This window comes from Nicotiana tomentosiformis, chromosome 7, assembly GCF_000390325.3.
Source record: "Nicotiana tomentosiformis chromosome 7, ASM39032v3, whole genome shotgun sequence".
Classification (NCBI taxonomy): Eukaryota; Viridiplantae; Streptophyta; class Magnoliopsida; order Solanales; family Solanaceae; genus Nicotiana; species Nicotiana tomentosiformis.
Genome location: NC_090818.1, coordinates 44,921,832 through 44,993,920, shown reverse-complemented (window position 1 = coordinate 44,993,920; position 72,089 = coordinate 44,921,832). Strand labels below are relative to the sequence as shown.

The window sequence follows — 72,089 nt, the reverse complement described above, 5'->3', positions numbered from 1 at the left end:
TAGTAAATCAAGAATTTTAATTATTGGATTCAAAATACTATAGACTTCCACAACTAGAACACGAATCGACGACCTTAAATTTTTGAGTCAGGTATCACAATATTAGAAATTTCTCTTTTATAAAGGGAATTCAGGACTTTACTTATATATAAAAGGACAACCCGGTTCACAAAGTATTTCACGTTCACACAGGGCCCAGGGAAGAATCGTACCACAAAGGGTGTGATTGTTACGACTCAATTTCACCTATAGATCGTGATGGCGCCCAACACTACAGCTAGGCAAGCCAACTTAATAAATTAAGCATATATTGACAAAATTTAAAACCAAAAAAATAATAAAACACCAAATTCTACCAATGTGTGTGCCAAGACCTGGTGTCACAAGTGTATGAGCATCTAGTAGATTATACAAAACCTCAAATACTGTCTGAAATAAAAATAGACAGAATGAAAAATAAAAGGAGAGACACTAGTAGCTGCAGAACGGCTCAGAAAGGCAGCTCACCACTATGCCCATGGATAACGTGGGTGTAAGACGATAGGTACTCCACTAGTACTTGCCTCAGGTCCTGCACAAAAGTGCAGCAAGTATAGTATGAGTACGTAAACAACGTGTACCCAGTAAGTATCAAGCCTAATCTCGAAGTGGTAGAGACGAGATGGCCGACTTTGACACTCACTATGGGTCAATAATAATAACTGAAATACAACTAGAATATCTAAATTAGCATGATTCACAGAGTTTACAATAATTTATTTAACCAGTGAAAATAATCATATTCCTTCAAATGCAACAATTCTCAATATATTAATTAAATTCCTTAAATTCAAATAATTTTCAATTTATCAATTAATCTCATTTACAGGAATAGCAATTAATTCCTTAACAAGCAGGAATAATAATTCATTAAATTTTAAGGATTCTCCAATTTATCAATTAGTTTCGCAAGCATGAAATAACTATTAAGGTATCGTGTAATAATTATTATTAAGCACGATTTCTGCCGAGAACGTACGACCCGATCCAGAGTGTTGTGTACACTGCCGAGGGACGTGCGGCACGATCCATAGATGCATCTATCCTGCCGAGGCATTCGGCCCGCTCCACAAGAAAGGAGAACATTTTCTTATGTACCTCCGAAAGGAAAGTATATTTATTATAAGATAAATTCGGGAGGAAGAACAATTTTTTTTAACAATTAATTAAATTAAATAGAAAATCAAGCATATGAGATTTTCATCCTTTAATATCTTTATCTAACAATTCACAATATATTCATATATATATCAATTAATATTAATTAAACAAAGAATACAATGTACACAAGTAATTCATATTTTGAGTCCTAAACTACCCGGACTTTAGCATTAATAGTAGCTACGAATGGACTATCGTCACCTCGTGCGTACGTAGCCCCCGCAATTAGCAACAATTATTTAATTTAATCCCTATGGGGTAATTTTCCCCTCACAAGATTAGACAAGAGACTTACCTCGTCTCAAAGTTCACTTTCCGATTACCACGTCGCGTTGAATTCTCGATTCGATGCCGAAAGATCCGAAACTATCCAAATATTATACAAAATAATTAATATATGCTAAATGATTCGAAATTTATCTAATAAATTAATTACCTCATCCAAAATGGTAAATTTTCTAAAATTTACCCCAGGCCCACGTGCTCGGATTCTGGAAATTTTCGGATAAAAACGTTACCCATAATCTCAAGAACTTAAATATATAATTTCTACCCAATTCCATAACTATTTTCGTGATTAAAATCTCACTTTTATAAAAATCTAGGTTTTTCATCTAAATCTTTGATTTCTAAGATTTACTAGTTATAATCTACTTATAATCTATATATTTAACTCAAGGGGTATGGAATTAACTTACCTTTAAATTGCTAGTTGAAACCCCTTCTCAAAAGCTCTGAAATGGCTCGGAAATGGAGAGAAAACGGGCAAAAATGGTGGATTCCCATTCTTTTAAGCTTTCTACCAAACAGGCCTTTCGCACCCGCGGAGGTTGGAACGCACCTGCAGATCCGCACCTGCGAAAAATCCTCACAGGTGCGTGTTTCACTCGACTGGCCAATTCTCGCATCTGCGCGTTCGCAGGTGCGCCCAATATTCTGCACCTGCGGTGGCAGACCTCCCATTCCTTTTCCGCTTCTGCGATGAAATCTCGCATCTGCGAGTGTCGCGCCTGCGAGCTTCTGTCGTATCTGCGACTGGCCAAGCGCAGGTGCGATTCTGACAGTAGTTAGGAGTTTCAGTTTTGGCTCCTAACTTCCAACTTGGTCCGAGCCTCGTCCGATTAACACTCGAGGCCCCCGGGACCCTGCCCGAATATACCAATAAGTTTGAAATTATAAAACGGACTCGCTCGAACCCTCGGAATGCGTAAAATAACATCAAATCTAAGAATCATACCCTAAACCAAATTGATTCAAACTTAAGAATTTCAAGCTGTTCAAATTACTTCCAATACGCCGAAATATACTTAAACTATTCGGAATGATACGAAAATTTGCGTGCATGTCTTAAATTACTATACGAAACTATTCTCAAACTCGGAATTCCAAACGGACTTTAATTACTCAAAATCCTACTCTAAACCAAATTTAAAGAATTTTAAACCTTCAAATAGTTGATTTTTTACTATTAAGCGTCAAAACGCTACCGCTTTATCCAAAACCCGATTCGGACATACGCTCAAGTCCAAAATCATCATACGAACCTATTGGAACCGTCAAATCCTGATTCCGGAGTCATTTTCTCAAGATGTTGACCGAAGTCAAACTTATCTATTTAAAGCTAACTTAAGGAACCAAGTGTTCCGATTTCAACCCACACACTTCCAAATTCCGAACCAACCATCCCCGCGAGTCATAAATTAATAAAAGCATGTTCGGGAAGTTTTATTTTAGGGAACGGATTTCTAAAAGTTAAATGACCGGTTGGGTCATTACAGTGATGTAGACAGTCGTAATGTAGACAACCTACGTACCTTAATGCAAGCATTAGTGGCTGCTTCCACTGCTTGAACACGTGACCTATAGGTCACACAGAGACCATGGCTTGCTCAAAGGCTCCCCTTCTAGGAATTTATTATGTAGATAAGAAAATATTTTATATTCATGTACAATATAATTTTTCAGTGGAGGAAATCCGAGATGATGTATCAACCTCTTGATTCAACCCTTTTCTTTTGATGATGTTGGGGTTCTTATAAGTCATGAACATGAAAAGACATAACAACAAAAGAGATTGGATTTTAATTATGTGGTGTTGGATGCAGGAATTTGATACGACGTATGGACCGGGATGGCAATGCATAGTAGGGACAGACTTTGGTTCATTTGTAACTCATTGCTATGGCTGTTTCATCCATTTTTACATTGGCAGCCTTGCCATTTTGCTCTTCAAAGGCTCAGCTGCTCCGGAGGACACCAAAGCTGAGGCTGCTGAGGTTGACCGATTTTCCGCTCTGCAGGAAATAGCGTAAAGTCGCCATTCAGCCATATCTCCAAGTTGTTGACCGGAATGAAATTGAATGTGCCGAGCATCATATCACTACTCCAATGTACAATATTAGGAAAAGATGGAAAAATATATATTAGGATCTTCCAAAGTTTTTCCCATTAATTTGTTTTCAGTTTAACTCTTCACATTTTTGGTTTACAAGTTATATATATTCAATCTCTTTGATCATGATCAATGTAATTTTGCTTTTTGATTTTTGTTTGTTACCTATTCTTTGATAGAATTTGTCATCCTTATTTGGAGTTTGAACAAGAAGAACATTGAGGATCAAATGTTTACTCAAGTATTTTAGTAAATAACAATAATTGCGCATCAGTTTTAAGTTCATTTGGATTTGATGTATGAATACCCAATATCATAAAATTCTGTTTGTTGTATAATATATGAGAGGCCTATATTTTTCTAATTGGAAATTTTCCCTTATCATCATACTAAATTTTTTAAATTCAACTGATGTGTTTGATTCTAAACCCTCCAAGAAATCTGAACCGAGTAAAGTTACTGAATAGGTCAAGTATTGGACTCAAAATAGGTTCCCAAAATCTAAACCAAATTTGCGAGGAGAAAAAAAAAAAAGAACAAGAAAATTATTCCGCACCACAATAGAATATATGACTCAACCTTCTGTATGCGTGAGGACGAAGTTAACCTAGTGCATGCTTGCAGTTTCACTATGCATCTTCTAGACTCGTTTGATCTATTATCTCAATTTAAACTTGAAGTAAAAAATTTGAAGTTGATAAACTGGTACGAGGAGTTATTCAAATGATAGTGTAATAGTTTTCACTCACAATACTTCAATACTCTTTTCAATTTTAACTTCAAAACTCTTTTTTCCTAACTTCAATCAAATATTGGTCAAAGGGCTGTTAATTTTGCCAGAAAAAATTTAATAGAGCTACTATGTCGCCTACTGCAAATTAATATTTTGGTGTGTAGTTAGAACTTGCCCAAATTAATAAGGGACTTCACTCAGTCACTGTGTACGGTCAAAACCGATTATCAGTCATAAAGACCGGTCGAGATAATGACGTTTCAGTCGAAGGGTATCCGCATGGCGAGCTCGGACGAATTCCGAAGTAGAGACATCGAGCTTCGAGCTATAAGACCAATCAACGGCAAAACTCGATATCATTATCGAGCCCGTGTCCGAATCGGACTACGGGGTAACGCCGATCGACACAGGCCCCGAATATCGATGCTCCAAGGCAGAACTGAGCTCGAACTAAGACTGGGGATCGATTCGATATAGCACCAAGCTCGAGTCAGCACCAAGCTCGCAGACAAGAGCCGTTACAACCGCACCAAGGGAGAGAATCTTGGCGAGAATCAAGGGAGAGACAAAGCATCATGGGTTCTCCACTATATGTATTATTTTATGTTGTTATAGATAAAGTAGTGACCCTCTACTATAAAAAGGGAGATAGACTGCAATAGAGAGAGGCTCCTAAGGTACATTAAGATTTCATGGTGCTTGTTCTTCTAATATTTTTTCAGTCTTCCCGTCTATCATTTCCCATTTCATAGCAAAAACTACATGTACTGTCATTTTGTATCAAAGAAATTTGCATACCCTTAGAACCATATCTAAATTTAATGTTATCCGATTTTTTGGATAAACAGTTTGGTGCCTACCGTGGGGCTAAGGGTAACGGTGATTGTTTGATATGAATCTACAGTACACTCCAGCTTACAACTTCGAATCAGCCATGGCTCTACCTATCGACCTCAAAGCCGGCCTTCAAGATGAAACCAACAACTTGGTGCCCGGGACCGGAAGGCTACCAGACAACGGCAACGAGGCTCGAATCGAAGAACCCGAAATTCGAGCCGAAGTACCACTGGATATCAATTCGCAAATAGCTCTAGAAGTGAATCAGCATTCTGAACCGGAGAGAAGCGTTCAGGGCGGTGCTCGATCCATAGCTCGAGACACCTACAACATGGGGGAAATCGGGGTCAGCTTGCGTATGATTTTCGAAATGTTACAAGCCCAACAAGCAGCGATAGCTCAATTATAGAGCCGAACTCATACGCAAAGCGGGCCGAACTCCAATCCGCTTCTTCGAGAAGTCACCCCCAGAGCGGAACCCGCCGTAGTGAAATCAAACGAGCAGGATTCGGGGACCGCTCCTGAAATTGCTAAATTGCTCGAGGAACTCACAAAGCGAGTCAAAGCCAACGACAAAAAATTGGAAACGTATAACGCTAGGGTCGATCAAATTTTGGGGGCTCCGCCAATGATAAAAGGGCTCGATTCAAAAAAATTCATACAAAAGCCTTTTCCCTCGAGCGCGGCCCCAAAACCAATCCCCAAAAAATTCCGTATGTCCGAAATTCTCAAATATAACGGTACGACCGATCCTAACGAACACGTTACCTCCTACATATGCGCCATCAAAGGCAACGATTTGGAGGATGATGAGATCGAATTCGTGTTGTTGAAAAAGTTCGGAGAGACCCTCGCAAAGGGAGCGATGATCTGGTATCATAACTTACCACCAAATTCCATTGATTCTTTCGCCATATTAGCAGACTCGTTCGTAAAAGCACATGCTGGTGCCATAAAGGTTGCAATAAGGAAATCGGACCTCTTCAAAGTAAAGCAAAGGGGTAACGAGATACTGAGGGAATTCGTATCCCGATTTCAAATAGAACGTATGGACTTGCCACCGGTCACAGACAATTGGGCCGTACAACCTTTCACCCAAGGACTGAACGGGCTAAGTTCGACAGCATCACGTCGGCTGAAACAAAATTTGATCGAGTACCCAGCAATAACTTGGGCAGATGTATATAACCGGTACCAATAAAAAATCAGGGTCGAAGATGATCAGTTAGGAGCTCCGTATGGGCCCGTACGTCAGAACCACACAACCACTAAAAATCAAAGGGAAACCAACAGAGAACAAAGGTCGAACATAGATTGATACCAACCGTACGACACAGATCGGATGAACAATGGTTCAGCACGTGAGACGGTTCGGAACAACTGAAGGATTGATCGGGGGCAAAATTCTCGGGGACTTATGAGCAAGAGCGGCTTTGATAAATATACAGATCCTATAGAAATCCCTCAACTATCGGAGTATAAATTCAACATTGGTACATCCGCCATCGTATCGGCCATCGGACGCATCAAAGACACCAGATGGCATCGACCCATGCAAACCAATCCTGCCCAAAGGAATTCCAATCAAACGTGCGAATATCATGGCACCCATGGTCACAAAACAGAAGATTGTAGGCAAAAAAGAGAGGAAGTGGCCCGCTTATTTAACAAAGGGCACCTTCGGGAATTTCTGAGCAATAGGGCGAAGAACCATTTTAGAGACAAGGAATTCGGCAAGCAAAACGAGCCAGAAGAACCGCAACACATCATTCACATGATCGTCGGCGGCGTCGATGCCCCCCAGGGACCGATGCTTAAACACACTAAAACGTTGATTGTGAAGCGATCTCGAACTCAAGATTACACACCAACATGGACTTTATCCTTCAGTGATGAAGATACAGAGGGAATCATCCAACCCTATAACGATGCACTGGTAATATCCGTACTCATAAATAAAACTAAGATTAAGCGTGTGTTAATTGATCCAGGTAGCTCGGCCAATATCATCAGATCGAGGGTCGTAGAACAGCTCGGCCTGCAAGATCAGGTCATACCCGTAACTCTGGTTCTAAACGGATTCAATATGGCATGTGAAACCACTAAAGGCGAGATTACCCTACCGATAAACGTGGCCGAAACCATCCAGCAAACAAAGTTTCACGTGATCGAAGGTGATATGAGATATAACGCCCTCTTCGGAAGGCCGTGGATCCACAACATGAGAGCCGTACCCTCGACCCTACACCAAGTCCTCAAATTCCCAACATCGGGAGGTGTCAAAATAGTGTACGGGAAACAACCGGCCGCAAAGGAAATGTTCTCCGTCGAAGAAGCAAAACCAATATCCTCACCTTCACCAATAAAAGGATCAGGTTCAAAGCAGAGTGCCAAATAGCAATCACAGACATCGGCTTCGACTCGGCCAGGTAAGCAGAACGTTGAAGAAGACGATGATGATCGATGGATCCCTCGATCCTTCATAACCCCTGATGATTTCGATGCCACCAAATCAACAATTGAGGAACTGGAGCAAATCGTACTGATCGAACACTGGCCCGAACAAAAGGTATACCTAGGAACGGGTTTGAGCCCCGAACTCAGGAAGAAACTCATTCAATTTCTTATCAATAACATCGACTATTTTTTCTGGTCCCATCTAGATATAACAGGGATCCCGCCGGACATAACGACGCACCAGTTAAGCTTGAACCTTATGTTCAGACCGGTGAAGCAAAAAAGAAGGCCCCAGTCCGAGGAAAAGCACGCTTTCATAAAGGACGAGGTAACCAAACTTCTTAAGATAGGGTCCATTCGGGAAGTAAAATACCCCGAATGGTTAGCCAACGTGGTTGTTGTACCTAAAAAAGGAAACAAACTTAGAATATGTGTGGACTATAAGGATTTGAACAAAGCATGCCCCAAAGACTCCTTTCCACTGCCCAACATCGATCGTATGATCGATGCGACGGCTGGCCAAGAGATTCTCACCTTTCTCGATGCCTATTCCGGGTATAATCAAATTTAGATGAACCCGGATGACCGGGAAAAGACTTCATTTGTGACCCGATATGGAACATATTGTTATAACGTAATGCCCTTCGGGCTAAAAAATGCAGGAGCTACTTATCAATGCCTAGTAAACAGAATGTTCGAAGAACAAATAGGTAAAACGATGGAAGTCTATATTGATGACATGCTATTTAAGTCCCTGCGCACAGAGGACCATTTGGCCCATTTGCAGGAAACGTTCAAGATTCTGAGGAAATTCAACACGAAGCTCAACCCCAAAAAATGTGCTTTCGGGGTCGGTTCGGGCAAGTTCCTCAGCTTCGTAGTCTCAAATCGGGGAATTGAGATCAACCCCGACAAAATCAAGGCCATCGAAGACATCACCATCGTGGACAGCGTGAAAGCTATACAAAGGTTAACGGGAAGAATTGCAGCCTTAGGCCGGTTCATTTCAAGATCATCGAATCAAAGTCACAAATTTTTCTCCCTACTCAAAAAGAAGAACGACTTCGCCTGGACACCGGAATGCCAACAAGCGTTACAGGAATTGAAACGATACCTCTCAAGCTCGCCACTGCTTCATACTCCGAAAGCGGACGAGCAGCTCTACCTGTACTTGGCGGTATCGGAAGTCGACGTAAGCAGCGTCCTAGTTCGAGAAGAGCAAGGTACGCAATTTCCCGTTTATTATGTAAGTCGGACCTTAGGAGAAGCGGAAACTAGGTATCCGCACTTAGAAAAATTGGCACTTGCCCTGGTAAGCGCATCTAGAAAGTTAAGGCCGTACTTTCAATGTCACCCCATAAGCGTATTAACCACCTGCCCACTCCGAAATATTTTACATAGGCCCGAACTATCAGGCCGATTGGCCAAATGGTCCATCGAACTCAGTGGGTACGATATCGAATATCAACCCCGAACGGCCATCAAGTCTCAAATTTTGGCAGACTTCATGGCCGACTTTACGCCAACCCTTATACCCGAAGTCGAAAAGGAACTCCTTTTGAAATCAGGTATGTCATCCGGGGTATGGATCTTTTTTTCGGACGGTGCTTCGAATATAAAGGGGTCCGGGTTAGGCATAATTTTGAAACCCCCCATGGGTAACATTATTAGGCAAGCTATTAAAACTATCAGGTTAACTAACAACGAGGCCGAGTATGAAGCCATGATTGCAAGTCTCGAACTAGCTAGAAACTTGGGAGCAGAAGTCATTGAGGTGCACTGTGACTCTTTGCTGGTGGTGAGTCAAGTAAACAAAACCTTCGAAGTCCGAGAAGGTAGGATGCAAAGGTATCTGGATAAAATGCTTATCACCTTACACCATTTCAAACAATGGACCCTACGGCATGTTCCACGAGAACAGAATAATGAGGCCGATGCTCTCGCAAATTTGGGATTGTCGGTCGAGCTAGGTAATTTGAGCTCGGGGACTGTCGTCCAACTTTCAAGATCGGTAATCGAAGATGGGCACGCCGAAATAAATTCTACTAACTTAACCTGGGATTGGAGAAACAAGTATATTGAATACTTAAAAAACGGAAAGCTCCCTTCAGGCCCTAAAGATTCCAGGGGCTTACGGACTAAAGCTGCTCGATTTACATTGGCTGCGGATGGAACACTATATCGAAGAACATTCGATGGACTGATGGCGGTATGCGTGGGCATGGGATATACCAATTACATCCTCCGGGAAGTACACAAGGGCACTCGTGGCAATCACTCCGGTGCCGACACATTAGTCCAAAAAGTGATCAGAGTGGGGTATTATTGGATCGATATTCAAAGATGCGAAAGAATTTGTTCGTAAGTGTGATAAATGTCAGAGGTTTGCGCCGATGATCCATCAAGCCGGGGAGCAACTTCACTCGGTCCTATCCCCGTGGCCATTCATGAAATGGGGGATGGACATCGTCGGCCCTCTGCCGTCGACCCCAGGTAAAGCCAAATTTATTTTATTTATGACTGACTATTTTTCTAAGTGGGTTGAAGCGTAGACGTTCGAGAAAATAAGAGAGAAAGAAGTCATAGACTTTATTTGGGATCATATCATATGCAGATTTGGGATACCTGCCGAAATAGTATGCGACAATGGGAAGCAATTCGTTGGCAGCAAAATCACAAAATTCCTCGAAGATCACAAAATAATAAGGATATTATCAACACCATACCACCCCAGTGGGAACGGTCAAGTCGAATCAACGAACAAGACTATTCTTCAAAACTTAAAGAAGAGATTGAACGACGCGAAGGGAAAATGGAGAGAAATCCTGCCCGAAGTCCTTTGGGCATACCGAACAACATCAAAATCCAGTATGGGGGCGACCCCATTCTCCTTAGTATATGGTTCCGAAGCATTGATACCAGTCGAAGTCAGTGAACCTAGTCCCAGATTTTGATTCATGACGAAAGAGTCAAATAACGAGGCTATGAACACCAGCCTTGAATTATCGGACGAAGGACGAGAAGCTGCCCTCATCCAATTGGCCTCCCAAAAGCAACAAATCAAAAGGTACTATAATCGAAGAACTAAACTCCGCCATTTCAAGCCCGGGGACTTAGTGTTAAGAAAAGTCACCATCAATACTCGAAATCCAAACGAAGGAAAATTAGGACCAAATTGGGAAGGACCATACCAGGTGCTCGAGAACGTTGGAAAAGGATCATACAGGCTCGGCATCATAAACGGCAAACAACTATCAAGCAGTTAGAATGTATCACATCTAAAACGGTACTACTGCTAAGGTATGACCTTTCCATATTTATCTAACTAACCCATGCAGAAGTCCGAACAAGATCTGAAGAAGATCTTTCGATCAAGAGCACGCGTTGCACTCTTTTTCCCTTAGACCGATTTTCTCCCAAATGGGTTTTTCGACAAGGTTTTTAATGAGGCAACCATCGATCGTGCTGCACTATCAACAATATCCGAGGCCTCTTTTCCGACGGACCTCGAATACCGGGGGAGCATCAGGGCCCTCAAATACATCGAGTTCAGATGCAAGAAAGTCATCTCACAACAAGGTTCCAATAGGAAAAATTGTAAGAGCCAAATGGTCAAAATGAACCATGCTCATATAGATCAGCCCAAACATAAACACATGTGCAATGACTTGAGATTTATTGTGGAACCAGAATTAAGATTCACTTGACTATTAAGCCTACGGGCTACTGTTATTCTGAGTTCGAGCAAAGCAATCACTCTACCATTTAAGCCTACGGGCTACTTAAATTTCGAGTTTGAAACATTCACTCGACTATTAAGCCTGTGGACTAGTGTTATTCCGAGTTCGAGCAAAGCACTCTCTCTACCATTTAAGCCTACGGCTACTTAAATTTCGAGTTCGAAACATTCACTCGACTATTAAGCCTACGGGCTACTGTTATTCCGAGTTCGAGCAAAGCACTCACTCTACCATTTAAGCCTACGGGCTACTTAAATTTCGAGTTCGAAACATTCACTCGACTATTAAGCCTACGGGCTACTATTATTCCGAGTTCGAGCAAAGCACTCACTCTACCATTTAAGCCTACGGGCTACTTAAATTTCGAGTTCGAAACATTCACTCGACTATTAAGCCTACGGGATACTGTTATTCCGAGTTCGAGCAATGCCCTCACTCTACCATTTAAACCTACGAGCTACTTAAAGTTTGAGTTCGAAACATTCACTCGACTATTAAGCCTACGGGCTACTGTTATTCCGAGTTCGAACAGAGCACTCACTCTACAATGCCTACGGGCTACTTATATTTCGAGTTCGAAACATTCACTCGACTATTAAAGCCTACGGGCTACTGATATTCCGAGTTCGAGCAAGCACTCACTCGACCATTCTACGGGCTACCTACATTCCGAGTTTGAAATAATCACTCGAATATTAAGCCTACATGCTACCTTTATCTCAAGTTCGAGCAACCACGTACTCGACCATTACGCCTACGGGCTATAATATTTCAAGTTCTAAACATTCACTCGACGGCTAATAAGCTACTTTTTATATCTACGGATTATGTTCCTTCAAAGTTTGAATCATCGACTCAACAAGCAAACCCATGGGCTACAAATCTGATCGATCAGAGAGACTACAAGGCCAACATTCGATTAAAAGTCTTCACAGAACAAAAACAAGTCGACCTGATTATACATATATATACGAAAATTGCCTACGAGATTAATGTACAAACATGAAGAATTCGAAACTAAGCTTCCTGGTCGAGCTCTTCCCCGTCCTTGGATCCGCTTTCGCTACCATCATCATCATCATCATCAGAAGCCAAGGCTTCAGCTTCCGCTTTGAGCTGTTTTGCCCTTTTTACCTCTTCGGTAAGGTCAAAACCTCGAGCGTGTATCTCCTCGAGGGTCTCTCTCCGAGACCTACACTTAGCAAGTTCGACAACCCAATGAGCTCGAGTATCGGCGACCTTCGCCGCTGCTCGGGCCTCCATCTGAGCAGCCTCAGCATCAGCCCGATATATAGCAATGGACTTATCCGCCAAGACTTTCGACGACTCAACCTCTGCCTTAGCCTTAGCAAGTCGTGTTTCAAGCTCCTCAATCTTCTTAGCTTGAACCGACCCCTTTTGCTTGACACTTCGAAGTTGAACGTCGGCCGATAATAATTTTGTTAAGATGGTCTCTTTTTCCGCTGCCAGGCGGTCGAGGGTCTCCTTCCACCGATTGCATTCAGCTCGGATTTGATCGACTTCTTCTCGAAGTAACCCGATCTTTTTGATCTTTTGCTGCAACTGAGACAACAAAGGGTTAACTTCCACGATTGAGTCAGACCCATATTTTAACAGAACGAGGCTCACCTGCTTATCGAGCTCGACCCTTTCTTACGGACCTTAGCCAAATCCGCTTGGAGGTCCTTTATAGCCTCATCCTTTTGGATGCAAAGAAGCCGCAGGGCATCTCTCTCACCTGAGACCTTCCGGAGCTCGGCCTCACACTGGCTAAGATCGACTCGAAACCTACTAATGGCCTGCACAGTAAGAAACACGAGTCAAGTATGGAAAAGAACAAATAAACGAAGTATGGAAGAATCATTTTCCGAGTAATGAAACGCTGAGCCTCCTCTAATAAAAGAGAAACGTCACCGATATCGGAACCATCGTCGACTCCAGTAAAACAATCCCTAAAAGGATCCCCTACACCAGAGCCTGCGCCGATATCGGGAGTCTTCAATTCTCGAGCTTCCTTCAGCGCCTCCTCAGAAAAAGATGGAAGAGAAGGCGAATCACCCATTGTCATAGCCCCGAGCAAATCGCTCGGAGTACTCCGGTCGAGATTCTGGTCTTCGAAAACAACCCCGACAGACACAGCCGCCATCGGCTAATGAGCTCTGGCAACCTCGATGGCCTCCGTAGACCGGACTACCCAAGCCGAGGAGCTATTTTCTTCTTCTTTTTCTTCTTCTCTCAGTCGTTGGACCGAGTCAATCGAAAGGGCAATTGTTTTTCTCTTCACCCTACGAGTTTTGGGCTTGGGGTCCTCTGACTGAGAGGAAGCTTTTCGCTTCTTATCTTCCCCATGTCTAGGGACCAAGAACTTGTTTCCTTCTTCGCAGCTCGAAGGCCTCAAAGAGGCATCCCTGGTTACGCCTGCACAAGAGGAAATCGGTAACAAATAGAACGCAAAGAATACTGCGAAGGAAACAAGAAGCAAACCTCACCATGGTTCTTGGCCTTCCATCTGCCTTTTGCCAAATCACGCCAAGCGCGCTCGGCGTAAGAGGAGGTCGAGGCCAACTTCCGAACCCGGTCCTCGAGGTCGGACACCGCTTGTGGCATCCAAGGGCCAGCTGAACATCAGGGAAGGACATCAGAAAAAATCGGAAAAGCACCTGAAAAGTGAACAAAAATCACTTACGGTCAAAATTCCATTCTTCAGGGAACAACATCTTCTCCTCCGGAATGAGATCACGGGTCCTCACTCGGATATAACGACCCATCCAACCTCGATCCTTGTCTTCATCAATGCTCGACATCAATGCCTTCGATGGCCGACGATGAAGTCTGATTAGTCCTCGAAAGATCTGAGGTCGATACAGTCGTATGAGGTGGTTCAGAGAAAAATCCAACCCCCCGACTTTGATAGAGAAGAAGCGCAATAAGATCACTATACGTCATAAAGAGGGATGGATTTGGCCAAGGGTGACTTGGTACCTTTTGCAGAAATCAATAATCATTGGGTTGACAGGTCCTAGTGTGAAGGGATAAGTGTAAACACTTAAAAAAACCCTCCACGTAAGTGGTGACATCCTCATCGGAAGACGGAATTTGCAACACGACCTCGGAACCCCAGTTGCAGTCTTTTCGGACGGCCTCGAGGTGATCCTCCATTATAGAGCATGTATACATCGATACGTATTTGCATCGACACGGAACGGAGGAAGGGTTCTCCATCTTAAAATCAGTTTTCAAAATGCACGGGCCAGGAACATAGTCATGAACTGACGGCTCTGCCGGTGCCTTATCATCAGACGACCGTGAGGAAGAGGCTTTTTCCTTCTGAGGTACGGTTTTGAAAATTTTCGCCATTAACATGAAAGGAAAGAGTGCAAAGAAAGAAATAGACAGCACATCTGGTATGGACGGCCCCGTAGTAGCGAAGTAGAGAGGATAAATAGGAAAGTTTGGAAGAAGAGAAGGCGCAAAAATGGTAAAAGTTGTGTGGAAAGACTATTTATAGACTAAGGCCTGACGGTTCGGTATCAGCGGTGGCCGACCACCGTCTGACACACATTAAATGCCTCGGTAAAATCGAGCCGATGGGACAGCTATCACATACGTCGAGATCGGGTTCGATAGAGACGTCGGCATAAATTTGATCGAGCCGCAGGGAAATCATATCGTTCCTCGCCACATCTTTTCCGAGAAATGAGTGGACTATCTGTGTATGGTCAAAACCGATTCTCAGTCATAAAGACCGGTCGAGACAATGACGTTTCAATCGAAGGGTATCTGCATGGCGAGCTCGGACGAATTTCGAAGTAGAGACGTCGAGCTTCGAGCTATAAGACCAATCAACGGCAAAACTCGATATCATTATCGAGCCCGTGTCCGAATCGGACTACGGGGTAACGCCGATCGACACAGGCCCCGAATATCGATGCTCCAAGGCAGAACCAAGCTCGAACTAAGATTGGGGATTCGATATTGCACCAAGCTCGAGTCAGCGCCAAGCTCGCAGACAGGAGCCGTTACAACCGTACCAAGGGAGAGAATCTTGGCGAGAATCAAGGGAGAGACAAACCATCATGGGTTCTCCACTATATGTATTATTTTATGTTGTTATAGATAAAGTAGTGACCATCTACTATAAAAAGGGAGATAGACTGCAATAGAGAGAGGCCCCCAAGGTACATTAAGATTTCATGGTGCTTGTTCTTCTAATATTTTTTTCAGTCTTTCCGTCTATCATTTCCCATTTCATAGCAAAAACTACTTGTACTGTCATTTTGTATCAAAGAAATTTGCATACCCTTAGAACCATATCTACATTTAACGTTATCCGATTTTTCGGATAAACAGTCACATATGTTCTCCAGCACCAAATTATCCATACGCTGAAAAAAGCACCTGGTATATGTCAAGAACGTTAAGCCGGACTATATGATCTGTTCCATTCTAGACAGATTACTTGGGCAAGTCTAGCCCATATAGACCAAATTATAATGTTACTAATACTATATATACTGTCCATTTTAACAAAAGAGCACTAACCAAACAAAAATGGAAGGGAAGTAGCCAATCAATAAATGTAAGGAAGGTAACCTAAAAAAATGCACCAATAATATAAAGAATTTTTACACTATCATTATACTTAACCTATTGTGATATATTTTATTTTCTGGGTTACTAATCCCAATTTTTACTTGGAAAAGTAACTGTCCATAAAAAAAGAGATAGGTAACCTAGCCTGAAAAATAAAACAGAATATTTTACTTAATTAATACAGCCGATTAATATACAATAATTTTAACACTATACACATATAAGCTAAATCCAGACTCTTGAGGAATTTTGCCATGCGGAAAGAACAAAAATATGAAGAACTTTACTTGTGTGACCACTGATGATATCCCTCCTAAGGCTCTCGGGCCGATTTTGGATCATCTCACATTTCATCCACTCCATGCAGGGCTGCAATCTTGCTCTTTATGCAGTCTTTTTCTTTTATAGATTTGTGATATTTAAAGTAGCTCGAGAATAATTATCTTTATGTTGCCAATCAACATGGTAACCAAAAATAGTCCTGTCGTAAAAAAGAACTATGATTATGAAAACTACTTCTAGCCAATCTGTTGTGCCCTACAAGTTGCCAAAGGTAATGTTCAATGTTAATGTGTACGGTCAAAATCGGTTCTCAATCATAAAGACTGGTCGAGACAATGACGTTTCAATCGTAGGGTATTCATGCGACAAGCTCGGACGAATTCCGAAGTAGGGGCGTCGAGTTTCGAACTATAAGACAAATCGACGGTAAAACTCAATATCGTTATCGAGCCCGTGTCCGAATCGGACTACGGGGCAACACTGATCGACACATGCTCCGAATATCGATGTCCCAAGGCAGAATCGAGCTCAAACCAAGACTGGGGGTTCGATCTAATACCGAGCTCGAGCCAGTGCTAAGCTCGCAGACAAGAGCCATTACAACCGCACCGAGGGAGAGAATCTTGGTGGGAACCAAGGCAGAGACAAACCATCATGGGTCCTCCACTATATGTATTATTTTATTATGTTGTTACAAATAAAGTAGTGACTCTCTACTATTAAAAGGGAGATAGACTGCAATAGGAGGGGGAGAGGAAGATTTCATGGTGCTTGTTCTTCTAATATTTTTCAGTCTTCCCGTCCATCATTTCCCATTTCATAGCAAAAAATACCTGTATCGTCATTTTGTATCAAAGAAATTTGCATACCCTTAGAACAATATCTAAATTTAACGTTATCCGATTTTTCGGGTAAACAGTTTGGCGCCCACCGTGGAGCTAAGAGTAACGGCGATTGTTTGATATAAATCTACAGTACACCAGCTTACAACTTCGAATCATCCATGGCTCTACCTATCGACCTCGAAGCCGGCCTTCAAGATAAAACCAACAACTTGGTGCCTGGGGCCGGAAGGCTACCTGACAACGGCAACGAGGATCGAATCGAAGAGCCTGAAATTCGAGCCGTAGTACCACTGAATATCAATTCACAAATAGCTCTAGAAGCAAATCAACGTTCTAAACCGGAGAGGAGCGTTCAGGGCGGTGCTCGGTCCATAGTCCGAGACACCTACAGCACGGGAAAAATCGGGGTCAGCTTGCGTATGATTTTCGAAAAGTTGCAAGCCCAACAAGCAGCGATAGCTCAGTTGCAGAGCCGAACTCATATGCAAAGCGGGCCGAACTCCAATCCACTTCTTCGAGAAGTCACCCCAGAACGGAACCCGCCGTAGTGAAATCAAACGAGCAGGAATTGGGGACTGCTCCTGAAATTGCTAAATTGCTCGAGGAACTCACAAAGCGAGTCGAAGCCAACGACAAAAAAGTAAAAACATATAATTCTAGGGTCGACCAGATCCCGGGGGCTCCACCAATGATAAAAGAGCTAGATTCGAAAAAATTCATTCAAAAGCCTTTTCCCTCGAGTGCAGCCCCAAAATCAATCCCCAAAAAATTATGTATGCCCGAAATACCCAAATATAACGAAACGACCGACCCCAACGAGCACGTCACTTCTTATACGTGTGCCGTCAAGGGCAATGATTTGGAAGATGATGAGATCGAATCTGTATTATTAAAAAAATTGATATCATAATTTACCATCTAACTCCATTGATTCTTTTGCTATGCTTGCAGATTGCTTTATAAAAGCTCATGCCGGAGCTATAAAGGTCGAAACCAGAAAGTCGGACCTGTTCAAGATAATACAAAAGGATAACGAGATGCTAAGAGAGTTCGTAGCTCGTTTTCAAATGGAACGAATGGATCTACCACCAGTCACAGACGATTGGGTTGTTCAAGCTTTCACTCAAGGTCTAAATGAGCGGAGTTCGAGGGCTTCACGGCGGCTGAAGCAAAATCTGATCGAGTACCCAGCTATTGCTTGGACCGATATGCACAATCGATATCAATCCAAAATAAGAGTCGAAGATGACCAGTTGACTTCTAGGTCCATTACGAAAAAGCAAAAGTCGACCAGAGATCGATACCAGCCATATAGTGGAAACGATACTACTGCTGAGTATCTGAGGCCTCTTTAAAATCAACCTCGTACACAGGGGAGCTTTATCATTAAACGCATCTGTGACGATTATCAAGTTCGGTGCAAAGGAAGTTACTTCGTTATTTCATGACAAAGTGTCTCAACGGGAAACGTTGTAAGGGTCAAACGGTCAAAACAAACCATGCTTATATTGTTGGCCCGAGCCCTGACGCAAAACATGAATCCATGTATAATGACCTGCAAAGAAAGCTCTCTTCTTTATTGATATTCTATGTTCAAGATTTATTATGCAAACAGGATCGAGTTCGAATCATTCGCTCGACTGCCAAGCCTACGGGTTACCTTTATTTCGAGTTCGAGCAATCACTCACTTGACTATTAAGCCTACGGGCTACATTGAATCGAGTTCAAATCATTCGCTCGACTGCTAAGCCTACGGGCTACCTTTATTTCGAGTTCGAGCAATCACTCACTCGACCATTATGCCTACGGGCTACATTGCATCGAGTTCGAATCATTCGCTCGATTGCCAAGCCTACGGGCTACCTTTATTTCGAGTTCGAGCAATCACTCACTCGACCATTATGCCTACGGGCTACATTGCATCGAGTTCGAATCATTCGCTCGATTGCCAAGCCTACGGGCTACCTTTATTTCGAGTTCAAACAATCACTCACTCGACCATTACGAGTCACTCTTCTCAGTGAGGCTCCAAACCTCGGCATCATGCTCCTCCCTGATTCAGAGAAAAGCCTTGTGATGCAACATCGAAGCCTGCAAACAAAAGGAGAAACATTAGAATTACCTACAACCCTGTGTAAAAGAAGTGGCGAAAACGCCATCAGAAGTTACCCGATTCAAAGCATGTTGGGCCTCGTTGAAAAGACAGGAAGCCCCTCTGCATTCATCACTGATTGATCTTCTTCGGTCACTAAGGACCGAAGGTAACTGGCAATTCCCACAGGGGAAGAAAAAATTCAGGTATCCTCAATAAAGTCGGGGACTATAAAGACGCATAAGATGATCGAGCATTACATACGTCATGGTCGGGGTCGATAGAAACGTCAGCATAAACTTGATCGAGTCGCAGGGAAATCATATCGTTCCTCGCCACATCCTTTCCGAGAAACGAGGGGACTATCTGTGTACGGTCAAAACCGGTTCTCAGTCATAAAGACTGGTCGAGACAATGACGTTTCAATCGTAGGGTATCCATGCGACAAGCTCGGACGAATTCCGAAGTAGGGGCGTCGAGCTTCGAACTATAAGACAAATCGACGGCAAAACTCGATATCGTTATCGAGCCCGTGTACGAATCGGACTACGGGGCAACACTGATCGACACATGCCCCGAATATTGATGCCCCAAGGCAGAATCGAGCTCGAACCAAGACTGGGGGTTCGATCTAACACCGAGCTCGAGCCAGTGCTAAGCTCGCAGACAAGAGCCGTTACAACCGCATCGAGGGAGAGAATCTTGGCGGGAACCAAGGCAGAGACAAACCATCATGGGTCCTCCACTATATGTATTATTTTATTATGTTGTTACAAATAAAGTAGTGACCCTCTACTATAAAAAGGGAGATAGACTGCAATAGGAGGGGGAGAGGAAGATTTCATGGTGCTTGTTCTTCTAATATTTTTCAGTCTTCCCGTCCATCATTTCTTATTTCATAGCAAAAAATACCTATAACGTCATTTTGTATCAAAGAAATTTTCATACCCTTAGAACCATATCTAAATTTAACGTTATCCAATTTTTCGGGTAAATAGATAAATATACTCATTACGCATCAATTTTTTTGGTGTCTACAAAGGTGATCATTAAAAGACGGGAGAAACATAACTAGCTAGGAGGAAGGAGAATTAGTAGTATATGAATATTATTAGTAGCGGAGGCAGGATTTTCATTTTGGGATACAAAAAGAAATGAAAAAAAGTAAGTACGTAGAAAAGAATTACTTTATATACTTATTATAATTTTTCGACAAAGCAGGTTTGAGTGAACTCCTTCCGCACTCCTAGCTCCGTCCATGGATATAACACTAGCAAATGAAGATACGTGAGAGTCCTGATTCATGAGAACCCAGAAAATGGGAAGGAGTAACTTCTCCAAATATTTTTTATTTTTGACAAGCTGCATATATAAGCCAAATTATTTTATAGTTAATGTTTAGGTACGTACCAAGCAAGTACTAACTGCTTCCACCTCCTGTATGCCAACATTAATCTTTAGGTTATATATGGTCCAATTCAGTATATTATGTGTCGTTTAAATTTACTTTATTTTTGTTTGTTTTCGTGTTCTTTTTTACGTTTGTTTACTCTTAAAATGGATAACAATTAAATAGGATATGTAGATTGATTCAATACAAATAATCAAGAACATTAGATAAATAAATTAAAGATAAAATGAATAATCAAACCAATTGTAATGTTATGCCCAACCTGAACTTAGGTTGAACATTAGTTTCGCCCTCGATCGGACCCTTGGTTCGAACCCAAATCGGATGAACAACAAACAGTTATGTTAGAACTTTCGCAATAGCTAGAAAGCAGAAAATAAATTTGCATTGCCTTGGTTTGCGTGTTACAATGTGTCTCTCAAAAGAAAAGAAAACTCTCATTTATATAGTAGGAGAGTTCCATCCCTAGTACAAGTCTAAAAAAGGTAAAAAATAATTCCTGTCATGACCCAAAATCCATTATAGGTCATGAGGGTGCCTAACATTGTCGTCAGGCAAGCCAACGCTGATTTATCAATTTAATTACTCATTTTATTACTTTCCAAATCATAGATTTTAATAAGGAAGGAGATTTACACTTCTAAATCCACGGGAACGTACAACATTTGTAGTTTATAAAAGAATTGTAAGGCATTAATAATATACGAAACCATAAGCATCAACTAGCATAACCCCAAAACCCGGTGTCACAAGTGCATGGGCATTTTCTAATGAGTACAATAATAATACAACATCTATCCAGAATGTAAATAAGATAGGATAAAATAAATAGAACGATGGAGACTCGGTGGACTGCGATGCGTAGCCTGAAATGCAGCTCAAATAAAGTCTCAACAACAGGAGCGCCTACGCGTCAAGATGATCACCAAATGAACCTGTCAGATCCTGCACATTTAGTGCAGAAGTGCGGCATGAGTACGCAAATCAATGCGTACCCAGTAAGTATCTAGCCTAACTCCGGAGAAGTAGTGACGAGGGGTCGATACCGACACTTACTAGAGGTCCAACAAAGCAATATAATAAAATAATAAGCAGATGTGAAGCACACAACCATAATGGGATAAATCTGTAAGTTTTCTAATTTTTGAAATATTTCTTTTAAAATACAAATTTCTCAATCTTGTATTCTACCTCATCAGCTCAGATGTATCAAGTACCAGTAACATACGGATAAGAAGTACCATGTAAAAATACCGGGTATCAGTGGAAGGATAATCTCGTGAGTGTTCAGACTACTAGCGATATAACGCACGATTATGTTGAGGTCGTTCGACCCGATCCAGAATAATGTGTACACTGCCGAGGGTCGAGCGACACGAACCATAAATGCATCTATTATACTGCCGAAGCGTTTGGGCCGCTCCACAAGAAAGGAAGAAAGTTATCGAATTACAAGACACGTGCTTACAATATAGTACTTGAGCACAAAGTGAATATAATATTTACCGTTTCCCAAATAACTAGCCAACAACTCAAAGTGATAAGGCTCGGTCTAGTGTGTGTGTGTGTGTGTGTGTATATATATATATATATATATATATATATTTATTTATTTATTTATTTATTTCTAAATTAATTTCAATTATAAATTCAAGTAATTAAGCCAACAGAATGAGTTCAAATAATTCAAATATTACATGATAAGGTCCTAAGTCTACCTGGACATAAACATGCTTTAGCTACGTAAGACTCCCGTTTCCTCATGCGTATGTACCACTCACAACTAGTATCACATAGCAATTACATCACCTAGGGGGTAGTTTCCCCCTCTGAAGGTTAGATATGAGACTTACTTTAACGACCCGACCGGTCGTTTTGAACATTTGTACTTCGCTCGGTTGTTTGAGGGAATGAGTAGCTCTGTATGGTGTACTTTGACTTGTGTGAATCGTCGTTTTTGGTTTTGCATGTATTTCGGAATCGAATTGGAAGAAAGAATTTCATTGTTGAAGCTTTAAATTGGGAGAGTTGACCAAGTTTGACTTTTTAGTATTTGACCTCGGATTTGAATTATAATGGTTCCGTTAGCCCTATTAGGTGAATTTGGACTTAGGAGTGCATCCGGAATGTGATTTGGAGGTCCGTGGTAGAATTAGGCTTGAATTGGCGAAAGTTGAAAATTTGGTGATTTTGATCGACAGTGAAAAATTTGATATCGGGGGTCGGAATGGAATTTCTGAGGTTGGAGTAGGTTCGTAGTGTCATTTGTGACGTGTGTGCGAAATTTGAGGTCATTCGGACGTGGTTTGGTTGGTTTCGGCATCTGTTGTCGAATTTGGAAGTTTAGAAGTTCTTAAGCTTGAATCCGAGGGTAATTTGATAATTTGATGTTATTTTGAGTGATTCGAAGGTTCGACTAAGTTTGTATGTTGATATATGACTTGTTGGTATTTTTGGTTGAGGTCCTGAGGGCCTCGGGGCGATTCTGAGTGTTTAACGGATTTGTTGAAGTTGGAAAATGCAGTTGAAGTTGTTGCTTCTGATATTTCCGCACCTGCGGAAGGAGGAGTCGCAGGTGCGTTTGGGGTAGCTGCAGATGCAGAAATGGAAGGCCAAGGCTGCGAACGCAGGTGCGAAGGATTTGCCGCATCTGCGAGCCCGCAGGTGCGAGGCCTTGAGCGCAGATGCGGAAAGGAAGGGTTGAGCCGGTTCCACAGAAGCAGAAGTATTGCGCAGGAGTGCGCCCGCAGGTGCAGAACCTGGGGCGCAGGTGCGGAATTTGAGGACTTAAGTGGTTCTCGCAGGTGCGGTTCTGCAGGAGCGGATATTTGGCCGCACGTGCGAATGTGCTGGGAAGAAAAGCCCCAACTCGTGGTTTTGTCTTCATTTTTCAATTTTTGGATTTGAGAAGCTCGGGAGAGAGACGATTTTTCGAAGGTTTTCAAGGAGCAACGTTGGGGTAAGTGATCCTAACCCATAATGATATAAATTTCGTGAATCTATGGCTTTGTTCATCATTAATTAGTAAGATTTTGGAGTGAAAATGAGGGGTTAGGGCTTGGGATTTTGGAGAATTTAAATTAAGGATTTGAGGGACCAAACGATATCGGATTTTGATGAATTTTGTATGTATGGACTCGTGAGTGAATGGGCTTTCTAGTTTTATAAATTTTGTCAGATTTCGAGACGTGGGCCCAGGGGCCGGGTTTGAGCCAATTTCGGGTTTTTGGGCCAATTTGATAGTTTTTCTTGTGGAATTTATTCCATTAGCGTATGTTGATGGTACTGTACTGATTGTGAATAGATTTGAAGCATCTGGAGGCCGAGTCCAGAGGCAAGAGCATTGCGGGGTAGAGATTTGACCGGTTTGAGGTAAGTAACGATTGTAAATCTAGTCCTGAGGGTATGAAACCCCAGATTTTTCGTATTATTTTACTATTTTAAAGTGACGCACGTGCTAGTGACGGGCGTGTGGGCATGCACTATTGGGGATTATGACTTGGTCCGTCCCGTAGTAACTGTGAAGTTGCATATTTTGTTGAAATTATATGATACTTATATGTTTTAGAAAGAGTTTCTGTAAATTGGGCTGAATGTCATGTTTGGGCCTTGTGCCAGTGCTGTTTGGACCCTTAGGGGCCTTTTCTTACTATCCTCTCATTGTTTTCGATTGAAAATCTATACTCAGTCATGGTTATACTTATTTAGTGCATAACTCAGTTTTATGACTCTATTTTGATGCATATAAATATTGTTTTAGGCCGGATGTCCCGTTTTTACTGAAATGCCCGAGTGGCTTGAGAGGTTTATGACTGAGTGAGGCCGAGGGCCTGATTTGTGAGGATATTTATGGGATCGGGCTACACGCTGCAGTATGTTCGATATATGATGAGGGCTTGAGTGATTTATGCCATGATTTGGCTTGATATAGCGCTTGGGTTGAAGGATCCCCTCCGGAGTCTGTACACACCCCCAGTGAGTGCAGGTACCTACTGAGTGCGAGTGCCGAGTGCTGAGTGACTGAGAGGCATGAGTGATTGTGAGGTATGCCCGAGTGGCAAGAGTGATTGTGAGGTATGCCCGAGTGGCAAGAGTGATTGTGAGGTATGCCCGAGAGGCACGAGTGACTGCGAGGTTTGCCCGAGGGGCTGTATATGAGTGATGTTTTGCCCGAGGGGCTGTTTATGATTTCATTATTTTTTCTCACCTTTGCATTGAGCCTTTGTTTGAAAAAAAAACTGTTGAAAAATATCTTTAAATGATTTTTACTCGAACCGGGTTTAAACGAGATGATTTGATTCAAACACTGATTTTTGAAGCATGCTGTACTTTACTGAATTTTTGTGATATGAACTTGATATGCTTTATTGTTCGTCACTACTGCTCAGTCTTTATTTGTTGTTGTTACTTACTGAGTTGGCATACTCACGTTACTCCTTGCACCTTGTGTGCAGATCCAGGTGTAGCTGGATACGGTAGCCATTGTTGATTATTCTGGCTGCAAATCTTTCTCGGGGATAGCAAGGTAGCTGCGTGGCGATCGCAGCCCTGCTCTTCTCCCTCCTATCTTCCTTTAGTTGTATTAGCTATTTTTTAGACTATGTTAGTCTTGATATTGTTAGACAAATTGTAGTAGATGCGCATGAGTAGTGACACCCCGATGTCGGACTTTTCTTTTCCGCATTTTTATTTTGATTTGAACTCCTTTACAAAAGTTTTTACGCTATATAGCCTTGAAATTATCCTTGAAATGAAAATATCGATTTGTTTTGGAATGAGTCGGCTCGCCTAGTTCCATGATAGGCGCCATCACGACAGGTTAGGTTTTTGGGTCATGACACTTACCTTGCTTCGAAGTTTCATAACCGGCTCCAACGCCTCTCTAACACCTCAACTCAAAGCCAAACATCCCGAAACTAGTCAAATAACGTGTAAATCAATCAAAATATACTCCAATACTTACAATTTAACAATTTATAATGATTTCCAACTCCGTTTAAAAAGTCAATAAAGTTAAACCTCGGGCCCACATGCTCGGATTCCAAAAATATTTGAAGATAAACTTTACCTATAACACCACGATCTCAAATATATAATTTATTCATAATTCCATTTCCAAAATCATGGTGAAAATCTAAAAATATCAATTCTAGATCTTCCTCTTAAAATCCCACAATTTTTATAAATTTCCATGTAACAATCCGTATATAATCCAAGTATTTCACTAAAATTGTGTGGGAATTACTCACCTTGCAATGATTGATGAAAATATCCCCTTGAAACTCTCCAAAAATCGCCCAAGCCAAGAAAGAATGAAAGAAAATAAGCCAAACCCATTTTTTTTAAAGATCACAATGCCCAGAAAATTCCGCTTCTGCGGTCCAGAAGGTCTCTTCTGCGTCTTTAAATCTCACACCTACGAGAACCCAGGCCAGGTCGTCGGCCGCTTCTGCGTCCCTGTTGCGTATCTGCGGGTGCGGTCCCGGTTTTACGGCGACACGACCGAATCTGTTGCCCCAGCACTGCCCAACCAAAATCCATTCCTGCACTTGCCTGGCCGCTTTTGTGGAGTCGCATCTGCGGCACTCTTTCCGCAGGTGCGATTGCATCAGTACTCAGGACCTTCAGCAATACAACAAAGCTCCAAAGTGATCCGTGACTCATACGAAACACACCCGAGGCCCCCGGGACCCCGTCCGATCTTACCAACAAGTTCCATAACATAACACTGACCTGCTCGAGGCCTCGAATCGCACCAAACAACATCGAAATTGTGAATCGATGATCGAAATCTTTCTTTAAACTTTTAAACTTTGACGAACACGTCCGAATCATACCAAAATACTCCGGAATGACGCCAAACTTTGCGTACAAGTCATAAATCACAATACAAACCTATTCCAAGGCTCGGAATCCCAAACGGACATCGATGACACCAAAGTCCACTTCAAACCAAACTTAGGAAATTCTAAAACCTTCAAAATGCCAACTTTCCACAATAAGCGCCGAAATGCTTTCGGGCCACCCGATACTCAACCCGAACCTACGTCCAAGTCCAAAATTATCATACGAACCTACTGGAACCTTCAAACCCCAATTTAGGGGTCGTTTACTCAAAAGTCAAACCTTAGTCAATTCTTCAAACTTAAAGCTTCCAAAGTTAGAATTTTTTTTCCAAATCAACTCTGAACTTTCCGAAATTCAATTTCGACCACACGTACAAGCCATAATACCTTAAGCTACAATTACATAAACCTAGAACCCACAAAGATTCCTCCTTCTTAATTACCCTGACCTCGCACCTTTAGCTCGCCAAATTTCTCAAAAACTTTTTGTCAAACTTCTCATGAACATTCCGAATTATCATCCACGATTGCATACCTGACCTTCTACTGGGTAGTAAGTAGAACTCCTCATAGAAACTTTATCAAAATCACCCAACCGCTAACTTGTTCACCGGAGATAGCCCACCAGTGGAATTTCATACCGACATTTTCCAACAACCCTGTATTGGGTACAACTACCACGAAATCAGTAAATTTTCCTGACCCATGCTCGCCCACCATTTGTAAAAGTCTGTTCATCCCCCATTGACATCAACTGACAGTCCGACATTACATTTTCAAACTCGAAGTCACGTCATATCCCATAACGAAAATCAAGCTTTTATGCCCCTCTTCATTCCAAACAAACTCATTTCTTCCATATTCAATCTTCCTCGGTGTCGTAGTCTCCATCCCAAATAAAATCCATAGACCTAGTCACTTTCCACCACGATTCCCAAATCATTTTAAACTTTTATCAAGGCATGTGGCTATCCTACCACAGAATTAATATGCTAATTCGCTACTCCCACTTCGGTTAAACCATCTCTTTTAAGTGACTTCTCGACCTCTGCTTTTCATACTTGACCTGTTAGTAATTCAATCACTGCGAGACACCTCCCTCCATGTCCTTCCTCATACTTTGCAGCCCAAATGTTGCCTCAAATCAAATCCATACCTGTAGCACCTGAACTAATAAATTGCTTCCAACACCAAGCCTCCTCGAAGGTCATCTTTCTCTAGCCGCTAGCATTCGAAACACTGATTCGATTCTGAAACTGCTCCATACTGCTATCTCTGACAACCACTTCTCAGACACTATTTCACCGCACCTCGATCTGAAGGCAAATCAAGAAGACCATAACACTGGCGAACCTTAATATGTTCCAACAAGGACGACGACACCACATCACAAATGAGGATTCCACCACGCCCAAAATATCAAGTCTCGTTACTCCATCAACCAAGGCCTGAGCATCCATAGACCGATTATCTTTTCCCCCGCTGGAATTAAATGTCGACCCCTAAACCCCCTTCCGGGTCATTCACTCCCTCGACACATAGACAAGCACCATATTATTACACCAACACTGCACGATAACAATGCATGAACATCATAGCAATCTGTGCATAGCCTCAAAACCATAGGCAATACTGATACAGGGCATGAAACGACATAACCCCCTTCCACAAGACGACGATAATAACTCGCTCGAGTACGCAGGGAAAAACATCATGCACCACATCTGCAATACCATTACAACTCCTCAATACCTAATTGATAGCAAGCGCTCCACGGTGCATAAGGTTGAGTAGCGAGAAAATAAAGGCATAAGCCTCAAAGGAATCAAACCGCACGATGAGGAATCAAGAAGGGAAGTGCTCATAACAGCCCTATAGCCTCTCAAAGATAAGTACAGACGTCTCTGTACCGATCCGCAAGACTCCACTAGAGTTGCTCATGACTCATGAGACCTAAGTGAATCTAACGCTCTGATACCAAGCTGTCACGACCAAAATCCACTATAGGTCGTGATGGCGCCTAACGTCGCTGTCAGGCAAGCCAACGGTGATTTATCAATTTAATTACTCATTTTATTACTTTTGAAATCATAGATTTTAATAAGGAAGGAGATTTACACTTCCAAATCCACGGGAACGTACAATATTTGTAGTTTATAAAAGAATTGAAAGGCGTTAATAATATACGAAACCATAAGCATCAACTAGCATAACCCCAAAACCCGGTGTCACAAGTTCTTGAGCATTTTCTAATGAGTACAATAATAATACAACATCTATCCAGAATGTAAATAAGATAGGATAAAATAATTAGAATGATGGAGACTCTAGGGACTGCGATGCGTAGCCTGAAATGCAACTCAAATAAAGTCTCCTTAACAGGTGCGCCTACGCGTCAAGATGATCACCAAATGAACCTGTCAGATCCTACACATTTAGTGGAGAAGTGCGACATGAGTACGTAAATCAACGCATACCTAGTAAGTATCTAGCCTAACCCTGAAGAAGTAGTGACGAGGGATCGACAGCGACACTTACTAGAGGTCCAACAAAGTAATATAATAAAATAATAAGCAGATGTGAAGCACACAATCATAATGGGGTAAATCTGTAAGTTACCTAATCTTCCAAATATTTCTTTTAAAATACGAATTTCTCAATCTTCTATTCTACCTCATCAGCTCAGATGTACCAAGTACCAGTAACATACGGATAAGAAGTACCATGTAAAATGTCGGGCATCAGCGGAAGGATAATCTCGTGAGTTTTCAGTCTACTAGCAATTTAACGCACGATTATGACGAGGTTGTTCGACCCGATCCAAAATAATATATACATTGTCGAGGGTCGAGCGGAGCAAACCATAGATGCTTCTATTATACTGCCGAGGAGTTTGGCCCGCTCCACAAGAAAGGAAGGAAGTTATCAAATTACTAGACATGTGCTTACAATACAGTACATGAGCACAAAGTAAATATAATCTTTACTGTTTCCCAAATAACTAGCCAACAACTCAAGGTGATAAGGCTTGGCCTAGTATACATATATTTATTTTTAAATCAATTTCAATTATAAATTCAAGTAATTAAGAAAGCAAAATGAGTTCAAATAATTCAAATATTACATGATAAGGTCCTACGTCTACCCGGACATAAACGTACTTTATCTACGTACAGACTCTCATCACCTCATGCGTACGTATGACTCACAACTAGTACCACTTAGCAATTACATCACCAAGGGGGTAGTTTCCCCCTCACAAGGTTAGATAGGAGACTTACCAACCAAAATCTGCTCATGCGCTTGCCTGGCCTCTTTTGCGGCGTCGCAATACAACAAAGCTCCAAAATGATCCGCGACTCGTCCGAAATACACCCGAGGCCCCCGAGACACCGTACGAACTTACCAACAAGTTCCATATCATAACACGGACCTGATCGAGGCCTCAAATCACACCAAACAACATTAAAATTGCGAATCGACGATCAAAATCCTTCTTTAAACTTTTAAACTTCAACGAACATGTCTGAATCATACCAAAACACTCTGGAATGACACCAAACTTTCCGTACAAGTCATAAATCACAATACGAACCTATTACAAGGCTAGGAATCCCAAACGAACATCTATGAAAATAAATTCCACTTCAAACCAAACTTAGGAAATTTTAAAACCTTCAAACTGCCAACTTTCCACAATAAGCGCTGAAATGCTTCCGGGCCACCCGATACTCAACCCGAACATACGCCCAAGTCCAAAATCATATATGAACCTACGGGAATCTTCAAACCCCTATTTTGAGGTCGTTTACTCAATATTCAAACCTTAGTCAATTCTTCCAACTTAAAGCTTCCGAAATTAGAATTCTCTTTCCAAATCAACTCTGAACTTCCCGAAATTCAATTCCGACCACACGTACAAGACATAATACCTAAGGTGAACTTAATCAAGGCCTCAAACCTCCGAACGATGCGCTAGATCTTAAAATGACCGGTTGGGTTACTACATTTCCTTTCTCGTTAATTACTGATATGTAACGCATATCGAGCGAGATCCGCGCCGTGATATCCGGTTAAGTACGAATATCACGGCCCTTTATCCATCGCGTGTTACATTTTACTGTGTTTCTCTAGGTTTTAGAACTCGTTCTGGATCCGAGGAGCATCGTTTTATCACGCTTTGTGACGAACACACATCGTCCTTCTTACGTGTGTCTCGATACAAAAGGTTCCCGGCCTCAACTTCGGTCTCGAGTGTCCATGCCCTTCTTCCGTTTTCTTCACCGAGAAATTGGGGTATGCTCTATCCCCGATTTTACCCGTATACAGATAGTCCTCTCATTTTCTGGAGTGTAGGTTTTTCGAAACAACGGGAAACGATAGATGAACCTTGGTTTCTTCCTTCGTACGTTATAACTGAGATGACGGGCAATTCGAAACATCCCATCAGTCGCGTCATTCTGAATTTAGACACATGTTAGTCATCGGTTGGCTGCCTTTGAATGTGAAACGTCATGCATTGATTAATTTTTCCCCTATAAAAGCCTCAACCATTTTCACTTCTTCCACTTTCTGACTCTAGACTTTACCTTCGAACATTCTAACGGCTTTTATCTTTTCCAGATCTTCATACATTGTTCATTGAGCCTTTATACCTTCATCTTCATCTTCATACACCTTCTTTGAACCTTCATACCTTCATACCATCTTCAAATCTTTATATTTTTCTTTAGACCTATACTTTCAAGATTATAATGGCAAAAAATTCCAAGTCAGTGCCTCAGCAGGCTACCCCTTCATCTTTCACATGGCCGCGGATACCGAGGTGGTCGTTCTCGAGGTGGACCAAGACCCCCCCATAGAGAGCTTCATACCCGGGGGTTGCTCTATCGGAGACGACTTTAAGGTCGAGAAGGCCTCTAGCCAACAAGATCGAGGCAAGGGAGCATGATTATGCATATGCTCCGTCACCGAAGAAACCTTACCCATAGTCCGAGTGGACTGTAAATGGGAGGGTAAGGATGTGGTCATTCCCGGGCTCGATAACGATATTACCACCCACGTGAAGGGGTATCTGAGTGTTTACACTTACCCCTTCACACTCGCACCAGTGGACCCCATAGTTCTTTCTTTCTACAAAAGGTACAAGGTGTGCCATGGGCAAATCCACCCATCCTTCTAGAGGATCGTGATCCTCTTACGCCATTTTATGAATAACACTAAATCTCCTCGGTTCGCCCTCGACCATCTACTCCACATGTATAGTCCCAGAATCTTTCGAGGGGGGCTGATCAAGCTCGTTCACCGAGCAATCAAGGGTCCTTTCTTAAGCATTAACTAGGACCGAGACCGAGGCTGGTAGGGGAGGTTCGTTAGAGTGAAAACCGAATACCTAATCCCTCCCAAGTTTCCGTCGCTCATCGAGGAGTGGAACGCATCTGGTAAGTATGTCTTTCTTGGGTATTTTTTTTATTATTTCTCCCATCGCCTGTGTTTGTGGTCGTGCAGCTATTGCCCAAGTTCCCGATACAATGCCCCGATTCAAGGAGTGGATCGAGGGGATCTGTAACCAGATGTCATACTCCGAGCGAATGGCGAAAACTTTTGAAGGGCAAATGGCAGCCCCGTTCTCATAGTGAGGTTCTTCCCTGAATAGTAACCACCATGCTCTTAACATATAAAGTGCTAACCTTTTCTCTTTTCTTACAGGTCTGCCTAAGACCTCCGAATTTAGGCCGCTAGATGAGGACAAGGATTTGTGCTTCCTTGTTGAGCCCACCATTTCGGGACAGTCTGGGGTTTCCGCGAAGAACGAGAAGAAGAATAAAAAGAGAAAGTCAATAGGTTCCCTGAACCCCGAGGCGAAGAGGAAGAAAAGAGCGGCCACCCGGGTTCGAAGGCCCAAGAAGAGCACCAAGTCCAGGGTACCGGACCCTGACTCTCTCTACCGGCTCAGGGATGAGCCTGAAGAAGACGACCTCTTCGTTGCTCATGGGTCTCCCCTTAATGAGGGGGAGCAGGCGACGTCTGAGGAAGAGGACCACGAGGTCGATCCCCTTCTAACTCGAGAACCTGAAGCGGAGATGGAGGTTACGGCCTCCCAAGAAGCCGCTCCCATTCCAAAGGAGGTGACTTGTGTTATCTACATCATGGAGAAGCCCTCCTATACCGAGACCATGCTCGAAGTGGCCCAAGGGTGTAAAGAAAACTCAAGTAAGGGAGCGCAGGGTCCAGATGATCCCCTCAACTCATTTTTCGGCGGCATGGACATGGCCGCACATGAGGATTTGTTCGGGCTTGGTCACCTGGAGGTCCTGAAGAAAGATGTGCCATCGGGAGCTGGCAGGCCGAGTTCGAGCCCAAAACTAGTGAAGCAATTTCCTACGCCGAGCATGAACCTCAAGCACAAGAGAACAATTGTTCTCACAATCCCGAAGGATGCCCAGGTCATGTATGATCTGATAGGCGTAGCTAGATACCTCTGATAACTGGTGACCAAGGAGGACCAGGCAAAGATGAATGAGGTGGGCACGTCAAGCCTCTTCAATGAGGCGTAACAAGAGTTGAACTGGGTAAGGCATCATCCCTTTGTATCCCTTTGTGAATATTTCTTTAGACTTTGATGTCCTTTACTAACTTTATTATTTTTTAGGCTTCAGTGCTTCACCATGAAAGCTTCCTCCGGTACTACTTGGAGATTATCCAGATCAAGTTCGAGCTTAAGGAGAAGGTCCAGAAGAAGGACATGTACAGGGCTCTTAGTGAGCAACAGGACGAGGCCTTTAAAGATCTCCCGATTCTCCAGGACGAGCTGGAAAAAGATCAAAATGAGGCCTCGACTCTGAAGCAGGAGCACGCTGACCTAGTTGAGAAGTTTAAGATATTTGAAGCTAAAAATGAACATCTAGTCGTGGTGACTAACAACAAAACTTTGCAGGTCCAACAAAGGATAGACCTGATCGACCAATTGCGGGCTGAGATAGACGAGGTCAAGGCCACGACCGAAGTGTGGAAGGGCAGGATGGACCTGCTGGCTTTGGAGAAGGAAGATGCGAAGGCAGAGCTGCATTGGTCAAGAACCAACTTCAGGTGGCGAAGAACAAAGCCAATAAGTGGTCCTGATTGAACAATGATCTCCGAGCACAGCTGAGCTCGGCCATCACGGAACGTGATGCTCTTGGAATAGAATATGCGGCACTGAGGTCCAAATTGGATACAACCTCTACTGATGCCAAGAAAACTATAGCCCAGTACAAGGTTGATGCGGAGGTGGCCAAGACCCACTTAAAGACAAAGACTGGATATATAAAGCGGCTATCCCAGAGAGAGATCCTCGAAGAGATCCACGCTCGAGGTTTTCACCTATCGGCCAAGATCATGGAAGCTAGGAGGCTCGAGGCCGAGGCAAAGGAGATCTACAAGCCTTCCCGATGTCTTTGAGGGTTCCGAGGGCTCCGAGAGATCCGACGGTTCTGGCGACGAGTCGGGCCCCGGTGAAGACCAGGCGTAGATGCCTTAGTACTTTTCCATTTTTTTTTTTATTTTTCCTTATGTATTTTTTTGTTTATTTTGAGGACGTCCTATCGGGCCTTTGTAAATATATTTTGAAATATATATAAAACTTTTCTCTTTTTGGCAATATCATGTCTTTACTTTTCCATCATTTTCTTGCAATTTCTATTTGTGTATTGTTTTTTATGCCTTAGCATAGAATCAGATGTAGTTCTGAGGCATTCATTTTTCGGAGGTTCAAACGAAGCCCGACTTTGATGCAATTTGTTTGCCTGTGGCTTCAAATCCTCAGTGAGACCGGATGTTTCCAAGATGCTTAAGTGTTTTTAGACAATGTTTTTGCCGAGGGTAACCTTTTGGTAGGTTTTAAATTTTCGTAAAGGCCTTACTTTTTGATTACGGACTTCGGATGTCTCCTAGCTATTTTTAGAGTGGTCGTAGCCTTTTATATTTGGGCACCGCCTAATAGGTTTGGTGCCTCCGGGACTCGATAGTCCCCGAGTAGGCGTAGCCCGTGGGCTTTAGGATTCGGGATCGAAGAAGAAAAAATGCGCAGTAACAAAGTGTAAGGGAAGTTGAAATTTCTTTCATTTCTTAGTATGCAGGGTACACGATCAAAAGCGTATAAAAACTTGTGCAACGGCTAGAGTGGACTATGTGGGCACGGTTCATGCGACCGTTTGGCCCTTACAATGAATCCTAACCACCAAGCCTTAGCTTTTAGCACACAAAGTTTTCTTTTTCCCTTGCTAAAGACCTTAATCCGAGGGTGATGTCCCCCAGTAGTCGAGATCGAACTCCTGAGGGCTCGAATACTGTGGACTTGAAGCAGACATCATTGACTCCGGTTTGAAGTCGGTCTTCAAATCTAAGTTAGCACATTTTACTGTTGCCTCATTAAAAACCTTTTTGAAAAACCTAATTTGGGACAAAACCGGTTCAAGAAAAAAAGAGTGCAACACATGCTTTCAGACCTAATAGCCACATCTGTACTTGGCCGATTACCTGTATACGTTCGTCCGATTTATAACATGATTAAAAAGTAATTGAGTTTGTACCTTAGCAGTAGTACCGCTTTAAGTGTGTCACATTCTAGTTGTTCGGTAGTTGTACCCCATTTCCCGCTTCAAGTTTATACGAGCATTTGCTGGTTATTCCGACAACTCGATACGGTCCTTCCCAATTCGGTCCCAACTTCCCCTTTGTTCGGGTTGCTGGTGTGTAATGTTACTTTCCTCAACACCAAGTCCCCGACTTGAAAGTGTCGGAGGTTGGCTATTCGTTTGTAATACCTTTCTATTCGATGTTTCTGGGCGGCCAATCGAACCAGGGCGACCAACCACCTTTCATCCAATAGTTCCAAGCTCGTGATCATGGCCTCGCCGTTTACCTCTTCGATCGCATACTGGAACCTGAGGCTCGGTTCTCACACCTAGATTGGTATTAAGGCTTCGGCTCCATACACCAAGGAAAATAGGGTGGCCTCAGTGCTAGATTTTAAAGTCGTACGGTATGCCCACATGACTTCGGGCAGGATCACCTTCCATTTCCCTTTCGCACCGGTCAACCTCTTTTTTAGTTTTTGAAGTAGCGTCTTGTTTGTTGATTCCGCATGCCCATTCCCACTAGGGTGTTAAGGTGTTGACAATATCTTCTTGATCTTGTGATCCTCGAAAAATTTATTCACCTTGTTGCCGACGAATTATTTTCCATTATCGCAAACAATCTGCCGGTATCCCAAATCGACATATTATGTGGTCCCAGATGAATTCAATGACTTCATTCTCCCATACCTTCTCGAATGTTTGAGCCTCGACCCATTTGAAAAAATAATCGGTCATGAATAGTATGAATTGAGCTTTACCGGGTGCCCATGACACGGGACCGACGATGTCCATTCCCCATTTCATAAATGGCCACAGGGACAAGACCGAGTGGAGCATTTCTCCCGGTTGATGGATCATCGGGGTTTGTCTTTGGCAGTCGTCACATTTTCGTACAAAGTCCTTTGCATCTCTCTCCATTTCGGTCTATTAATTGTCGGCCCTAATTAGTTTTGAACCAAAGATTCCGCCCTTGAATGGTTCCCATAAATGCCTTTGTGAACTTCTCTCATAGCATATTCGGTCTCTCCCAGTCCCAAGCATCTAGCTAGCGGGCCGTTGAAGGTTGTCCTGAATAATTCCCCTTCAACCAAGCTAAATTTGGCAACCTTGGTGCGTAGGGCCCTCTATTCTTTGGGATCCGGTGGCAATTTTCATGTCTTCAAGTAGTCTATGTATTTGTTCCTCCAATCTCAAGTTAAACTCGTTGAGTTCACTTCGGCGTGGCCTTCTTCTATCACCGAATTCATTAGCTGCACTACTATTCCCTAATCGAGTTCATCGGCATCGACCAACGACCCCAAGTTTGCCAGTGCATTGACCTCGTTTTTCTGATCTCGGGGTACGTGCTCTAGGGTCCATTCCATGAATTGATGCGGGGTTACCTGCAATATTTTCAAGTACCTTCGCATGCGTTCTTCTTTTACTTCGAACATTCCGTTAACTTGATTTGCCATGAGGAGGGAGTCGCACTTAGCTTCAATCACCTCGGCCCTAAGGCTTTTAGCCAATTCTAGACCTGCAATCATGGCCTCATACTCGGTCTCATTGTTAGTCAATTTCACAGCTCTAACAGATTGCCTAATTACATTTCTCGTAGGCGATTTTAATACGATGCCGATCCCGGACCCCTTCACATTCGAGAAACCGTGTGTAAAAAGTGTCAAGATTCTCGAAATGGTCCCCGAGGTTAATAGTAATTCCCTTTCCGACTTCGGGTATTAAGGCCCGCATAAAGTCGGCCACAAAGTCTACCAAAATCTGAGATTTTATGGCGGTTCGGGGTCGATACTCGATATCATACCTGCTAATTTTAACGACCCATTTGGTCAGCCGGCCCGAGTGCTCGGGTTTGTGCATGATGGTTCTTAGTGGGTAAGAGGTCACGACACATATGGGGTGGCATTGAAAGTATGGCTTTAGCTTTCTGGAGGCGCTTAGAAAAGCAAGCGCCAATATTTCCAGGTGAGGATACCTTGATTCGGCCTCGCCTAGAGTTCTACTGACATAGTAAATTAGAAATTTGCGTACCTTCTTCCTCCCGGACTAAGATTCCACTTACCGCCACCTCAAAAACCGCTAAATAGAGGTACATTTGTTCATCTGTCTTCGGAGTGTGCAGTAGGGGCGAACTCGAAAGGTACCGTTTGAGTTCTTCCAAAGCTTGCTGGCATTCTGGGGTCCAGGAAAAGTTGTTCTTCTTCTTTAACAGTGAGAAGAAATGATGGCTTTTGTCTGAGGACCTCGAGATGAACCGACATAGGGCGGTTATACGCCCGGTCAGTCTTTGAACGGCCTTGACATTGTCCACCATAGTGAAGTCCTCTATGGCTTTGATTTTTTCGGGGTTGATCTCGATCCCTCGATTGGATACCATGAACCTGAGGAATTTTCCTGATCCGACCTTGAATGCACATTTCTCCGGGTTCAGTTTCATATTATATTTCTTCAGTATGTTGAAGGTCTCCTCCAAATGTTTAAAATGGTCCTCTTCTCTCAGGGACTTGACTAGCATATCGTCAATATAAACTTCCATTGATTTTCCTCTTTGTTCTTTAAACATCTGGTTTACTAGGCATTGATAGGTGGCACCAGCGTTCTTTAATCCGAACGGCATTATATTATAACAGTAGGTGCCAAGTTTAGTGACAAAAGAAGTCTTTTCTTGATCATTCGGGTCCATCAGAATTTGGTTATACCCGGAATAGGCATCGAGAAAGCTGAGTATCTCATGCTCGGTCGTCACATCGATCATCCGATTGATGTTAGGTTAAGGGAAAGAATCCTTGGGGGATGCCTCATTTAGATCTTTGTAATCTACACACATTCTTAACTTATTCCCTTTTTTAGGCACTACCACTACGTTAGCTAGCCAGTCCGTTTATTTAAATTCCCGAATGGACTCTATTTTAAAGAGTTTGGATACCTCGTCCTTGATGAACGCATGCTTGACGTCAGACTACGGTATCCTCTTCTGCTTAACCGGATGGAACTTCGGGTCTAAACTCAACTTATGAGTGGTTACCTCCGGTGCGATCCCTGTCATGTCAAGATGAGACCAAGTGAAACAATCTATGTTAGCTTTAAGAAAATTAATGAGTTTTTTCCTGAGCTAGGGGGGTTAATCTCGTGCCCAGTTATACCTTTTGATTCGATAGGTGTTCGATTAATATGACTTGCTCTAACTCTTCGACCGTCGATTTAGTGGCGTCGGTGTCATCAGGAGCTATGAACGATCCCGGAACTCCGTAATCATCATCCTCGTCTATTCATCATTCCTCTGGTTCGACCGAGACCGGCATCAGTGATTGCTATTTAATCTCTTTCTTTCTGGTTGGCTCTGCATTCCTTGATGTTGAAACTGCGGGCACCGGGATTACCTCATCGACTGTGAACATCTCATTTGCAACCGGCTGCTCTCTGTAGACCGTCTTGACTCCTTCCAGCGTAGGGAAGTTGAACACCTAGAGCAAGGTCGAGGGTATCGACCTCTTGTTGTGTACCCACGGCCTTTCGAATAAGGCGTTGTACCTCATGTCCCCTTCGATCACGTTGAACCTTGTCTCTTGGATCGTCCTGGCGGTGTTCACCGACAGGGTTATCTCCCCTTTAGTGGTTTTGCATGACATGTTAAATTCGTTTAACACCCGTACTGCCAGCACTATTTGGTCTTGTAACCCCAATTGCTCTACGACCCTCGATCGGATGATATTGGCCGAGCTACCTAGATCAATCAACATACGTTTAACTCGAGACTAATTGATAAGTACGGATATTACCAGCGCATCATTGTGAGGATGTACAATTCCCTTGGCATACTCGTCACTGAACGAAATGGGTTCCCTACGGGACATAATCTCGGGTGCATTTTTCCCTTGTGATAGATACTTTAGTGCGCTTTATCATTGACTCTTGGGGGATATTGACCCCTTCAATGATCATGTTGATGACGTGCTGAGGCTCCTCTTGTTCGGAATGTATATTGGCGTCCCTGTTCCTGAAGTGGTTTTTTGCTCGATCACTCAAAAATTCTCGAAGGTGTCCGTTATTGAACAACCAGTAACTTCTTCTCTCAATTGTCGGCAATCCCCGGTCCTCTGGCCATGAATGTCGTGATACTTACACATCAAGTTAGGATCTCTTTGGGTAGGGTCGGACTACAATGGTCGGGACCACTTGGTCTCCTTGATACGCCTGATGGCTGATACGATGTTGGTAGCATCAACATTGAAGTTATACTCTGATAATCTCGGTGCTTCCCTACCCCCGAGTGGCCTGTCAAAACCATTTTTGCTCATCAGAGCTTGGCTACTAAGCCCTCGATCACCTCTCTTTTCGTTCCTTGTGGGGTGACGCCCGGACCCATTTCCCCTTCGATCCGCGCTGTATGGTTGGTATCGATCCCGGACCGGTCTTGGCTCATGATCGGTGACTCTCTTAGACCTATCGTCGGCCCTGATGGGATAAATAGACCCAGAAGGGGCTCCGAGTTAGTCGTTCTCGACCTTGATCTTTGACTGGTACCTGTTGTGGATGTCGGCCCAAGTTACCACTAGGTACTCTACCAAAAAAAAAATTAGCTGCTGTGAAGCCAAGGGGCTTCAAAGGTTAAGCCCTTGAGTAAATTCCTAAACGGCCCAATCATCTACAGTCGGAGGCAGGTCCATCCATTCCATTTGGATACTCGACGTGTAACTCCCTGAGCATCTCGTTGTCTCTTTGTTTAACCTTAAAAAGGTTCGACTTTCTGGTCTCGACCTTGGTGTCCCTGGCATGGGCCTTTACGAAAGCATCTGCAAGCAAACGAGTCAATAGAATTTTGGGTTAAGTTGTCATACCATATCATTGCTCCTTTAAACAAAGTCTCCCCAAACTTCTTCAGTAACACCAACTCGATTTCATCATCTTCCAAGTCGTTCCCTTTGATTGCGCATGTATAGGAGGACATATGCTCATTCGGATCCATGGTTCCGTTATATTTTGGGATATCAGGCATACAAAACCTCTTTGGGATCAGCTTCGGTGTTGCGCTCGGAGGAAAAGGCTTCTAGATAAACTTCTTAGAATCCGGCCCTTTCAATATCAGGGGTGCTCCCGGGATTTGATCGACCCTGAATTGTATGTTTTCACCTTCTTGTCATTGGTCTCAATTTTCTTTTCACATGACTCCACCCGCTTTGTTAATGCTTCAAGCATTTTCATTATTTGGAAATTGACCCCGGGCTCAGCTTCACCCGGTCTCTCGGTGATCCGTTCATTTCTTCGGATGTTTTCCTGGGATTGTTCGGGCTCAACCCTGCTAGAGGCGTGGCTTTAATTTTGTAGTTGCGATATCGCCACCTGTTCAGTGAGCCTGCAACATTTCGAAGATTAACCGTAAGCGTAACCTATCGCCTTTGGGCGCTTCTCGAGCTCCTAGTCGGGATCCTCCGCAAACGTTATTTTCGGGATCAGTTGGCAGATTGACGTCGATGGCCACCTGTGAGTTAGAATCGATTGGATCCACAACTGCGACTCCATTGGGATCAGCATGAGGCACCTCGTTGCTAGGTACCAGATTATTGTTTTCGCCATGATGGCCAGACTCAGCGTCAACGTTCAAGTGGGCAGACTGAGAATTTGATATTTTTAAACTGGCCTAAAATTAAGACTTTAAAGAACAAGCGTAAAATAAAGTGTGTTGTGGAGATTTATATCAAATAACCACTATTATCCTTATCCTCGTGGTGGGACCCAAACTATTTATCCTTAAAATATATAACAATTTAATTTGTATGCGATTTTAAGGATATTTGGATTGATTCAACACAAATAATCAAGAATATTAGAATAATGAGTTAAAGACAAAATGAATAATCAAACCAATTGTAATGTTACGGCCCAGCCTGAACCTAGGTTGAACATTAGTTTCGCCCTCGATCGAACCCTTAGTTCGAACCCAAATCAGATGAAGAACAAACAGTTATGTAAGAACTTTCGCAATAGCTAGAAAGCAAAAAATGAATTTGTATTGCCTTGGCTTGCGTGTTACAATGTGTCTCTCAAAAGAAAAAAACCTCCCATTTATATAGTAGGAGAGTTCTATCACTAGTACAAGTCTAAAATGGGTAAAAAATCTTCATTTCTCGTTAATTACTGATCCGTAACCGACATCGAGCGAGATCCGCGCCGTGATATCCGGTCAGGTACTAATATCACGGCTCTTTATCCATCGTGTGTAATCACTTACCGTGTTCCCCAAGGTTTTAGAACTCGTTCTGGGTTCGGGGAGCGTCGCTTTATCACGCCCGGTGACGAACACACATCGTCCTTCTTACGTAGGTCTCGATTCGAAAGGTTCCCGGCATCGACTTCGGTCTCGAGCGTCCATGCCCTTCTTCCGTTTTTTACCGAAAAACAGGGGTATGCTCTATCCCCATTTTACCCGTATCAACGCTTATTGAGGATTCTAGATGAGGAGAAACTATTTAAATATAATTAGAGCTCGCCGTGGCGTGCATCGGGTTTGAAATAAACTAAGCTTTGACAAAAACTAATTAAAGTGGAATATGCCAAACTATCCAAAATTTTCAAATCTAGTAGTAATATTTATGTGCAAAAAGTTTTCATTATTTGTAAGCAGTCAAGTATCGTCGTTGGTAATTATTTCCAAGAGATTTTAAATTAAAACGTTTTAAAATTTGTAGATTATCTCTGCTTGTACGCGAGTAATGATGGATTGTGCAACACTATATATGAGTAGTCTTAACTCTGTTTTACAGTAGTAATTACTCAGTTATTAACAGTTTGCTACAGAAGGATAATAATCTGGATAGGAGGATATGACTTGGAGATACTCAAAAATCTACTAAACACTTCTCATTGGTTGATGCAGAAACTTAAAAGTATATCCGACCACAATTTTCTGTCCCTGCAACCTTAGCCACCCACGTAATATTGTCACTTTCTAAACACAAGAAGTAGTATCCTTTGGGATGGGACCCTCCATATTTTTCCAGCACTTGTATATATACATTGTGCAAGAAACTTAGTCAAATGTGAGGTCCAAGAGAGAGAAATCAAGAAAGGGAGAGAAAGAGAATGGCATCAATGGCAGCAACCGGTAGCTCAGCCACTGTTGTTAGAGCAACTCCATTCTTGGGCCAGACCAAATATGCCAACCCTCTTAGAGATGTAGTTCCCATGGGCTCTGCCAAATTCACCATGGTAAATTTTTCATCTCGTTCTTTATGTATCGCGTAAGAAAATACTTAATTGATCAGTTGAACAACTATATTGCATCCGCTTATGCTAAGATGTGTTGTCTTGTCATTTTCTTCTATGTTGTTAGAGTAATGAATTGTGGTATGGACCTGATTGTGTCAAGTACTTGGGACCCTTTTCTGCTCAAACTCCTTCCTACTTGACTGGAGAATTTCCCGGTGATTACGGATGGGACACAGCTAGTTTATTAGCTGATCCTGAAGCCTTTGCAAAGAATAGAGCTCTTGAGGTACTTTCTTTTTCTTTTACTAGTAAGTTTCAAGTCCGTATAAAAGAGAAAAGTTATCGAACAATTATGGAAAAAAGGATAATTGATCTTCTAAATGTTACATAAGATTTGTATAACTGAGGACGACTAATTTAGGATTGAGACGTAGTTAATAGATTGATGCTGATTAAAATTGTAACAATTCCAGGTCATCCATGGGCGATGGGCCATGCTTGGGGCACTGGGTTGCATTACTCCAGAAGTTCTTGAGAAATGGGTGAAAGTGGATTTCAAAGAACCAGTATGGTTCAAAGCTGGAGCCCAAATCTTCAGTGAAGGAGGACTGGACTATTTGGGCAACCCAAACCTTGTCCATGCTCAGAGCATTCTAGCAGTTTTGGGCTTCCAAGTAGTGCTAATGGGCCTTGTAGAAGGTTTCAGAATTAATGGGCTTCCTGGAGTTGGTGATGGCAACAATCTTTACCCAGGTGGCCAGTACTTTGACCCACTTGATCTAGAAGATGACCCAACTACTTTTGCCGAGCTCAAGGTTAAGGAGATCAAGAATGGAAGATTGGCTATGTTTTCCATGTTCGGATTCTTCGTTCAAGCTATTGTCACTGGCAAAGGCCCTCTTGAGAACCTTTTGGATCACCTTGACAACCCTGTTGCTAACAATGCATGGCTTTATGCAACTAAGTTTGTTCCTGGCTCTTAAATTTTACATTTTGACTTCCTCCACAAGAGGCTTGTACCACTGATTCATTCAGAATGCAAATATTTGGCAGATGAAAACTATTTTACCATGTGATAAATACTCTTTAAGCCACTAGAATTTCATTTAACTCTTGTGATAATGACTACACCTCAATCCCAAGCAACGTAAAATTAACGTAAAAATAGCACAGGCTAGTCAGTTTTCGGACTGGTCATTCATAAATAACCAGTGTTTGCCAAGTTATTGAAAAATAGCCACTATTTTGCTGCAACAGAAACCGGTCCAGCATAATATACTGGGGTTCGGTACACCTGTGTATGAACTTCCAGCATATTATGCTGGAACTCCAACACGCGAAAAGTTCCAGGAGATTCGAGCACCTGTGTATGAACTTCCAGCATATTATACAGGACCGGTATACTTTGCTTGAACTCCATTATAATATTATATTATGCTGGAGTTCTAGTATACTTATGCTGAAACTCCATTATATTATGCTAGAATTCCAATATACTTATGCTGGAGCTTCCAGTATAATATACTGGAGTATTTTCCGGATTTTGAACAGTGTTTTCTTTCAGATTTATCTTTACATGAAAAGTGGCTAAATTTCGATTACTTTGAAAGTGTGGCTATTTTTGAATGACCACTTGTAAATCTGACTATTTTTTAATTTCTCCCAAAATTAACTGTATGAATCTTCACCAATCATGTCAATACAATATAATATAAATTATTAAGTAAAAGCACAACGCAATCTCTATATTTTCTACTAGCATATAAATTTCTGACATAGATTAAAAACTCCTAAAAATACTGAACCTAAAGCAATTCGTGTTAACATGACCAAAACTAAGGGGCTTGTTACACGAATAGTCTATACGTAATAAAGTAGGTCAACAATGGCGAAAAGAGTTGAAGGGAGAAACAAGAAGAAGAATGCATATGCTATCTTTCTGTATGGACTTTGAGCTCCTTCAGCTCACAAGAAACAGGATATGAGATGAGAATAACAAACGCTCTCTATTACGTTTGGCAACTCATTATGGAGTTGTAAACAATCAAGTAATCACATCACCATCTTTCAGTAACAACTAATTACAACATTTGCTAAATGCAAAAGCATGTGGACTGAGAAAACTCTAGTCCTATTCTGGCAAAGCTATCTAATGTGTAATTCCACAACCTAGCATTGTTTACAGCAGGCTATTTACAAACAAGCTCTTAACTATCTAGGGGAGGGATCAGGGGATCCATAACCGAGCGCACACACTATTTCCCAATCTCCACCAACGCTGCTATATTACCAACCACAAGTTGGGAGAATTAGTTTCACCTATATATTTTAATACCTAAGGAAGAAAACGACTGATCTTAACCTAAAATCACTTGCTCTTCTTACCCCACCATTTTCTACGATTCTTCCCTGCTTTAGAACAACCAAGTTTGTGTACTTTTGTCTTTGTCTCCTTTAACCGGACCTTGTAATCTTTTTTCCATTCCTCAAACCTGCACTTCAGTCTTCGGTACTCATCTGCAGGATTAGTAGAATGTAACTGCCCTGGTTTCAAGTGAACAATTGCCAAGGCTTCATCGTCAAAATTCTGCTTTCGCTGCTCAAATTCCAGTGTGAGGTGGCTGACTATGGCTAAACCACCATTAACCTCTCTATTAGCTCCAACACCTAAGCTGTTGTTAGTAAATTTAACTGGAGTGCATCCCGCAGGAGTGTCCATAGATGTTGCGTCATCAGAATCATAATAGCGAGGAGATGGGGAACCTTCAGGCTTTCCAGGTCGACCAGTAGTATCACCAGCACCAAGACTGTTCTTGGCAGCAGCCAGACTAGCCTGCTTTGGCAAAACAATTGATGTATCACCAAATTAGAAATTTCATCATTCAATGTTACAGTTACCTTAGTATAAACTCAATTTCCAATAGAAATATAAAATACCATCAGCCAATCAAAGAAAATTCTGTTTTCATTTACTATCATCAGGCTTCAATTTTGTTTTCAGCCAATGAAAGGGACATGGTGATCAGCCAAGCAATAAAAATATTGTTTCAAAACAAAAGAAGATCTGCTGATGCGAATGATGAAAGGGACAAAGTAGACCAGCCAATGAAGGAAAATTTTTGTTTTCATTTACCATCATCAGGCTTCAATCTTCTTATTAAAAGAAATGGTAAGGATGCTATCTTTATACCCGATATCTCTCCAGACACGAGACACGGTAAAGAAAAAGGATGTTGCCTATCTCAGGAAAAATTATCATTTCTCAAACTAATTCTCAATTGGACCAGAGAAGTGAGAAGAAGCAGTAGCAATATCAGTAGAGCTCCATAGAACAACGGATACCAAGTACTCCCTCCGTCCCAATTTAGGTGACAATGTTCAGATTTCGAGAGTCAGATAATTATTCTTTAACTATAATTTTTCATAAGCCTTTTAAATATTTTAAAATTTTAATTATTGCGATTTATATTACTTTTTACGTAGTTTCCATATATGTAAATTTATTTCGAAAAAAAAGTTTGAATCTTGACAAAATGAAAAGTATCACATAAATTGGGACGGATTAACTATCTAGGATCATATTGCAGCTTACTCACCTGCAATGATGCCGTTTGCTTTTGCCACATCTCTTCCATTGACCTCATCTTGACCTCATATTCTAGGCATCGGGCCTCGAATAGGTTTACTTGTTCCTTCAGGGCAACATTTTCCATTTCCTTCTCTCCAAGGGTTGCCTCAGCCTTTAAAACCCGCCTTTCGAGGTCTTCTACAGCAGAAGGTAAAATTTCTCGAGGCAACTCCTGCTTGCATAAAAAATTCAAACTTACTACAGCATCAATCAGGTTCTCAAGCAGTCAAAAAAAAATATTAAAGACTACAGTGTTGCCTCCACTGTTTGCATTTAGGCTAATATCAGACTTCAAGACTGAGAAGCCATAGTGCAATAAGAATTAAGAAAAAAGGAAAGCAAGAAAATGAAGCCATTATCCTGATTGATCAGTCAGTAACTCTTCGCAAGCTGTTCTTTTTTTCTTTTTTTTTTGCTTCTACAAGGGGAGTGGGGAAGGACTAATGTATAAACCAAAAAAGGCCTCCCTACCCAGTTTTCCCTCACTGTCTTTTTCTTTCAATCTTAATAATGAAATACTCGGCATTTTCGAGATGCCAATGCATTTCATCTTCCAAAGTAAGAATAAAACAAGGAAAAAGACTCCCCCGAACCCTGAAATCAGAAATGCAATTGCATACCCAAAATTGGATTCCAAAAAAAATGAAAAAAAAAAAAAGGAATACCTAAAGTTGGCTTCATCAAACAGGCCACCAAATTCTTAAAGATATTAGTCCCGAAGCAGATTTTACAATTCTGAACGAAGAAAGAAGAAAAGTTCAATAAAAATGTATGGAAAAGCTTTTATAGAAAACCAATTATTCTGTTATATGTTCAATTAAGAGAACAAAAACTGAGGCAAAGTGACCTAGTAAGGATATCTTTGAATCCTTATGATAGAGTACCTTGACCTCCATTTTTCTGCCTGTTTTTGGGATGTCTACATTTAACGTTTTTGCACTCTGCAGTTTATTAAGATCCTTTCGAGCCAACCATCCACGAATAGCTGCAATAAAAAAGACGTGTAAATCTATTTGATTTCATAATCACAGAGATACCAATACAAATAACTTTACCTGATTGTATCTGCACAACAGCCACCAGCTGCTCATCATTTTTGTGAGCCACCTTCACCTTAGATCCCACCGAAGTATTATACCGGTTTCTTGCTATTTCACCCCGAATAACTACAAGAACGAATTTTGAGTCAGAATATCAGGTAAAATTCAGCATTATTGGATGTCTTAAAATTTTACTATATTGATGCATCAGCTCAGAATTGAACTGGTTTATATCACTAGCTACTTTGGAACTTTCAGCATTGCTTCAAATAGCAGGAAATTATATATTTATTCTTTTTCTAAAATCATCGGAATGGCAGCCCTGGTGCTCAACACTTTGAAGATATCTAATGTGGTCTTCAAATGGACAAATACTCATAAAAAACTGATAGACACAACATTGTTCATGAATATCATCTTCTATTGTATTCAAAAGAAAAAGGAAAAAAGAGTTGCAAAGGGATCCGCTTTACATGATTGAAGTGTGATTACTCCTCCTTTCAGCTCATGGAAGTAACGACGAGCACGATGACCACGAAAGCACTTCTGCACCTCAAGAGTACCTTGCAGAACTTGGTTTCTCACATCCTCCAATGCAGCAATCTACATGTTAGAGAGACAGAAGTTCAAAGATAGGCACACAAAAGGAAATCCAATCTTCAATAGTATAAACCCATTGCCTCATTAGAAGACTGTATAGGTCATACATATCAGAGGAAATATGTTAGCCATAAACCATATTTTCCTTCATTTCTGATTGTTGTCCTTTCCAATATGCATGGGACTACTCACAAGCCTTCTTCAAAAGGACATAACACATTTTGGCCTCAATGTGATGTCACCAGTTTGGAAGACACAACACATTTTTTTTTTAAAAAGGATGGTGCCCCGGCCAGCTTGCGCTCATATCAACGCACCACACTTTTATTTGTCATAATTTGCTTCAACTATATAGTAGTAAAAATTAGAAAAGACTTAAACTTTCTGGTGTGTCTTTTTGATGATTAGGGCAATGACATTATTGTTTGAAAAGAAAACCTATCTTCATGTCAGAAAACGAGGAACTATGAGCTCACCTGTCCTGCTCGGAAATATAACTTTGTATATCCAACTTGGTACAGTTCCGGAAGAATATCAAACTGCTGAAGAATGGCAACTGACATACTTAGAGGATCTTGACATGCATTATCCTTCACCAGAAGGAAGCCGTACCTAAAATACCGCATTCATATAAGTCGAAAAGCAACCAAAAAACAAGTCAGCGACAAACTAAGGATCAAGTATGTCACCTGCTTGTGAATTCTTGATGTGTTAACCTAGTAGGATAGCCAGATCTTGATATTCTAACCACCTCAAGAACACCACAGGATCTGAGCTGTTGTATGACAAGATCTTTGTCACACATGCCAGGAACCTGCTTATTATTTGGTTTTATGCAGCATATGAAGTGCGGTGTTGTATTTTCCAAATGCTGCATCAGTTTGAACAAATGATCCTGCCAGAAGTTTTTGATAAAGGACAACCTTGAGCAACTATCGGGGTATCCTAAGATACAAACTTTTATTTTCTAAAGTGTTCAGTTTGTTAGCATGATCAAGTTCTATAGAGAAGTTAAGAAAATAACCACCTTAAACTTAGTTGCAACACTATGCTTCTGAAAATCTGGCACCCCTGTATAGGTTGATGGACTTGAGAATTCTGTATCTTCATTAGCAGAAATAGAGGCAAACAGCCGAGGTAGCTGGCCGCCACTTGATGAGAGTAGCTGAATAATGTCAGAATGCAGTGCATCTCTGTTCTTTTCTAAGAAGCCAGTTGCATCATAAGTAACCTGGAAGAAACAAATACAAATAATTACTTTGTCCAGAGTTAGACAACTACAATGAGTAATTAACTCGGAGATTCCATAGAGTTAGACAAACTGAGTAATTAAGTACTAGATGACAAGAAAATACTACTTAATATCCGTAGAACTATAGCACATGACAAGAAAAGATGCATTTATAAAAGAAACTGACCTCTCCAGCATAATGGCGAATGCGAAATTCTTCTCTTTCGCCTTTAAAGCAAGGGTCCGATTTGATGTGCTGCTGAAGTTTACTCGCGAAGGTCAAATCAGTGGCCTTTAGGGAATTTGATTCTTCATTCAACAAAGATATAAGCCCAATGGGTTTCTGCAAAATGGAAAATGACAGTTCATCGATCAACTGGTATGTCCATTCAAATACATGTGGTAAATTGCGTAGCCAAAATACAGAGATCTTCTTTATGATTGACTCGATATATTGCATTTTCACTACTTAACCCATAAGAAGGAATACAACGACAAGAAAATTGTGGTGGCAGCTATATCAAATAGAACTTGTGACAATACGAACAGATGCATTTTTATCCTTTGCATCCAACTCAACAATTAAACATGGAAAGAGTAAGACTAAACGGGAAAAAGATGTAAAAGGCCAAAAAGGAAAAAGAGCAACAACAGTGTGATTGCGTAATTAAGAACGAAAGTAAACGCATAATCCAGGACAGAAGAAAGCTAGCAGATTATATAAACTCCTGACGCCAAGTAAATAGGAAAAAGAACCAAAAGGCAGAAATACCTTTTCAAAAAGATCCAGGCACTCTTGGTTGTCTTCAAAATCTACTTTTGTCCAATCAATTCCGTCCAATTCATATTCCTGATACGAAAACCATCAGTTCTTGCATCGACATCAAAAAATGATGCTGTAAGGAATATCTTCAGGAGAGTAATAAAGCCCGAAAATACCACAGGAAAACTACAGACAGGAAAAATCTGAGTCTAACAATCTTGTGTTTTTCTGCGTAACATAAAAATTTCTGCAGCAGCCACTGATCTTAAATGCCCTAATAGTTTCTGTAGAAGGTAATTACTCTACGGTTGATAAGGAAGTAGGGTACTAGCAGTACAAACAAAATAATCAATACAATTGAAATGAGAAAAAAGTGAATAGAGAGGAAGAGAGAGCGTATTGTTTTATTCAACAGTCCAAATCCACGATCGTACAATGTTTCCTTTGAATATGTAAAGTACAAGGCAAATTCTAAGTACCTTTGTAAAGTAGGGGTAAGGTCTGCGTACACACTACCCTCGCCAGACCCCACTTGTGGGATTACACTGGGTTTTTTGTTGTTGTTGTTGTACAAGGCTAATTCTAAGAAAGCTTACAACAACAACGCAGTGGAGTCCCACAAGTGGGGTCTGGGAGGTTAGTATGTACGCAGACCTAACCCCTACCCTGGGGAGGTAGAGAGGCTGTTTCCGAGAGACCCTCGGCTCGAGATGAAATTCTAAGAAAGCTTATGAGTGAAAATGGAAACAGCATTAAGTATGGAAAGTAAGCTGAGAGCTGGAAGTAGTAAGCTTGAAGTTTGATTGCCCTGATGACAGGTGATAAAGATTGGATTAGATGCCTTCGCTCGTTCATTAGTCCGAATTATATAGGACATGGGTCTCTTAGGGTCCAAGTGTAGGTGGAGTCTCCATTGAAGAGACACGAATGAGGTCATGGACCATTATGGTGCAAATCTCCCCCAGATTGTTCGGGGTTGATTGAGAAGTTTCTTGACTCTCAACCTTATCCGTTAAGATTCGGGCAGAGGAATTGGCGCGGGGGCGTCGTGGGCTTAACAAATTGAAGTCATGGCCAGTAAATATAGGGCGCTCGTATCATTGTTCCGGCTCGTAAGGGACGGTTTAAGAATGGACATTTTATCCCGGAACTGGTCGTATTGAGTCAGTCGTGCAAGGAGTCGGTCACAGGCTTTGAGCCTTGGAGAGGGACGGTTTGTCCGGGGTTTTTTATTGTTGTTGTTGTACAAGGCTAATTCTAAGAAAGCTTACAACAACAACGCAGTGGAGTCCCACAAGTGGGGTCTACGAGGTTAGTATGTACGCAGACCTAACCCCTACCCTGGGAAGGTAGAGAGGCTGTTTCCGAGAGACCCTCGGCTCGAGATGAAATTCTAAGAAAGCTTATGAGTGAAAATGGAAACAGCATTAAGTATGGAAAGTAAGCTGAGAGCTGGAAGTAGTAAGCTTGAAGTTTGATTGCCCTGATGACAGGTGATAAAGATTGGATTAGATGCCTTCGCTCGTTCATTAGTCCGAATTATATAGGACATGGGTCTCTTAGGGTCCAAGTGTAGGTGGAGTCTCCATTGAAGAGACACGAATGAGGTCATGGACCATTATGGTGCAAATCTCCCCCAGATTGTTCGGGGTTGATTGAGAAGTTTCTTGACTCTCAACCTTATCCGTTAAGATTCGGGCAGAGGAATTGGCGCGGGGGCGTCGTGGGCTTAACAAATTGAAGTCATGGCCAGTAAATATAGGGCGCTCGTATCATTGTTCCGGCTCGTAAGGGACGGTTTAAGAATGGACATTTTATCCCGGAACTGGTCGTATTGAGTCAGTCGTGCAAGGAGTCGGTCACAGGCTTTGAGCCTTGGAGAGGGACGGTTTGTCCGGGGTTTTTTATTGTTGTTGTTGTACAAGGCTAATTCTAAGAAAGCTTACAACAACAACGCAGTGGAGTCCCACAAGTGGGGTAGACCTAACCCCTACCCTGGGAAGGTAGAGAGGCTGTTTCCGAGAGACCCTCGGCTCGAGATGAAATTCTAAGAAAGCTTATGAGTGAAAATGGAAACAGCATTAAGTATGGAAAGTAAGCTGAGAGCTGGAAGTAGTAAGCTTGAAGTTTGATTGCCCTGATGACAGGTGATAAAGATTGGATTAGATGCCTTCGCTCGTTCATTAGTCCGAATTATATAGGACATGGGTCTCTTAGGGTCCAAGTGTAGGTGGAGTCTCCATTGAAGAGACACGAATGAGGTCATGGACCATTATGGTGCAAATCTCCCCCAGATTGTTCGGGGTTGATTGAGAAGTTTCTTGACTCTCAACCTTATCCGTTAAGATTCGGGCAGAGGAATTGGCGCGGGGGCGTCGTGGGCTTAACAAATTGAAGTCATGGCCAATAAATATAGGGCGCTCGTATCATTGTTCCGGCTCGTAAGGGACGGTTTAAGAATGGACATTTTATCCCGGAACTGGTCGTATTGAGTCAGTCGTGCAAGGAGTCGGTCACAGGCTTTGAGCCTTGGAGAGGGACGGTTTGTCCGGGGTTTTTTGTTGTTGTTGTTGTACAAGGCTAATTCTAAGAAAGCTTACAACAACAACGCAGTGGAGTCCCACAAGTGGGGTCTGCGAGGTTAGTATGTACGCAGACCTAATCCCTACCCTGGGGAGGTAGAGAGGCTGTTTCCGAGAGACCCTCGGCTCGAGATGAAATTCTAAGAAAGCTTATGAGTGAAAATGGAAACAGCATTAAGTATGGAAAGTAAGCTGAGAGCTGGAAGTAGTAAGCTTGAAGTTTGATTGCCCTGATGACAGGTGATAAAGATTGGATTAGATGCCTTCGCTCGTTCATTAGTCCGAATTATATAGGACATGGGTCTCTTAGGGTCCAAGTGTAGGTGGAGTCTCCATTGAAGAGACACGAATGAGGTCATGGACCATTATGGTGCAAATCTCCCCCAGATTGTTCGGGGTTGATTGAGAAGTTTCTTGACTCTCAACCTTATCCGTTAAGATTCGGGCAGAGGAATTGGCGAGGGGGCGCCGTGGGCTTAACAAATTGAAGTCATGGCCAGTAAATATAGGGCGCTCGTATCATTGTTCCGGCTCGTAAGGGACGGTTTAAGAATGGACATTTTATCCCGGAACTGGTCGTATTGAGTCAGTCATGCGAGGAGGCGGTCACAGGCTTTGAGCCTTGGAGAGGGACGGTTTGTCCGGGGCTTAGCTAGTTTAGCACGCGTAAGGCACGTGCTATTTTTGACAACTACAATTTCTCAGCTCCAGTTCTCATAAAAAGTTTCACTCATTATAGTCAGCTTATGCAAAACCGGTAAAGAGACTTCTTTTTACCTCCTTTCAGTTAAAGAAGTTAGTAGAGGAAAGGGACGAAGCAATAAGAATGAACTTGGAAGGATCATGATATGCTTACCTCTTGTTCAAGTTTCAAAAGATGTCGGTTGACATGCTGCCGGAGCCTCTCATTTGCATAGTTTATGCAAAATTGTTCAAAACTGTTTCTCTGAAAAGTGGGAATGGGACGGTCAAGTTGGATACAAGGAATCTTCCTATGCAGTATAATAGTTCTTTTTTTTTTTAAAACAGAAATAAGTTTACCTTAAATGATTCAAAACCATAAATATCCAGAATATTTATGGATCTACCCGTCTGTTCTTTACCCATTGCAAGCTTTCTGTTCATTTGATCAACTATCCAGTCAAACAAGTTTGCATAAATGAACTTTGCCAATGTATCTCTTCTATCAGTTGCCTGAATCAGATTCAACATGAGTCACGTTCTCAAGAGAAGAAATAGGAGTGATAAATTCATATATAAGAATAATTAATGAAAATAGCACATCTTCTGGTAAATATCAGGATGAAAATGTGAAGAAAGAAAATCAGCAAGAGATGGAATATAAGCACTTCGATTAACCTGCTCCATAGTTAAACTCTTGGCAACCTTATCCTTGCCGACTTGTATTTGGCGTGTTGATAAAGCTAGCATGAGGTCACTTACACTACATCCAATCAAGCTAGCAGCATTTGTAACAGCTGCAAGATAAAAGATGGTGAGAAACCAAACAGATAAACAGCCTCCATGGAAGCACAGAATATAAATGAATACTAAAAAGTTGAAGACCTTGCGAACAAAGTGAAGCAAGAAACTTCACAATTATTGTTACAAAGTAAGACAATACAAGAGGTGCAGGAAAGAATTATCATAAGAAGCATAAGAGATTTGCATGAATCACAACAACAGAGGCTCTATAACAATGTAAAACACTCATGGCCCAAAAAGTGGACAAGCCTAAGAGAGACCCTCAAAATTGCAGAGAAATGGAGTTAACAAGAGTACTCCTGGAGTTAACATAACTACTCCAGAGAAAAGCAGCCAACTGACAATGAGAAATATGATAGACTGTCCTTTACTCAAAATGGAAGAAAGTGTTTAAGCTGAAACCTATTATATGGATGCTGAGCAAAAGCTAAGTCAAGAGATTCACAGTTGGAAAGCTAACTTACAATTGACCAAGTGTACAATTACTTATATATGTATAAGATTATGAAAATCATATCTGTATTTACTTTCAGATTGAACAAAAGTAGAAGAGGATCAACATTAGCTAATGCTACATTGACAAGATAGCACACCTTCACTTTGCACAACTTCAACATGGATTGCATTGTCAATTACTTGGAATGTTATATTTCCCAGCCATAGAACTGAAGCAATCATCTGAAAAACATGCTCTTGATCCCTTTCAGAAATCCTAAAAGTATTTAGGGCTTCCTGGTGAAAGTAAGAGAAACAAAGGAAATAATTACAAAAAAGATCCAGCACGGCATTGAACTGAAAGAACAGAAATCAAACATAAGTTGACCATGTCTTATCCCTGAAGGCTCACCATAAGCTTATGAAATTCCTCAGCATCATCGACATAATGGATCACCAAGCAGTCACTCTGGTTGAGATATTTGTATTCTGATGCACCTTTTAACTTAAGTTTATCTGAGAATGAATCACATAGAAGTTCTCAAGAAGAAATCTTTCCGCAACTTCTATAACTAATTTATCAACAAAAAAAAAAATCCTTAACTAACACCCCTGCCCTCCTAAAGAAGAGAAATAGAAAATTTATAGAGCACCAGAAAGAAATAAAAGAGTCTGTTCAATCTCTTTTTTTTTAAATCAAGAAAAAGTCAGTTCAATCTCTTAAATGTACTCTTTTCTAGTAAAACAAAAAATTATATACACATAATATAGAAAGAACTTCCATTAAACAGAGTTTTTTACTCCAATAAAATTTCTCACTTTATAAATGATTCATAAGCTGTATGCCTAACTTCTAGATTTTCCTGCTCCGGAGTTCCACTTCTATCTTTTTTACTAATAACAGTGTTGTCCAGGCTAACTTGCACAGCTCTCATATTTCACAGGTTGGGTGCATCCTCCCACCAGAACATACGTTATTGGGTCACTCTACCCACAAAGCTTAGGGATGGAAGACACCACCTAATTTTGTCGCCTCTGCTGGGATTCAATCGCTTGGTCCTCATGGTTTTCTTTTCAGCTTAGACCACCTTCGGATGCAGTCCCACTTCCATGTTTAGGAACATCTTGTTGGATTACTAAGTTTTGTGACTACTAATTTACTCTTGTATCCTATTATATTGATGTTTACAACTTCAAAATCACAGCCCTCGCTTCATCTTTAAGATCACAGAAGTTTCAGTTCAGGGAAAGATATGCAGAAAACATCTCAGGAGTTGTAACCACACAGCATCAGAAACAGAAGTTGTTTGGGCAATGAAGTTACATCGCTGATTAATTGAACAATCACAACCAATGGAGACGGCAATATTTAAAGCCATGTGAAGTCCTACGAGTGAAATAAGCAACAAAAAAACCACAATAGAAGGTCTGGTATCAATTGCAGACCTCTCAAAGTAGGTGGAGCCCCGGCACATAGTTGGTAAAAGATATGATAGGACCTCTCTCCATTGACCAGCTGAACTACTCTTGACTGCCCAAAGAAGACATTATGTTTCAAGAGAATTAGATTGCAATTGTACTGATATAAATGCAACAACAAAAACCAGGGTAGAGAGGAGAAGAAAATCCCACCTTTTCAAGAAGTACTACTCATAGTTTTCGCATTAGCACATTGGACATGCACAAAGAAGTATAAAAGTCAGTAACAATGCTAAAACAGTTATGAAAGGACAATTACAATAAATTGCATTCTTTGAATCAAACTTCGTAGGCACACTTACAGGTTTGTATTTTAGCACTGCATATCCTCCCTGTTGCACTAAAATGAATTTCAATCAACTTTCCCTGCATCCATCAGGGACAACTGTCAGAACAAGTGCAACAAATGGGGAAATAAAGGAAAGTAAACGAGAAAAGAATCAGCCATAGAGACTGACAAATCGACTAGAGTTGTTGTTCTTGGAAGTTTTGGCATTCCCAAAGGCCTCCAATATGTAGCTTGTTTGCAGCACCTCCCTCTCTATTCCATTCCTGCCTCCACCAATCATAGCCAAGTATTCCATTGCAATCTTTGCTGTTTCCGTCTTCCCAGATCCACTTTCCCCACTGTATGATATGAAGAGATATTTGTTCCTCCCAGTCATTAAAATCACCATGATTTGATAATTACTATCTAAGACATCAATCATTGAACCAGAGTAGAAATACACATTAAGTATCTCGCATCACTAAAGATAACAAAGAGACATTTTCACCAACCTTATGATAATAGATTGACTTGTTTCATCTGCACGATTCAAAAGGTAAAAGCAAAGAAATTAGGATCAGCTTGCATCTAAAGTTTTTAAAAGAGCTAACAACTTTTTTTGTATAATAACAATGAGTATGGTTCCGTGGAAAACCTTCCATCATTCGATCGTATGCAGTGTCAGCAATAGAATAAACATGAGGATCATTCAAGAGCTTCTGTCTGTAAGCTGTAACAAATTCGTCCCCATACAATTGGATATCTTTGAAGGGATTGATTGCTATTAAGACAGGCCCTGCCTTACTCTGCAAGCATAGCGGGACAGGAAAAAATTAAAAGTGGAGATACATGAAATTACAAAACGAGGCATATATGCAGTTTAGTGTTACGCACATATATTATGTCCTGTGCATATCTGTGTTGAAGGTTGTGAAGAACTGATGGCTCGTTCAAATAACTAAGTTGCATTAGATCATCCACACCCTCAAGAACATCTGGATTAGCAGGTAAAAGCTCTCCTACAGGCACTGTCACAATCTATAGTATGACACAATGTTCTTTTAAGTCAGATGCAGCTGTTAAATTTAAATATTCATCATTAGGAAATAACAGGAATACGTGAACTCACACTGTGATCAGATAGGAGTACTGTAGCTTTCTCTCCTGAAGATGATTGAATCTGTCCTGATACCCATTGTCCATTCCTTAGGCGACACCAGATGCGAAGCTTCTGAAACACAAATAAACACAAATATAGCTCTAAGTTACATAACAAAATCATCTTAGAACAACCTTGAAATGTTACACTAGTAAACAAAGCAAACACAATTGACAAAACACGTGGAGCTAAAAAACTACGCACTAATCAATCATTGAATCAAGGCAATTAATAAGAATAACTACAAAAACTACGGATCAATCTAAAACTAGAGTTATATGAATAAAGACAGTAAATTTACAGAAATGAAGACAAATGCACTAATGACAGTAACTATTTTTTACCTTGTTAATAAAATAATTGATGTTAGGTTCCATTCCTTTAACCTTCTTATAAGCCCCAAAATTAGCATTCCTTTGCAACACTTTAGACTCTTCTAATTTCTTGCTAGTATTCTTCTCCAATTCAACTTCGCCTTCAATTCCGAAGCTATTGGGTAACGTTCTCTTAGGTGAGGGAGGCCTAGTCTTGGATTTAAGCTTGGGCCGAGCCGGTAATGCCGGTGGCAAGTCTTTGGGCTTCTCACTTTCGTCCCTTTGCCGGAGAGTCTCCAGCATTTCCTCTAACGAACTACGTGCCATAGAATTATGCGAAACGGACAACATCCTTTTTTTCCTCAGAAGCAAGAATTATATGTACAAAAATGTTCTCATTCCAATTAGGAAAATAAAAGGGAACTTCTTTTTAGGCTAAATCAAGAACATGGGGTGGCTCATTATGTCGAGAAAACAAGCCTTTTGAGGAAGACAGAGAATAAGAGAAGCAAAATTGCCTAAAGCCATAAATAGATTTATCTAATGAAGAAAGAAGCTTTTTTTTTTCTGGTTTATCAAAAAGAAAAGGGGAAAAGGATGTTCACTTTTGTGTGCCGTGTGTTGGTTGGTTTTATTTTTAGAAAAACAAAAACTGCCGTTCAGATAGAACCAAAATAGAAAATAATGGATATGAGATTTTGAAAATTTATCATTTTTGGTCGAGTACGTAGTAGGATGATTTGGATTGAAGGAACCGTTGGATTTAGATAGAGGAAATTTAAATAAATTTGAATTTAGTGGGGGCCTGGATATACACGTAGTAGTGCTAATATACTTGCTAAAATAGCGTAGACCTGAAATTTTGAGGTGGCAGACAGAGACATCTGAAAGGGAAGCGGATAAAATGGGACATATTGTGGAATCTAAATTTGGTCCTATAGCTCACTCTAATTACACTTATAGGGGCTGTTTGGTTAGAGATATTAATTCCAGCATAAGCTTTCATGTAGCTTGGTATAAAGTTTGGGAGAAAATGGAATCAACTTAAATAAAGAAAATGAGTATGCAAATATTTCATGTGTTTTATAGTATCAATCTCCTATATCTTACATAAAAATTCCATGAAAATGGTCATATAACTAAAAAAACATATTTATAATGGATTATGTATTCCACCGAACCACAATGTTTGGTTGGAGGAATCAGAAAAAATAAATCTTGCATAATTAATATAATATTTGATTAGCCATATAATTATGCAGTATTTGAATGATAATATTAAATAATATTTATATTAACAACAAAAAAAGAACATATTATAGTCCTATAAGTGAGGTTTGAGGAGGGTAGTGGATATGCATACCTTAGCCTAGAAGGTAAAGAGGTTTTTTCCGATAATATTTATATTAAGTTATGCGAAAATATATGTGTTATTTTATATTGGATATGATATGATATAAGACTACGTGTACTATCACCAAAGATTATCGCGGACTAGTAAATACTCCTTCATCCTTAACTAAGGGTATCGAGTTCGAACACAAAGAATAAAGTTGCATTTCATATGAAGTATGTGGGACTTCCCCGCACGTTTCTATATTAGTCGAGCCCTAAGGGGTCGTTTGGTTGGAAAACAAGTTAACTCATGATTAATTATTTCGGGATTAGTTATCTCACCCTCCCATAGGGATAAAAGAATACTACAATCCCGCCATTACGGGATTAGTTATACCGTAATTTTATCTCAACCAAACGTAGGATACTCATCTCAAATTTAATCTCGGAACTAATTATCTCTTATCTTTTGTACCAAACGAGCCGACAGGTTTCAATCTAATAATTCTTCCGTTTTACGTCCTGCTCAAAGCATATTTTATTCTTTCTATTTTGAAATTTATTTTATAAACATTATTATTCGACATGTCTATACAAGGTTTAAAATTTAAAATTCATGTACTGTTATATATTAATTTATTTATCATCTATTATTTAATATTTTCTACCCTGTAAGTACTTAAAGGATATATACAGGTCAAATTACTAAGAGTTCTGTAGATATTGGCATACTCAATAATTTTACCTTATAGTAATGGGGTTACTCAAATTTGTAAAGCTGAAAAGGGAATTTCCTGCTTTTGTGGCTAGTTGCTTTTCATTTTGCTGTTTTTGTAGCTTATTGAGTTGTCTTATGTTGTGTAGTGTCACTTCGACTCTTTTTATTCTGAGGCAGGAGACTGATAATGCTTAGCTTGTATAAGTATGATGCAAATATTCCTCCTCAAAGAACTCATGAGACATTAAGAAATATTATTACAAGTGTAAATTTGATCATCTATGTCAGGGAATTCTGTTAGGAAAAATACTAACCTGATTGGCTTCCTGATATTCAAATAGAAGGTACTATCTATAAAATATTTAAGCGAATTCCGAAATAAAATGTAAAAAGATATTAAGAAAAAAATAGTCATCCTAATGGTATTCATAGCTAAATTGGAATCATATTGGAATATCCTTAGCTAGTTAGCTTTATCGCTATGGCCTATGAGCAATCCCTTTCAAGCATCTCGTGGTAAGGACAGGAGTCCGATAATATCCCGTTTGGCATAAAAAAAACATTTCAGTATTTACAATTTTTGGTTTGAGAATGAGCATTTGCTGATTGCTGAACTTTTAAATGACATATTGAAAATGGGAAAATGTGTATTTGAAAAAAGTTAATTTTTTTTAAGTGAAATTTATGTGACGTTCATGATGAAAGGTGGCCTGAAGAGGACGAACAAAAAGAAGGACTAACATGCTTCTGAAGAATGAGTGCGCATGATACCTTAGTCCAAGAGTCACACATCGAAATGGGAAAGAAAAGTAAAAAACTTTATATGACACATTACAAATTCACGTAATTGATGATGGTGTAACCCGAGAGGTAAATCTGTGAGATGTATTAGGTCAAAGCGAAAAATACTTAGAGGTCGGATACTCCTATAAAATAGTGAAAAAAACCTTAGCAAAGACATTGATTCCCTATGGGAGTGGTGTATTCCAACCTTTTATTTTTCTTTCCAGATTCACCTCAAATACTGTTTTTGTGTTTCAACATCAGCTCAAGACACCATTCACACTCTCATTTCGAATATCTAATTTAACCATAAACATTTGAATAATACGCTAGTACCTTTTTCATTTTGATTTCTTATCATCAAACATATCTGAATAATATGTCAATATCTTTTCATTTAAACTTTCGAACCATCAACATTTGAATAATAGCTGCAAGCATGGTGTCACCTGTGTTTGTAGTCAATTTAATAAGGTTCTTTATAATTATACCTACGACCAAACTCCTACAAACAGGGGTAAGTATAGTTTGGGCAAACCCGAAATCCGAATTTTTTGGATTTTTGGTTTGGATTTTGGATTTAATTTTTAAAATTTTTGGATTTCAGATTGGATATTGGATTTGGTATTTCGAATTTTTGGATATCCGAAATTCTTATACTTTATATTTAGTCAATTATTCATATGTCAATAGTAATAACTTCAATACACTACCCACTAGATAATTATCTCATATATTTAATATTAATTATTAAGTTATTGTGAGAATACTTTCTATTTGGACATGATTTTATTATTTATACTTCTTATCGGCCGTATTAATGTCGCTATTATATTTTTTTTATAATAATTTCATTACTTGTATACTTCATTTGGATGATTGGGGTAAGAATGAGGAACTTTTTAGGCAATTTAAAATGAATACTTCATTTGGATATTCATTTTTGTAAAAAGAAGAAACATCTCAACTTATAAGCTCAAAACCGAAAATTCAAAATATCCAAACCGATTAATCTGAAATTGAACTTAAAAAAACCGATCCAATCCGAGCTTATTTGGATTGGATTTGGATTGTCATTTCTTCAATCCGAACCGAAATTTTCACGCGCAATCCGAACGCCCACCCATGCCTACAAATGGATCTGCAATAGTTCCTATCCAACATAATTGTGCATCATAAATTTATGCAAAATGCTTTCTATAAGGAATGAATGTCAGGCATGGACCGCTAGAGCAAAGGTGTGAGGTATCCTTTGCCACTGTGTATTTTCCCTTTAGTATAATTCTGTACTGCTTTCGAATATATGTTGAGAGATATAGCAGCGTTACATCCCATAAGAGTATAATTTACCTACCGTGATTGTGCAATTTTGTGCAATTTTTTTTTTATGTTAAAATTTAACTAGTTATAAATTACAATATGTTATCACTTTATTTTTTAAGTTACATGAAATGGATATTATGATATGCATAGATAATTAATGTCTTATGGATCAACTTAATCTAAAGTTAAATATTTTTTTACACTATTAAGCACAAAATATAATGTACTCATGGTAATCTAACTCTCTAGTATATTCTAATACCGTTAAAAATACTATTAGTGAATTTTTAAAAAGGAACAATAGGAGAACAAGACGAAAAACGTAACAATCCTTAACGATCATATCATTCTGTTCATTGGAGCCATGTAAGTGACTTCAAAATTTGAACTTTTGAAGCAGGTAACGTTTGAAAACTGGGCTGGAAAATGTTAAAAATTATTAATTGTTCATATGACACAAAGTCAAAGATTGTCCAGATGCTTGTTGTGCGAGAGATGGAACTTTATGAACGCACGCATTGACTTTGGTTTTTTAAAAGAAATTGTACCAAGTTTTTCTATGGTAAAGAAACCTTTTCCCAAAAAAAAAAAAAGGATTTGTCTTTGTTGACAAAATTAAACAAAATGGAGTATTAGTTTGTAATTATTTCTCTGTATTTACTGTTATATTTTTTATTTAAATTATTTACAGATGCCATAAGTATATTTTAATAAACTAGTATCTATGAACGTGCGTTGCACGTTAATAATGACACGTGATGATTTAAACATTTATTTATATGAAGGAACAATCAAATTTAATTAATGAGAGAAATTTTATGTTTAATAACACAACAATCATCTAAATACCGAAAAATATTATTACATTAGCATTATACATGAATTTAAAATAAAAGAACATCATCAAAACTTACACAAATGATCAATTTTGTCATGTTAGTTAGATAATTATCCATTATAGTTTAAAAGTATTTAATGTGATGGTATCTTAAAGAACACTTCTTTGTGGACAATATTTTTTTGTGTATATTTTCTCATAATGCTTTGGTTGCTCTACCTTAACCACAACTCTTGTTGTCGATCTTGATATCCATCTTGAAAGTGCAACATACAATTGTTCGTGCAAGAAAATATATTGCGATAAATATAGTCCAATATTTTATGATGTTTGTCCTTGTGCTTTATTTATTATATTTGCAAAACATAAACATACAAAAAATTATTTTCACACAAATTTAAAAGGATATTCCTTAGTTTCGGAAGACAAAAGTTGAATTCAGGGATAATAATATACTTAAAAGCACATTGACCAGTATCATAATTTTTGCATGTTTGACGTTATTGTCAAAACTTCTATATACCATTTATGTGCTATTACATAAGCTATTCGGCGTATCTATATTTTTGTGTAGCATGATGGACATATTTTTCTTCAAAATTAACCTATATACAATGGAAGATCAATTTTAATTTAGTCTATTATATATACGGTGACATTAACATATGAGATAAATAATAAACTTGACAACGAACATGTATGGCAGAAGGCCATTTGGTATTAAAGTATTTAAGTATTTTTCTTGGTAGTAATTATTGGTATCATTTTCTGCTGAGTCAAAAGCTGAAAAATATTTTATTTTTACTATAAAATTTTGCAATCAACCTTTTATTTAGTTGATCAATATATTCATTTATGCTAGCTAAGATATCTTTTTAATTCTATCGTGCGATTTGCACAAATTGCATTGTAATCTAATGATAGAAATATTTCTCTTATTAAATGCACTACTTGTAACAACCCGACCGGTCGTTTCACTTTTTAGATTCTCATTCCCCTAAATAAGACTCTCCGTATGTACTTTTACTGTTTTATGACTTGTGAGAATGGTTAGTCCGTGATTTGGAAGGGTTTGGGTTGAAATCGGAACACTTGGTTCCTTAGTTGACTTTTAAGAGGCTAAGTTTGACTTTGGTCAACATTTTGAGTAAATGATCTCGGAATCGGGATTTGACGATTCCAATAGGTTCGTATGATGATTTTGGATTTGGACATATGTTCGGACCAGGTTTTGGACGACCCGGGAGCGTTTCGGCGCTTAATATTGATAGTTGGCACCTTTAATTTTGATTTGGAGTGGGTTTTGATGTTATCGAGGTCCGTTTGGGATTTCGAGTCTGGAAATAGTTTCGTATGGTAATTTGAGACTTGCACGCAAAATTTGATGTCATTCCGAGTAGTTTAAGTATGTTTCGGCGCGTTCGGAGTAAGTTGGAAGAACTTGAAGTTCATAAGTTGATTCAATTTGGTTTGCGGTGTGATTATTAGTTTTGATGTTGTTTTATGCATTCTGAGGGTTCGAGCGAGCTCGTTTTATGATTTCAAACTTGTTGGTATGTTTGAGCGGGGCCTCGGGTGTTAATCGGACGAGGCACAGAACTCATTTGGACTTGGAAGGACAGCTGAAGCACCAGGTTTCTGGTGTAATCGCACTTGCGGAGGGTTAGCCACAGGTGCAAACTCGCAGAAGCGGCGCAGCACAGGCAGCCCGGTGATCACAGAAGCGGAGGCGCAGGTGCGAAGAAGACGATTGCAGAAGCAGCTTTGGGCATTGGCCAGTGGTCCGCAGAAGCGGGGAAACAAGCGCAGGAGCGGGACTGCAGAAGCGGAATCTTGTCCGCAGAAGCGAACCAGCCAGCCTTAGGCACTTCCGCAGAAGCAGACCTTGGTCCGCAGATGAGGCCCAGCGACTGAAAGTGCGGAATCGCTGGAGGCAGAGTGATTCTTTTAAAACGGGACTTAGGCTATTTTGAGTTCATTTATTTCACACTTGGGTGATTTTGGAGCTTCAAAGAGGGGGGATTTCCACCTAGCTAATTGAGGTAAGTAATTTCTATACAATATGAGTTTAATACATAGATTAGGGGTAGATTTAACATGTAAATTTTGTGAAATTATGGGTTTAGATAAAAAAAAATCTAGGTTTTGATAAAAATGGGATTTAACCACGAAAATGGTTATAGGCTTTGTAATGAACCAACCGATGGTTTTGCCTTTTAAAATTCCGTTCCCCTAGATAAGACTTCCCGTATGTGCTTTTATTATTTATGACTTGCGGGGATAGTTAGTGCAGGAATTGGAAGGGTTCGGGTTGAAATCGGAACACTTGGCTCCTTAGTTGGCTTTAAAAAGGCTAAGTTTGACTTCGGTCAACATTTTTAGAAAACAACATCAGAATCGGGATTTGACGGTTCCAATAGGTTCGTATGATGATTTTGGACTTGGGCGTATGTTCGAATCGGATTTTGGACAACCCGGGAGCGTTTCGACGCTTAATAGTGAAAGTTAGCTATTTGAAGCTTTTAAGGGTTTTTAATTTGGTTTGGAGTAGATTTTTGAGTAATCGAGGTCCGTTTGGAATTTCGAGCCTAAGAATAGTTCCGTATGGTGATTTAAGACTTGCACACAAAATTTGATGTCATTCCGAGTAGTTTAAGTATGTTTCAGCGTGTTCGAAGTAAGTTTTAAGAATTTGAAATTTCTAAGTTGAATCAATTTGGTTTGAGGTATGGTTTTGATGTTGTTTTACGCGTTCTGAGGGTTCGAGCGAGTTCGTTTTATGATTTCAAACTTATTGGTATGTTCGGGCGGGGCACCGGAGGCCTTGAGTGTTAACCGGACGGGGCTCAGACCAAGTTTGAACTTAGGAGCAATGGCTGAAGCTTCTAGCTTCTAGTATAACCGCACCTTTTTGCATGGACAGCCGCAGGTGCGAGCTCGTAGAAGCGAGCAAGAAACCGCAGAAGCGGTCCAGCGAGAGCAGCTCAGAAGTTGCAGAAGCGGAGATATTGGGTGCACCTGCGGGCGCGCAGGTGCGATGGAGGAAGCCGCGGAAGCGACCAAGCTGCAGAAGCGGTGCTAGAGCCGCAGAAGCGGACCCGCAGAAGCGAACAAGTGGTCCGCATGTGCGTATTTTGGATCAACTGGAGGAGACCACATCTGCGAGGATTAGCTGCAAATGCGGGACCGTAGAAGTGGCCGTACCTCCGCATGTACGAAAATCACAGAAGGCAGAACTTTCATTTAAGTCGGGGTTTGAGTATTTTTAGCCCATTCTTCTTCATTCTTGAGCGATTTTGGAGCTTCTTAAGAGGGGTATTTACCTAGCAACTTGGAGGTAAGTTAATTCTACCTATTGTGAGTTAAATACATAGATTATGAGTAAATTATAACATGTAAATTGTGAAAATCAAAGGTTTAGATGAAAAATCTAGGTTTTGATAAAAATGAGATTCTAACCACGAAAATGGTTATGGAATGGGATGCAAATTGTGTATTTGAGTTCCTAAGGTAACGGGTGACGATTTCCTCCGAAAATTTCTGGAATTCGGGCACGTAGGCCCGGGGTGAATTTTAAGAATTTTACCAATTTGGGTTGGTTAATTAACCTAATGATTTAATTTCAAATTATTGAGCATGTATTGATTAAATTATACAATATTTGGCTAGTTTCAGATTTCTCGGCAGCAAATTGAGGCTTTAACGCGAAATTGTGATCGGGAAGTGAGCTTTGAGATGAGGTAAGTCTCTTGTCTAACCTTATAAGAGGGAATTTACCACATAGGTGTTGTAAATAAATATTTGTTCCTAATTGTGGAGGGCTACGTACGTACGAGGTGAGGAGAGTCTATGCGTAGCTACTATTATGCTATTGTTCGGGTAGTTTTAGGACCCAATTCATGAATTACTTGGAATTTGGCACTGTACTTGTTAAATTAAAATGCCTAAATTATATTAGAACTTGTTAGAGAAATTTTGAAAGGTAGTTAATGAAATTTGTATTACCTTGGATATAATTCATTAATAATGTTTAAGTCAAATGCTTATAAAATATCCTTCTCTTCCTGTGGAGCGGGCCGAACGTCTCGGCAGTAGATAGATGCATCTATAGATCGTGCTGCATGTCCCTCGGCAGTGTACACGACACTCTGGATCGGGTCGTATGACTTTGGCATAAAATGTGCTCAATAATAACAATTGCACGATAATTTGACATTTTATTGCAGCTTGTGAAGATAAACGATTTATTGAAAATTATTAAATTATGAAAGAATTATTTATTTCTGCTTGTTAAGGAGATTATTGTAAATCACACAAACCATGTTTATTTAAATATCTTTATTTTTATATTATTGACCCATAGTGAGTGTCGAAGTCGACCTTTCGTCACTACTTCTTCGAGATTAGACTTGATACTTACTGGATACACGTTGTTTACGTACTCATGCTACACTTGATACACTTTTTGTGCAGGGTTTGAGGCAGGTGCATCAGGAGGTCCTACCGGTGCGCACCCCCGATATCCCGAGGCCTAGTGGTGAGCTGCTTCATGAGTCATTTTGTAGTCCTAGAATCTCTCTCTTTTGTATTTTGTATTATGTCTATTTCTGATGTTTTATACGTCAATACCACACAAGAGGGGAGGAGGGTGATTCGTGTGGTGTCCAATTTTTTTGCGTGCAAAGATTATAGAAGGACCTGGTTCTTCTATGTGTTCCAACTACTATTGTTGCAGAATAATAAGTACATAAAATAAATAACACTGAGATTTTTACGTGGAAAACACCTGGCTCAAAAGGTGAAAAAACCACGACCTACTTCCTAGTAGAATTTTCCCAAAACTCTTTACTAAATCAGTGAGCCAACATAGTATTTACAAAAACTCTTTTGTAAACCTAGGATTACCTGTTTGCGACAAACTTGCCTCCAGCTATTTGCGACAAACTTCAAGTTAACTCTAACTTGAAAACACAAAGTACCTATTATAGACGCTTCTAGATTAAGTTGAAAAGGTACAAGTTAAAACCACCTACTACAAATAACTAGATTAAAAGATAACAGTTGGAACTGGTTCTTCTAGCTGGTTCAAGTAGCGTCAGATTCGCACACTCAAATATCACTCGAACTGCTTGCAAAATTGCCTCGCTATTTTGCTCTCAATTCTTGCTTAACTTCTGCTTTTGTGCATTGCTGTACAATAAGAACATTCTACAATATATAGGAGTTAGTAGATAAAGAATTAACTAGAATCCTAATGCTACTCTTCCTTGGTGGAAGAGTTCTAGTTAAACTCAACTCCTAAATCCTTCCTTATCTTAGATACTGTTCTTACTGAATAAGGAGTCCTTCTCCTTATCGTTTTTGCAATCTTTTTGATCAGGAGATATCTCATTCTACCAGAATACGCTTATCTCCTGCATGTGCACCTCACGTGCCTTGAGTCTGTCGGTGTCTATGTCTGTCAGTGATGGACCTGGTTCATATCTGAGTTCCTTTGTCAATCTTCAAAACTATTCTCTTTCTTGGGCCAACAAATTCCCCCTTTTTTGATGATGACAAACTTTGTGCGTCCATAAGCTTAGGCATGTTTCAACTTAATCCAACATCAACATATATTAGAGTATTAAGCACTTATCATAAATAGCCAAGGTCATTTAGGTTATAAATATCACTTGTTCAGAGCACATCTTCCCCCTTTTGGCATCATCGAAAAGTTGCAAAAAGATGTGTGAGTCCCAGATTTTATAAAAATTACTCATGGCCACTGGGGCAACTGCAAATGCATTCATGGATCAATCATCAGTAATCAACTAAGAATTCAAACTATCAGAGAAATAGAGACAGTGCATAAGAACAAGAGCAGCAAATTTCATTGATAGAAAGTACGGTTCTTCCACAATCCACAAAATGAAACAAAAATATTTAAAGCATGAGCAACAAAAATAAAATGTCCCGAATTTGGGTCACTGAATTTCTAGGCAGGCTAGGCACTAAGGCTTGGAAGAACTAGGGGCTTGGGTTTTGGCTTGGAGAAGATTCAACATATCGTGAAGAATTCCCTCATTCTTCTCCCTTTCCTTTGTAAGCTCAACTACGAGAACATCCCTCTCAGATTCAACCTCATCCAAACGAGTCTTCAGCCTTGCTATCTCAGCATCCGTTGCCCCACTCTCCTGCACTAGGGCTCTGACTTTGCTGTTTACAGGTATCCTTTTCGATAAACCAGGTTCATTGGGGACGGCATGGATCTCATAATCACAAGCAAGAAGAGTATTGATCCCAAAATGGTCTTTTCTTGTGGCCATCTCCGCCTTCTTCAATGGCACCTTATAATGCGCAAGAACAGAAGTGAGGATGAAACCATAAGGAATGGCATGGGCTTTGGAGCCATTGACAACTCTGTCCAAAAGCTGAATGATGAACCCAGGCCAGTTTATCTGCCTTCCACTGTCCATACACTCCATCAAGACCAAGTCCATGTAATTTTCAATATGCCTCCTTTCCTGCCTTGGCAACATGCACTTGTTGATGAATTCAAAGATCACCTTATGGGGTGGCTTTATTTCACTCTTATAGACTGACTTATGCTCACTCTCTTCTTCATTATCACAAAATTTCCTTATGATAGCCAGGGAAGTTCGAAGAGAATCCAGACTGGGCCGTTTCTGCCTAGTATAGTCATCATAGCCTTCAGAGGGTATGCCAAGGATTTCACCCAGTTCTTTAGCATCAAAAGAGATTTGGACCCCTTTCACTAGGCTAGTGACTCTACCTTCCTTGACCTCAGCATTGGCCATGAATTCCACAATCTCATTCCTAGCCAGTCTCCCATCCAACTGAAGGACCATGTCCTTCCACCCCTGTATCTCAAGCTTCTCCAGCAGAAAATCATTCCTGCTTCTTCTAAGTCCTTCAACTATCTCCCCTTCAGAATTGTTCTTTTACTAAACTTTGTCAGCTTGTCCTCACCATCAGACACATCCTCCTCTTCACCACTCCAATCATCTTCTTCAGAATTTTTACTTGCTTGGCTTTCACTGCAGACCTGGTTCGTTTAGCCAAGATAGAGGGTTCATCAGACTTAGAAACAGATGAAGACTTCTTTGAGGAAGTCTTGGCTTTCTTTGGCTTAGGAGTCTGAACCTCTACCTCTGCCACTTTTTCACTTTGATCGACCAGGTCCATATCATCCAACTCAACAGGCTCAACCACTTTTTCTTTCCCTTTATCCATTCTTTTCTTCTTACTCTCCTCTAAAGCTCTCTGCAACTCCTCCTCACTCTGCTTTAGCTTGCTCCTTGTAGTTCTTCCTCTTTGAAGAGGAATATCAGAGGTCTCAGAAGGAGCAACTTTCCGTTTCTTATTGGCTCTTGTTGTCCCAGAGGTTGTAGCTTTAGAAATTCTTTTCTTCTTGGGTTGATAATTGTCACTTAACTTTTTCAAGAGATTAACCAGGGGTTCCTCAGCAGATGAACCAGGTTCGTCTGCTTGCTTTCCAAGATTTACTAGACCTTCAGCTGTTTCTCCTGATCCACTTCCCCTTGTGTGCCTACCACCTTCTTCCTCCTTCTCTGGCTCAGCTCCACAAATAGCCATTCTAACAAATTCAGAGGTGAGTGAAGAATCTACCACTTATTTCCCTATTCCCCTCTATTCACTCCGCAATCCCTCTTTCTCCTTTTATTTTTCAATTTTGTTTTTACCACCTCTCCTTCTTGTCTCAGGAATTTCCACATCTATCAAAGACCCAACCAGGATGAACCTAGTTTCTAAATTTTTAGCGATCTCAGAAATAACCTCAAATGAAGGTTTTGGGATAGAAGTTACCTGTTCAGAATCGGAAGACCCAATTTCTTCCCTCTCAGTCGCTGATTTAAAGGAATCACTCGAATTTTGTGAGTTTTGGGCTTGGCTTGCTTGAAGCTGGGCATTTAATTTTTGAGATAAAGCACCGCCGGCCACTATTTTTCTAGCAAGTATTTTGACTCTCCTTTTTCTAGGTTGGGGGGTAGAACTAGGTTGAGGGGTTGTAAAGGAAGATGAAGGAGTAGGGGGTGGAGGAGTAACAAGGTTATTCCAGGGGTTAGACATTTTTGTTATGGATTTTTGATGAAGGAAAAAGCTTGGATTGAATTCGAAGGCAAGGAGAGAAGAAAGGGTTTCGACGGTTTTTCAGAAATAATGAAGAATTTGCAGAGTTGATGATGAGGGATTTAAAAGAGAAGTGTAATTAATACACAAAAGCAGCTTTTTGTGGTCAATTAGAAGTCTAATCACTCTGCAATTTTCAGTTTGGAATGACGGTTACAGCTCCCCTAGAATCTAGGTGTTTTAATTCGGTGAGGATTCTTTAGTTGAAACAGAACTGGTTCAAATCTTTATTAGATAGGCTTTGGAAGATTTTGGACTTGGGTAGAGTTCTGCTCATGATTTAAATATTAGTATTTCAAAATGTGCAGAGTGTAGAACACATACCTCGTTTTTCAGATGAACTAGCACTGATGAACCAGGTTTTTCACTAAGAATCCTCTCAACCATGTCTCAATTTGTAAAAATAGAAAAAATTTCATTAGAGACCAGTGATTCATATTAAAACATGGCATAGGAGTATACTATTTACAGTATGAGACTGAGCAACAATTAATCTAGTTATTTACACAAGTTCCAGATTTTCTAACCAAATTTGTTTTTTATTTTTTTTCATGTACAATTTGAACTGGTTCACTTAGGTGATCTTAATCATCCCTAATTCTAACTTGTTCCTTTCAAAGTGCTCTCTACTTAGTGCTTTTGTATCTGTTTATCAGTAGCACAAAACTCTATAGTGATCAATCCCTTCTCATAATTGTCCCTTAAAAAGTGATGTCTAACATCTATGTGCTTTGTTCTTTTATGATGAACAAGGTTCTTTGTCATACTAATAGCACTAGTATTATCACAAAAGATAAGGATACATCCAACATCGATTACAAAATCCCTCAATTGCTGTTTAATCCACAATAGTTGAGCACAACATGAGGCTTCAGCCACATACTTAGCCTCAGCAGTAGATAAGGTCAAAAAATTCTGCTTTTTAGTGGCCCAAGACACAAGGCATGAGCCAAGAAAGTGTGCCATACCTGAGGTGCTCTTTCTATTTACTAGAAAACCTGCATAGTCAACATCATCATATCCCACAAGATTAAAATTACTACCTTTTGGATACCAAAGACAAAGATCAGTGGTGCCTTTTAGGTATCTCAAGATTCTCTTTACAACAGTCAAGTGAGATTCCTTTGGATTTGCCTGAAATCTTGCACAAATTCCTACACTGAAAACAATGTCAGGTCTACTAGTAGTGAGATACAATAATGAATCAATCATTCCCCTATACAACTTCTGATCAACAGATGAACCGGGTTCATCTATATCCAACTTTGTGGCTGTTGCAATAGGAGTGTCGATTTCTTTGGAATCTTCCATTTCAAACCTTTTAAGCAACTCTTTTACATACTTCTGCTGATGGATAATAGTTCCATTTGAATTTTGTTTAATTTGTAAGCCTAAAAAGAAATTAAGCTCACCCATCATGCTCATTTTAAATTCACTCCCCATTAGTTTAGCAAATTCTTTACTTAGTTTATCAGTAGTTGCTCCAAAGATTATGTCATCTACATATATCTGAACTACCAAGAGATCTTTACCTTTTTCTTTCAAGAACAAAGTGCTGTCAATTTTACCTCTCTTGTAGTTATACTCAAGCAAAAACTTTGATAATCTTTCATACCATGCTCTTGGAGCTTGCTTGAGTCCATAGAGTGCTTTGTCAAGTGTGTACACATGATCAGGATTTTCCTTATTCTCAAACCCTGGAGGTTG

At 40.6% G+C, this 72,089-nt stretch overlaps 3 protein-coding genes across 5 annotated transcripts in view; 2 read left to right on the top strand and 1 right to left on the bottom strand.

Annotated features, from left to right (window-relative positions):
* LOC104087409 (uncharacterized) overlaps positions 1–3,718 on the top strand; it is a 4,375-nt gene extending 657 nt beyond the window's left edge. Inside the window, exon 2 of the mRNA XM_009591858.4 lies at positions 3,306–3,718. Coding sequence (XP_009590153.1) covers positions 3,306–3,512 — 207 coding nt within the window. The 3' untranslated portion in view covers positions 3,513–3,718. The remainder of the gene's footprint in view (positions 1–3,305) is intronic.
* A 38,354-nt stretch (positions 3,719–42,072) lies between these two features.
* Positions 42,073–43,313, top strand: LOC104098850 (chlorophyll a-b binding protein 13, chloroplastic-like). Its single transcript, XM_009605678.4, has 3 exons — positions 42,073–42,250; positions 42,375–42,536; positions 42,724–43,313. The coding sequence occupies exons 1-3, from the start codon at positions 42,125–42,127 to the stop codon at positions 43,231–43,233; spliced, it is 798 nt and encodes a 265-aa protein (XP_009603973.1). The 5' UTR covers positions 42,073–42,124; the 3' UTR covers positions 43,234–43,313.
* Positions 43,314–44,232: 919 nt separating this feature from the next.
* LOC104098851 (myosin-2-like) lies at positions 44,233–57,907 on the bottom strand. Of its 3 annotated transcripts, none has more exons than XM_009605679.4 (24): positions 57,265–57,902; positions 56,891–56,992; positions 56,656–56,799; positions 56,417–56,567; positions 56,274–56,301; positions 55,952–56,120; positions 55,796–55,859; positions 55,647–55,660; positions 55,461–55,545; positions 54,427–54,530; positions 54,173–54,311; positions 53,454–53,572; positions 53,136–53,288; positions 52,951–53,040; positions 49,522–49,599; positions 48,937–49,092; positions 48,546–48,749; positions 48,208–48,413; positions 47,995–48,130; positions 47,392–47,521; positions 46,934–47,044; positions 46,763–46,863; positions 45,847–46,050; positions 44,233–45,086 (listed from the first exon to the last, which is right to left on the bottom strand). In XM_009605679.4, the coding sequence occupies exons 1-24, from the start codon at positions 57,583–57,585 to the stop codon at positions 44,619–44,621; spliced, it is 3,477 nt and encodes a 1,158-aa protein (XP_009603974.1). In that variant the 5' UTR covers positions 57,586–57,902; the 3' UTR covers positions 44,233–44,618. The 3 variants fall into 3 exon arrangements, with proteins under 3 accessions (XP_009603974.1, XP_009603975.1, XP_009603977.1); XM_009605680.4 differs by having other exon boundaries at positions 44,233–45,083; positions 57,265–57,898; XM_009605682.4 differs by lacking the exon at positions 44,233–45,086 and adding an exon at positions 46,544–46,613 and having other exon boundaries at positions 45,963–46,050; positions 57,265–57,907.
* Positions 57,908–72,089: the final 14,182 nt, after the last annotated feature.

Coding starts and splice junctions, on each gene's coding strand:
- LOC104098851 (XM_009605679.4), bottom strand. CDS start 57,585: ATGTTGTCCGTTTCGCATAATTCTATGGCACGTAGTTCGTTAGAGGAA. Junction 54,531..55,460: donor GGCTCCACCTACTTTGAGAG/GTCTGCAATTGA, acceptor ATTCATTCTCAG/ATAAACTTAAGTTAAAAGGT. Junction 47,522..47,994: donor TATATTTCCGAGCAGGACAG/GTGAGCTCATAG, acceptor TCTAACATGTAG/ATTGCTGCATTGGAGGATGT.
- LOC104098850 (XM_009605678.4), top strand. CDS start 42,125: ATGGCATCAATGGCAGCAACCGGTAGCTCAGCCACTGTTGTTAGAGCA. Junction 42,251..42,374: donor GCTCTGCCAAATTCACCATG/GTAAATTTTTCA, acceptor CTATGTTGTTAG/AGTAATGAATTGTGGTATGG. Junction 42,537..42,723: donor CAAAGAATAGAGCTCTTGAG/GTACTTTCTTTT, acceptor TAACAATTCCAG/GTCATCCATGGGCGATGGGC.